General features: G+C 59.5%; 1 protein-coding gene and 2 long non-coding RNA genes across 9 annotated transcripts in view; 1 reads left to right on the forward strand and 2 right to left on the reverse strand.

The window, feature by feature from the left end:
- Positions 1 to 2,970: 2,970 nt before the first annotated feature.
- Positions 2,971 to 12,378, reverse strand: LOC101965964 (ficolin-1). Of its 2 annotated transcripts, XM_005336946.5 has the most exons (11): positions 11,804 to 12,378; positions 11,313 to 11,466; positions 9,970 to 10,086; positions 8,829 to 8,942; positions 7,537 to 7,590; positions 7,208 to 7,243; positions 6,431 to 6,463; positions 5,911 to 6,038; positions 5,351 to 5,480; positions 4,470 to 4,604; positions 2,971 to 3,512 (listed from the first exon to the last, which is right to left on the reverse strand). In XM_005336946.5, exons 3-11 carry the CDS (start codon positions 10,049 to 10,051, stop codon positions 3,265 to 3,267), a joined length of 960 nt encoding a protein of 319 aa, XP_005337003.2. In that variant the 5' UTR covers positions 10,052 to 10,086; positions 11,313 to 11,466; positions 11,804 to 12,378; the 3' UTR covers positions 2,971 to 3,264. The 2 variants fall into 2 exon arrangements, with proteins under 2 accessions (XP_005337003.2, XP_013219041.2); XM_013363587.4 differs by lacking the exon at positions 4,470 to 4,604.
- A 340-nt stretch (positions 12,379 to 12,718) lies between these two features.
- On the forward strand, positions 12,719 to 39,021 carry LOC144377417 (uncharacterized). 4 transcript variants are annotated; one of them, XR_013438404.1, is made up of 7 exons: positions 12,719 to 23,401; positions 24,101 to 24,152; positions 24,593 to 25,907; positions 26,684 to 26,826; positions 26,997 to 27,111; positions 27,505 to 30,598; positions 38,739 to 39,021. It is a non-coding gene; the product is annotated as an uncharacterized LOC144377417 (long non-coding RNA). The 4 variants fall into 4 exon arrangements; XR_013438406.1 differs by having other exon boundaries at positions 27,000 to 27,111; XR_013438403.1 differs by having other exon boundaries at positions 26,684 to 27,111.
- Positions 39,022 to 60,542: 21,521 nt separating this feature from the next.
- The window catches only part of LOC144377420 (uncharacterized), an 18,013-nt gene continuing 9,846 nt past the window's right edge, over positions 60,543 to 68,709 (reverse strand). Inside the window, exons 2-3 of one of the 3 annotated variants that reach the window (XR_013438411.1) lie at positions 64,093 to 64,158; positions 60,543 to 61,656 (exon numbers count right to left, since the gene is read on the reverse strand). This is a non-coding gene — a long non-coding RNA (uncharacterized LOC144377420). Of the gene's footprint in view, positions 64,159 to 68,709 lie in introns of all 3 variants that reach the window. The other 2 variants (XR_013438410.1, XR_013438409.1) reach the window with 2 other exon arrangements.

Genomic DNA, 68,709 nt, shown 5'->3' on the forward strand with positions numbered 1-68,709 from the left:
TGGGCCAGGCGCCATCCTCCCATCACTAAGTGGGCAGAACAGAGAAGCCGTGGGCCTGCACACGGGGGGCCGCCTCTGCTGACCCTGTGGCCTGGCCTTTTCTGGAGGCTGTGCCCATGGGGCTCTAAGGAAGCTCTCTACCCTGACTCCCTCGACCCTCTGTTCCCAGCATGGCCATCTGCTCTACCAGGAGCTGCACTGTGGCGGCTGGGGGTGGGGCTCATCGCTGGACCACAGGCACCCTGCGGGCCACACAGCTCCCTGGGTTGGGCACACGTGTGACTCCAAACTTGACTGCCCATCAGAGCCACCTGGGGAGACCAAAAATGCTGTCATGGGCCCTCCTTGGTCCTGGGAAACCCAGCTTTCAGGGGAAATAGCTGGAATCTGATGTTTTAGAAAAGTTTCTAGGGACTCTAATGGTGAGCCATGGCGAGAACCACAGGTCAGCATGTCCAGCAGGCAGAGTGATGGCCAGGCCTTCTCCCACCCTCCGGCCGCATGTCCAGGGCCCCTGCTATTCCTCAGAGTCCAGGGAGGAAGATGCAGCATGAGAAAGCTCACGTATGAAAGGTGGCAGTGTTGGTCACCCGACTCTCTGCGGAGCAGACCTTCTGGGAATCAGTGTTTAGAAGTGTAAGAATCTAGTCTAGAAATGCAATGAACCCCACGTCTCTCAGATTCCAAAGCAGGCTAGAAAGCACCAAGATTTACAAGTCCAGTCGTAAGACTCTGTCAATTAGTCAGCTCTATATTTCAGTCGGACTTATGAGACCTTTTTGATAATAGGCCAAATTCCTTATGCATTATAAGATTATGAAATACCAAGCCCATCTAGACTCCTAAATGTAAAAGCTGTAATTCTGTGGCCTTAATGGGACCTTGCTGTCCCTGGGGATATGGGGACCTCTCCCTGCAGTCATTGAGTCAGGGACACTGGATGCCAGGGAAAGACTTCTGTGTCACTCCTATCCTTGGATCTGAGCATCTCTGTTTCTTTAAAAATGATTCAAACCATTTTAAAGATGTCCCCGGCAGCTCCTGTGCTGAAGGCTTGGTCAGGGCTGGCTGGATCTGAGGGCTCTGACCTGGACTCATCCGGTGTGCAGTCATCCACGGGGGCTGGATGGCCTGCTGCAGGTGGCAGCTTGGGGGAAGCAGGTCACTTCCTGCTGGGCCATCCTCTCCCCAGCCCCTGGCTCTCTGCTCTCCAGCTGCCGTGAGCTGGGCAGCTCCCTCCGCTGTGCCCTTCCGCCAAGATGTCTCAGCCCTGGACCAGCCGACCCAGGCCTGACTCTGAACCCTGAGCCAGGGGAAGCCGCCTCCTCCCGGGAGTTGGGGCTGCAGCCGGGAAAGCCGAGTCACAGGGGTGTCGAGGGGTGCAGCTGCCTCCTTGTGTTGCGTGGAGAAGGTCGAAGGGGTCCCCACAGGCCTGACCCAGTGTCCTCCTGAGTGGCCTTGGGGTTGCTCCAGCTCAGGGCTCCTGTGGGCGCACTCAGTGACACTTCCAGGCCACAGAGGGGAACCGTCTGGGAGTGACGGTGTGTGTCTGCTGCCCTTAACTGCATACCCTGATATTTCCTGATCTAGTGCCTCCACCGTGATGCGACCAGCAGTATAAAAGTCCCCGAGTCCCTACACTGGCACTGAGGGTCTTTCTCACTCAGGGGCTGCGGAGTGAGGAGCAGCACTTGTTTTGGTTATGAGCGGCGTCTACCCGGTAAGTCATCAGAGGAGGACCTTTTATAGGAATGTCGGTTGCCGGCTTCAGCAAAGCTTCTGTTCAGACCTCATCCCTTCCTGTGCAGGGTGCTGGGAACCCAGGGCCTCGAACCTGGCCTTGCTCTGCCGTGGAGGGGCACCCCGCCCTGCTAGGCATGTTTGACTGAGCTTCCAGATGGACCTCTCTCTCCCCGAGGGGCCAGCCCTCTCCACCCACCGCAAGTAGCTCGGCAAGACCTTGGTGGGCTCCTGACCTACAGAACCTCAGGTCACCAGATCCCGCTGTTTTAGGGCACTAACTGCGTGGTGACCCGTGGAGGCGGGGCTGAGAGTCTAGACACAGGCCCGTTCCCCGGGCCCTTCCTTTCCTCTCTGAACGTCTTGGTAGGCAGAGTCCTGGACTTGACATGGCCACCCTCCTTCCCCAGCCTTCACCCTTCCTCAGTCCTATAGAGAAATTTCTCCCTGGCTGAGACAGGGAGACCCCAGCCACCATCTCCCAGGATGTCTGCTCAGGTCAACTGAGTTAGGCCCATGGTCCCAGGAGGAGCCGGGCACTGGGCAGGGCAGGCCAGCTCTGGAGATGGCTCCGTCAGCTCCCGGGGGGGTGCCATTATCAGACGCAGACACTGGGGTCCCTTGGCCCAATGGCAATGGAAGGCTCCCACTAAGTCCCGCTCCTTTGATGAGAGCTTCCAAGTTCCAAAGTGTCCTTAAAGGTGAGTGAGGGGCCCCGAGTCAAGAGGGGGCTCAGGAGGGAGAGGTGGGGTCACCCCACCAGGGGACAGAGCTTGGCACTGGAGGTGGCAACCCAGGGAATATGCTCTTAAGCTTTGGGACCAGCGAGGTTGTCTGCTAACAGGGCTGCCTGGCCGCTCCTGACCTACCGGCCTCCTAGAGCCCCGTTCCAGGGCCCAGAGGTGGGAAGGCCGTGAAGCCCTGCCCCTCGAGAACCAGGAGTCGGCTCTGCAGCCTTCTGGGCACAGAAGCCTCCTCAGAGTGGTCTGTCCAGTGAGGTCTGGTGTGGGCTGAAGGGCCAGGCCAAGGGCTCCGCAGGCCGTGGGGAAAGGGGAGGCCGTGTGGCCCTGTAGCTGGGACCAGCTGAAGGTTTGTGACTTCAATGCAGACACTGGGGTCCCTTGGCCCCATGACAATGGAAATGAAACCTAGTCAGGCAGGGAAGTGGACACGCAGGCAGGACTTCTGCGGGGACGCCCCTTAGGAAGGGAGACTCCGTTCAGGCGGGTGTCAGGGTGGCTCTCTGGTGAGCGAAGGGGCTGCTTTATTGGTCACGTGTAGGGGCGGGCAGGCTGGTTGGTCAGGGGCACCCAGTGGAGCCCTGTGCTAAAGGGGAGTCCGCAGCTGTCCCCAGGGTGCAACAGCACCCGACCTCAGCGGGGCAGAGCCCACTCTGGCTGGCGGCTCAGCCAGGCCCCTGGGTCTGCTGTCTGTCTGTGAGCCACGGGCCTGCGTGGGCTTGCCCTCCCGCTGTGGTCCTGGTCTCACCATCCCCACCTGCTCAGGTGGGAGAGGCCCGTGGGACTAGGTGGGCCGCACCTTCATCTCCGACATCTGGTAGCTGTAATTGTACCCCTTCCCCGTCTTCCAGTTGATGCCATTGGCAAAGGTCTCGTGGTGACCCTTGAGGTAGAGGCCATTTAGGTTGGACAGGTGGCATTGAGAGTGCCACCAGGCTCCATGGTACTTCTCGGCACAGTTGAAAGGGCTGATGTCATTGTCCTGGTCCTTGGTGGAGAAGAACCTGTCGTTGTGATACGTCAGAGAATCACCTGCACGGGGAAGACGTGGGTTCTGTGGTGCTGGAAGCCGCCCTGGGTCCTCCCCGGCCCTGCCTCCTGCTCCCAGCCTGACCCCCGCCTGAGCACACATGCTGAGGCCCAGGAGGAGGCCCGGCCTGCCCAGGCTTGGAGAGGAGGAAACCGCAGGTAGGTCCCCCCCGTCCCTGCAATCTCGGCCTCCCTCCTGCACCCGCTGTCTGCTCCCCGCAGGGCTGCCCAGGACCATCAGAGCTGTCCCCCCTCCTGCGCCTCTCCCATGGACTTCTCCCCCGCCTGCCTGGTGGTCCCAGGGAGGCACAGCACAGCCCCCACATGGACCCACCCTGCTCCATGCTGGGCGGTGGCACCTCTGGCTCCTACCGGGGGCACTTCTCCCACTAAGCCTTACCCCCTGCAGAAGGCAGTCTGCTCCCTGCCCGCGGCCCTCCCGGGGGTCTCGGGTGACAGTGAGCATGTGGAGCAGCCGCGGACCCAGGCTGCGGGCACGGAGATGCCCAGGCCATCCAGCACTGGGTCCTGTGCAGCCAAGTTGGCTTCATGCACAGTCATCTCCAGAGGCCGCAGGGGGCACCATGCACTGGGACCCCTCCAAACAGGTGCTCTGTGGGACATGCCAGCCAGAGTCCTGTGGCCAGAGTCCCTTTGGGAAAGGATGTCCCAGGGACATGTTTGGGAAGCAGGGATCCAAGGACCTGTGGGAAATGACTGTTCTTTCTGGGGTTCACCCAGACGATGGGCAGTCACTCAGGCCCCCTCCCCCTGGAGTGGACATGGACCTGGAGTGTCAGCTGACTGCATCCATAAGGACATGGGTGTGAGCATCTGCTTTTGCAGGCGGGGAAACCAGGTGGAGTGGTGGCCCTCAGCCGGGTCCCCAGGGAGACAGAGCCGGTCCTCCCCACTCCCACTCCACTCTCAGCCTCTGCCTGGCCCCGGGCGGACGCTCACCAGCACTGCCTCCCACAAAGGCTCCCAGGGTGAGCTTGTACTTGTCTGCCTCCCCCGCCACCCTGAACGAGCTGTACTTGGCAAAGTCACGGTTGCCCTCAAAGTCCACCAGGTCCACCCGCAGCTCGCTGGTTCCTGTGGGGACGGTCTGGTCTTAGCCCCTAGTTCTTTATGCCACCAGTCACGAGAGGTCCCCGTGTGGGGCAATGAGCGGCCAATGTCTGGACGGGGCAGTCAGAGGAAGCTGTCTTGGGCATGTCTGAGGACCGGGCCATGGAGGACCTGGAGTGGCCCCTGGCTCCTGGGCAGCCTCCCACCCCCACAGGTCGTGCTGAAAGGCCACCTGGGCCCCGCCCTGGGAGGGGCCTGGACAACCGGGGCACAGGGGCTGTGTGGGCAGGGGCTCCTGCAAGGACCTGGGGCACTTGTGTGGACACTTCACCATGACCACGGGGCAGAGGGCAGGAGAGAGGGGACTGGCTTCTTCCATTTGGCCACAGGGCAGTCAAGATGTGGATCAGAGCGGGTGGGAGAGCTGTGCTGCTTGGGAACTGTCAGGCCACTGTCCTGGAGGCCACTGTCCCACAGGACAGACAGCAGGGGACACAAAATCTGTCCCCAACCTCACTGTCCTTGTACCTATGATCTGGGGTTCTCAGATGCCAGTGGCCCACAATGGGCAAGTCCCACCCTGTGTCTTGTGTTCTGGGAGACCCCAACAGGGGACATATGTCCTGGAATGTCACAGCTGAGCCCTGCCTGTGACCACACTGGACACCTGGGGTCATGGGGCTCGGTGCTTCTGCCCTGGAAGCCCTGGTCTATGGGCGGGTCCTTTCTGTCCAGCCCAGGGCCACCCTCGCCCAGCGCTGCCTGCCTACCCTGGGTGGTCAGGGCCTGGATGTTGTCATTGCCCAGCCAGAACTCCCCCAGCTGACTGCCGAAGCCCTGCTTGTACGCGGCCCAATCCCGATAGAAGTCCACAGAGCCGTCGAGCCTCCTCTGGAAGACCTGCAGAGCAGCAGGGGACTCGAGAGGAGGCCAGGCTGACTGCCACAGCGCAGGGACCCCGGCCTCAAATGGGAGCAGGGACTGATAGTTCTCAGAGCAGCAGGCTGGAGCCCCAAGCATGCCGCGTGGCCTCATTGCAGATAACCCATGATGGAGGAAATGGAGGCTCAGAGAGGGTAGGCAGCAAGCTCAAAGTCACACAGCAGGAGGGTAGTGGGCTTCCTTGGGAGCTCCCCCTATCGCCTGGGCTTTTACCCACAGGGGTCACCTCCCCATCACTTCTCAGTCTCTGTCCCCAGTGAAGGAAGGGGCCGGAAGGCACCAAGGGAAATGGAATGCCACAGGGTCTGTTCTCCCACCAGCTGCAGAGCCTGGCCTCTGAGATTCTTAGGCCACTGCCTCTGCCTGAGGACCCCAGGGGCCAACTCACAGTCCACCCCCCGCCGTCAGTGTGCATGTCACACAGCACAGTCAGGGGCTGGCAGCTGGACAGGTAGATGGTGTACCAGCCGCTCAGAAAGTGGCCTCGAGTGAGCAGCTCCTTACAGCTCCGAGGTCCTGGGAAGAGAACCAGGGAATCAAGTGGGATGGGGCTGGGCGGGTGGAGGTGGGGTCCAGGAGGGGAGGCAGGGATGGCAGGCATCCGCCAGGGCAGAGGAAGACTCCTATGCCAGGGACAGAGAAGCCCCCCAGGTCGCCCAGCTGTGCTGGCCTGGCCGGCCTCCTGACTGCCCCTCCAGGACCACCCAGCCTCCTCCCCGAGCCTCCTGGCCCCTGGGGTCCATCGCAAGGTCTTCGAGGTGGCCGTGGAGCGGGTCGTCCAGCCACAGCTGCCAGGCGCTCGGGAAATCCAGGGAGTGAAGTGTGCGCTCCGTCCTGGGGCTGTGGCTGTGTGTCTGCAGCTGGCCCGGGGCTGCTGGGCTCAGGCACAGGGCGGGTGGAGTGGTCACCTGTGGCACATGACTGAGGGTGCCCAGCGCCTCCTGTTTGGGGAGAGGGACACTGGCCATCAGTGTGAAGCCACCGTCCCTGTCCCCTTCAGCTCCAGTTGCTCCAGAAACACAGCAGAGTCTTTTCAGGACCGGCCAATCCAGCCCTGGCCAGTGGTCACTAGATCTTGCCTCTGTGGAGCACGTGGCCCCACTGCTGCTTTCCTCGGTGGCCTGGTGACAAGCACCCTCCCTCTTCAGCCATTTCTTTGGGCCCCCATCAAAGAGCAGGGTGAGCTGGGTCCAGCCCGGTCCATCCCGTCTGCCTACGCTGCACCGACTGTCCTGTCCTGGGGAGGGACGGCCGGCTGGGCTGGTGTCCCCGGCATTGGGACTCGGCTCTGGGTCCTCATGGTGCAGTATTTAGTTGTAGACAGAGCACATGACTATGTCTTAGAGTTTAGTAATCCTGCTTTTCCTGATTTTACAATTTTTTAAAAAATAAGTGAGCATAAACAGGACAAGAGTCGAAAGCTCTCAAACGTTCAAGTTCACACAGCAGCGCCACCTTCGTCTTGCCAGTCGCTTAGGGCTGACTGCGGCAGACCCCGGCAGCGGGCACTGGGAGGACCAAGCGTGACCGGGCCCCTGCCACCCTTCTGCTCCTTGACTGGACAAGGGGAATGTGGGTGGAGGCCCTCACCCACCCCCAGGGAGGCCGTGGGGCAGCTGAGGCCCGAGAGCGCTGCCTTTTCCTGCCCTGGACAGAACCCGCGGGCACCCGGGGCTGAGGCTCACCTCTCTCTCCTGGCATCCCCTTCTCCCCGCGGTCTCCTGGAGACAGGCAGAGCATGAGATGCCGATGCTGGGAGCCCCCAGGCCCACGGAGGGGGGAGTAGCTGCCTGGGCACCGCGCAAGGGCAGGCAATGCTTGGGGAGGTCGGTGGAGGGCAGTGGCCAGCTGGACAGATCCAGCCTCCCGGGGCAGCTCCCAGTCGTGGTCCTGCAGGGACTGCGGGGCTCAGGTGCTGGTGGGGCAGGCAGGCCCTCATCTTGCCTCTACCCCACCCCATCTTCCAGGCAGACGGAGGTCCTCTCAGCCCCACTCAGCTTGATCACACTGTCACCTTTGGGTCCAGGTGGTCCTGCTTTCCCAGGGACTCCGGAGGTGCCTCGCTCTCCTGCAGATTCCAAACACACCAGGGAAAGAAGTGCCGCCTCCACAGTTCTACCTGAGATGGACGCTCGGACAACGAGCCTCGACCCTCCCCGCAGCCCCGCCGTCCTCTGGACGGTCAGCTGGGGCTCAGCCTGGCCAAAGCTGCGAAGAACACGGGTAAAGCCCACTGTTGCTGACCACGAGCCGGGGCCCCAGACAGGGCCTTCAGCTGGCTCACAGTTGCTCTTAGGGTGCAACCTGGGTCCCACCCTCTGTAGATACCGAACCTGGGGCCACACAGGCCTCACAGAGCTGGACTGTCCGGTGAGGCCTCAGTCCTGGGACAAGAACTGGATCCTCAGAGATCCTCAAACTAGGGGGTCACCACACAGAGAAGGGCAGGCCTCTCCCACAGTGTCCCCTGTAGGAGGATGTGGCTCTGTGTCACGCCCCATGCCCTGGACACAGTGGAGATGGGGACACGATCACACAGCCCTTCATGGGAGTTCTGACCAGAGGAGCCACCAGGAGCCATATGGCCTCCAGACCAGTGCTGCCAGCATGTGTGGGTCCATCTCCGACAGCGGTCACACACAGGGTCTGACTGGGGCTGCCCACTCAGACCTCAGGCCTGGACACTCAGAGACTGTATGGGTCAAGCTTGGTCATCCACGGTGGTCCCGTCCCCACTCAGCGTTGCCAGGCACCTCCCTGAACACCTCCAGGCTTGGGGAGCTCGGCAAGGCAGCTCCCCGCTGAGCTTCCTGCGCCAGGTTGGGGCAGCGCGGCCCCCGCACAGCGTCTGCCCCGTGACAAGGGCTCGGACTGCAGCTTGAAGCTGGGACCCTGCTGTGCCCTGAATCGGCCCTGAGTTGGCGGCTGCCCCACTCTCACTGGGCTGTGAGCTCAGAAAGGACCCCCGATTTTGTCATCTAAGATGGGCTGAGAAGGAAGTGGACCCTGATCTTCAGGTGGGGACATGGAGGTGCAAGGATCGGGAAGTCTGGCCGAAGCCGAGTAAACCTGGTAAGGATCCCCGCCTGGAAGCCGACCTGCTGAGACACTCAAACCTGGCGAGGTGCCCGGGGGGAGCCCCTCCTGCAGCGTTTTCAGAACCCAGCGGCACCCGGGCAGTCAGCTTCGCCACTCACCCTAGCAGGGGCCAAGGCCAGGGTCGCCCAACCTGGCACCCAATGTCAGCAGAGCTAGAGTCGGTGCCCCTCTGCCCACACTGCCAGCCACCCACCGGCCGGCACTCACCTCTCTCTCCCTTGGCGCCAGCCTCTCCCTTGGGCCCCGAGAGGCCGGGCAGCCCGGGGCAGCCCCGGAGAATGGTGAGTTTGTCGGAGCCCTCCAGACCCACCAGCTTCACCTCTGCAGAAAAGCACAATGTCGGGCGGGGTCGTTAGCTTGGCCTGAGGTGCCTGGACTCAAGGGCACCTGTCACCTCAGTCTACCTGCTCAGCCGGAGGGAGGGCTGGCCTGGAAGCGAGGTCCCCTCCCACGGGGAAGTGGTGTGTCCTCGCTCGGGCTGGAGGTGAGGCAGAGGAACTCAGGGACAGCCCAGAGCGCTTGGTTTCCTCGGCACCAAGGAGGATGAGCATAGGGTGTGGCCAGGTCAGAGGGAAGAGCCAAATAGAAGAGTGGGCACCGCCAGCCAGACTCGGGGAGGCTGGGAGACAGTAGATGGTGAAGAGTGACCAGCATTTCTAAGAAACAGGGAACTGGGTCAAGGGGACACTTTCTCTCCGGACCTCGGGAACTGAGCATGGGTGGGCAGGGGTCTCCTAGGTCCCTGGGGAGGGGGCACATCTGACCCAAGGACACAGAGCACAGCCGGAACCAGAGATAGTTTTCTTTGAAAAATATTGTTGTTGATTAGAACCAGGGCTGTGCCTGGACATGGCAGTGGCCAGCTGGGCAGTATTCCTTCTGTCCTTGCAGCCTCCTCCCACTGGCGCAGGCTGCAGGCCTCTGTCTGCACTTCCTCCATCACACTCTATGTGTGGAGGAGGCTGCTCTGACCTCAGGAATGACCTCCCCTGGGGGTAAGAGTGGTGATGGAGGCTCCTGGCCCCCAGCCCTGCCCAGCTCCGACCCGGACCCCTGCTCTCCCTACAGACTCCCTGAGGAAGGGGCAGCCCAGGATGAGGGAGTCTCATTGCAAAGTCCAGGCCACCACAGTCAGGCATTCCACAGGCTGCGCCCCCCGGAAGCGGCCTGCCCTCTGCCCCTCGGCCTTGGGCCTGCCACTCAGGGTCTCCGCACCTCCAGCACCTGGTCCAAGGAGGAAGTCAAGCTTCAAGTCTTTGTAAGAAGATGTGTGAAGAGGGACACTAGGTAGGTGGGCAATGAGTGGGTGGTCACCCACTTGCAGGACCAGAGAGTGAGTCTGGCTCACCTGGGCAGGTGTCTTCAGCCTGGACGGTCGGGTCTTTGACGAACAGCAACAAGACGAGCAGGACAGTGAGCCCTGGGGCCATGGCGACTCTGCTCAGCTCCGGTCCTCCTCTGTGACCTGGCAGAGGCCCCAGGTTTTATAGGCGGGGGCCGCCCTGGCCTGGGCTGGTTTCCCAACTCCCCAGGGCTCACCACTTCCTACGCGCCTGGGGCTCACAGCAGGAGTTAGGAAATTAGGTCAGAGGATGCGTCCTTCCAGCCACATCCCAACTGGAAAGCAAGCTGCCCACCTGACGGGGCTCCCTTCCCCTGCAAGGACACCCTGTTCCCAGAGGACTCCCAGGGTCCCCTCTGCTGGAAGGGCCTGTGGGCAGCTCCAGACCGCTCCACGGTTTGTGCAGGGCTTCAGCCTCGGGGAGAGGAGCAAGCCGCTCTCAGGGCCAGAGCTACTCCACACGCTGGGGTGGAGCTAGCCTCCAGCAGGAGCCAACTCAGGGCTTAGCGTGTCCCCAGGCTTCCTGTGCTGGGATGCATCAGAAGGGACGCCCGAGTCCCCCGTGCAGTTCAGAGGTGAGGCTTTGGCAGGAGTCAGATCAGGCAGTCATTTGGGTGGGGCCCAGGGGTGAGTCTAAGGGCTTTCTAAAAAGATGGAGAGTCCAGACCTGAATGCACGCAGGTACATGCACACACACACACACACACACACTCACACACACTCACAAACATGCACTCACACACACACTCACAAACACTCACACTCACACACACACACACTCACAAACGTGCACTCACACACACAAACACACACTCACACACACCCCCACACACATACTCACACACAAGCACACTCACACACACCCACACACACACCCACACACACTCACACACACCCACACACACACACACTCACACACACACACACACTCACAAACACTCACACACACACTCACACACACACTCACAAACATTCACTCCCACACACACACACTCACAAACGTGCACTCACACACACAAACACACACTCACACACACCCCCACACACATACTCACACACAAGCACACTCACACACACACTCACTCACACACACACTCACACACACACACACTCACACACACACACACTCACAATCACTCACACACACAAAGTCACACATGTCCCTGTCTCCTGCCAAGTGATGCTCAGGGCCGGAAGCAGGCATCAGCAGGGCTGGGCTGTGCCTCAGTGGCACGTTTCAGGCCCCGAGTTCCAGCCCAGCATCAAACACACAACTGTCACCAAATGTGCCTCCGGGTCTTGTGCCTCCAGAACAGTGCGCCAAACAAACCTTTTCCTCTGTGACTCACCCCTCTGTGCTGTTGGGATCCCAGCCACACAAGACGGACAGACGGGTGGCGTTCCATCACGTCCAAACACCTTCCAGTTGGGTAAGTGAGGGTTGGGTCAGTGGGATCAGTGACTTCTGCAATGGCCGTCTAGGTGTTGGGGCCACCTGTCCCACTGAGGATGACCAGACAGAACATTAAAAGATTTGCTTGGGGGCACAGACCAGCCCGCCCAGCCCCAGGTGCCACAGAAACCCCGCCACATGAGCCAGTTTGGAGGCCTCTCTGCAGTGAGGTTTGCTGGTCACTGAAAGACAGCTGGGGGCTGGGCAGTCACCCCAACAATAGGGCACAGGTCAGGCCTAGGCCTGCAGAGGGCATGGACTTGGTCTCGGGACACAGGAGGGCTGCTCCCTAGGACTTGGGGTGCGTGGACAGCAGCCAGTCCTCTTGGGGACAGCAAAGTGTCCCAGGGAAAAACTCCACTCCTGGAGTGACCTTCAGGTCCTTACAGGGGGCTGGTGTCCTCAGGCTCCCGGGGACCGCAGGCTTCCTGAGTGTCTGTGCTGCTGTGGGCTCTTCTTTCTTTTCATGTCAGGACGCGATTGAATGAAGCAGTTCACGAGGAGGACAAGCAACGTGTCCCACGACCGTGGGGGACAGATGGGAAGCAGATCCACAGGTGCTGTGGGGACTGTCGGGGACATGGCAAAGCGGCCACCCTCTGAGGAGGCTTGTGGCCGCCTCCTGAGGAGACAGCACATCCCGGGAGGCTGGGAGAGGTGGACAGAGCTGCCCTCCTCAGAAGACACGACTGACCCGTAGGTGGTTCCAGGGATTCCAGGAATCAGCTCTCAGGATGAGCAGTTTACAAAACCCAAAGGTGCTTCTAAAACAAGTCACAAAGAATTAAAAAGGGAGTGGTGGAAAATCTGCAGCACAGCACTGAAGTCAAAGAGCTGAGGCTGGAACCAGAGCGCCCTTCATCCTCTGTGCAGGAAGCTTTCAAACAGGGACCAGGAGACCTAAGACCGGACACAGGAAGTCCAGCCCACAGTCACGGGCAGTCCACGTGGCCTTGTGCTGATGGCCTGAAGATTCACTGCATTATCAGTTAAATTCCCACTTTCTGGTGATGCTGGACAAGAAGAATTTAGCATGTACATGAAGGCAAGATGGCCTTGCTCAGGAGCAAGGGGCAGACGGCTCCACTCAGTGCAGAGCTCGCTACACATCTGCAGGGATGGGACCACGGAACCTGGCGTAGGCACACGCAGGCCCACGGAGCCCAGCAAGGGGCCCAGAAACAAGTCCAGGCGTGTTCTGAACTTTGGCTTAACAACAGCAGTGGTTGTGCCGAGAAATGGGGAAAGAATTAACTTTAACACATTCCAGGAACGACGGGACCTTCCTAGGAGAAAAGGAGAAGTCAAGAAGTCAACTTGGCTTTCATCCTACAAAAAAACAAGAAAAACAAATCGATGTTGGGGGAATTACAAACCCCAAGGTGGAGGTAGAAACAGGAGCTTTAGATCAAATTATAAGCTATCAAATAACTTCAGAGGTATTTTATTCAGGACAGAAAATCACTAACCACAAAGGGAAAGTTTAAAAACTGACACAAAGATTAAGGACGTTTGTTTTTCAAAATACACCACCAAGAGAGTGGAAAGACAAGCCACAGGGGACAGAGATATTTCAACACAGGCGTGTGACAAAGGACTTGTATCTGGAATAAAGATCCCTGTAAATCAGCCCTGTGCCGAGCAGAGATGGGCAAACGGGCCCCGGTGGACTCCAGCAGGCGGCAGGTGGCAGGGGGCGGAAAAAGGGCTCCTGCCCAACTTCACATGTGACCAAAGTCACTGAAGCCACGGGAGCCACCACCCACACCACCTGCTCCACCAAGGGCAGGCGTGCCCAGGACAGCAGCGGGCACGGCTCTGGTGGGGGTCAGAGGAAACCGGGGCTCCTGTGCCGGGCCGAGGACGCACGCTGGCCCAGGCATGTTGGAAGACATCGGCGTCGTCTCTTCCTACGCGGTCTCCTGTGACTCTGCTCAGCAGAACAGTGCCCCGCCACAGAGCAGACACAGCGAGAAGGCCCAGCCCGTGATGGAGATGGCCAGGATGTCCATCGGCTGCAGGACGGGCCCAGCCCGAGGCCAGTCCGTTCCCAGGACTCCCCTTCACCAGTAAAATCCGCCAATCCCAGCTTCCTGCAGGAGCTCCGTGGGAATTCACAAACGGAGGTTGAAGGAGACAAGGCCGAGTGGAGAATGCCGACTATATAACTGTGTCTGTGCGACGTTCAGAGGGTGCAGGCCTAGAAGGGCCGCGGGGCTCACCCGGCTGCACCCGTAGTCCCTGGTGTCCTCGGTGATCCGATGTCACGTTTCACTTAAAACAACAACAACAAAACACAAACAAGAAACTCACCATAAAAGGGAGTGTCAGTAAGATGGATGGCCCCCGACCCTGCGACCGCCTGCATGGGCGTGGACAGCCTGGGAGGGTGAGCCTTGCCGTCCTGCCGCTTTTCTTGCTCATGAGCCAGCCAGGTCACCAACAGACCAGACACATCTCCACTGCGTCAGAACTTACTGAATGAGTCAATCCTCAGGTGACACCACTCTCATCAGTGGCAGTTCAGTGGAGACGTGTGGGTCCCTGGTGTCAAGCTGGGCAGTCACAGGGTCATTCAGTCTTGATTTATACATCTGTAAGGCTCAAGTCACACAACACACTCTACACAACTATATGTACAGGCTACAGAGAGGCTGGGGACCGTGCGGCGGCCTCAGGCTTCAGGAGGCAGATAGCAGGTACAGACAGGGTCAGCACAGGTGGCCGGATGAGATTAGGAACCACCGAGAACCTGTGCAGGGCGCAGGGCCATTGGAGCACAGGAACCTATTCTAGGCCAAGGTCCAGAGAGTGCCAGTCTCATGTCAGCTTGGAGTGTCAGCCTGAGGTGTCAGCTTGGAGCGGGACTTGCATGGTCGTCACTGGCAGGAGAAACTGAAGGTTCATTGCTGGGGTGACATTCCTGGGTGAGGCTGTGATGAGTGACCAGGTGACAGGGTCAGCGTGCTGCTGTGTCCAGGCTCAGGTGCCCCTCCTTCTGTGGGTCTCAAGTGAGGGGCTGCATCCTGAGGTGGTTCCACTAGCTCCTGGGCCTGATTTTTCCAATATGAGTTTGATGCACCCACACATTTATGTGCTTCTGATTAATCTGTAAGTCACAGGTGGTCATTTTTAGGAGCATGATCAATTTATTTATCAGCATGTGCCTTATGATGGTGCCAGGCAGATGGTGGCTGTTGATTTGCACAAACAAGGTAGAGTTCTTGCCCTGATTAGAGCAGCTCAGGGCAAACTGGGGCTTTATGAAATGGGGTGACTCAGGGTTAGGCTGAAATCAGCTGTTCTGTCCACCATGGAGTCACAAAGGGAAGGGCGCAGCCTGAGAGCTGCTGTTCTACACACCATGGGGTCACCAGGGTAGACGCAGCCTGAGGACTGCTGTTCTACACACCATGGAGTCACCAGGGCAGGTACAGCCTGAGGACTGCTGTTCTATACACCTTGGAGTCACCCAGGGCAGATGCAGCCTGAGAACTGCTGTTCTGTACACCATAGAGTCACCAGGGTAGACACAGCCTGAGGACTGCTGTTCTACACAACATGGAGTCACCCAGGGCAGGCACAGCCTGAGGACTGCTGTTCTGTACACCATGGAGTCACCCAGGGCAGGCGCAGCCTGAGAGCTGCTGTTCTACACACCATGGGGTCACCAGGGTAGACGCAGCCTGAGGACTGCTGTTCTACACAACATGGAGTCACCAGGGCAGGTACAGCCTGAGGACTGCTGTCCTGCCCACCATGGAGTCACCAGGGCAGGCGCCTCGCAGCCTGAGGACTGCTGTCCTGCCCACCATGGAGTCACCAGGGCAGGCACAGCCTGAGGACTGCTGTCTTGCCCACCATGGAGTCACCAGGGCAGGCTGATCTGTACACCATGGAGCCACGCAGAGTTGGAAACAGCCTGGAGACTGCTGTTGGATGCCTCATGGAGTCACGGAGAGAGCACAGCCATTCTCCACACGTTCTCTGATTCTAGGAGGCTGACCACTGACCACTGCTTGCTCTGGCTCCATGTGCTGGATCTGCAGCCTGAGATGAGCCTCAGAAGTGTGGTGGACAGAGGAAGTGGTCCTTCATCTTGGCTGTGCCCACACGCCCAGGCCACCCACAGTTGGTGGGACTGAAACTCCATGCTGTAGGGGGACTCTGTTATTCAGTGAGGTCGTGCTGTGGTCACAAGAAATAGTGGAGCCCTGTGTCCCCAGCCACAGGAAAAGCGCTCTGTCTGGAAGACAGGGGGTGGCAGGTGGCCGTGTGGATCCTGGGCGGCCTCTGGCTGCACTCTCCTCCTGTGCTCACAATCAGGCCACCAGTGGGGCAGACCCTCTCCTGGACCTGGTCATCTTTGGGCCTGGGCTGCTCCTCCAGGCCTCTGGGACGCTACACCTTGAGAATGTGCCCTGTGGGACCCCCTCCTCTCTGGGGCCTGTGTGCATGCCCTGGCCTGGGCTGTCTGGAGGGCTGTGGAAAGGGGAGGCTCACGTGGCTGGACCTGGCTGGGGTCCTGCACACTGGTCCCTAGGACGCCTTTGATGACTGTGTGACATTCTTACCTGGAGCCCTTCTGCTGCCAAGTCCAGCCCAAGAGAGCAGAGTCCACCAAGTTTCCTTTCCCCCAATTTGTAGATGCTTTCTCTTTGGGGGAGAAGAAATCAGGACTTACTCTGAATGATGCTGGGTGTTTCCACACCATGGGGCCCTTCTCCCCAACCGCGGGTCACCCCACCCGTCCTCCCTGGGGTCTCACTGGCCCTCCTCCAACCTGGGCTCAGAGGCGGGCTACTGCCTCCTTCTCTGTCCCCAGAGGCCTGTGCTGTGCTGGTTCTGGGTGGGGGGTCCCACCATCCCGAGCCTCTGGGGATCCTCACGTCACAGGCTTGTAGGAGGCTGGCCCACCCAAGATTATTCCTGGACCAGTCCTGGGGAGAGAGGCCTGGGGATCCCTCCTCCTGGCCACGTCCACTTTGTCCACAGAGGCAACATGGAACAGCGGGTGCTGGGGAGGGGGGGGACAAGAGATGGCACAGCCACTATGGAAGGCAGCCTGGCAGCTGTGGGGACAGCTAGCACTCCACGTCCCAGGGGAGGCCACAGGAAGTGAGGCCCCTGGGCACACACCCACCCTCGTCATGGATAATTCTACAGACCCAAAGCAGGAGCAGCCTGCAGGCCCATCCCTGGTGAATGAGCAGGACCACCAGCAGTGGGCTATCACCTGGCAGGGGGGCCTTCAACCCATGAGATGAGCCAAGCCACAGGTGGTGGGGCCATTCCCACCAATGTCCAGAACAGGCAGATTCACAGAGAAAGCAGACCAGGCCTGGCCAGGGCAAGGGGGAGGGGAAAGGGTCCAGCAATGACAGGCCAAGGGTCTGGATGGGGTTCGAGGTCAGGACTGTGTTCTAGGCCTGGAATGTTCTGGTGGCTTCACAACTCAGAGAGTCCACCAGACACCACTAACTTGTCCACCAAACACCGCTAACTTGTCCACTTCCAGGGGGTGAATTTTATGATCTGCAAGTTACGTCTCAATAAAGCTGTTAATGAAAAAGGATGCCAGGGGGATTATGAGGGGTGGGCTTCCCTGACTCCTGGGACCCAGCCCAGGGCCCCTGGACACTGGGCAGGGGCTTGAAGGAAGCATCATGGGATGGCAGAGAGTCCACTCCAGCGGGAGGCCTGGCCTCCTTCCCTTCCTGCTTCCCCTCATCTCTCCTGGGTCTGGAACCTCCTCCTTGACAAGACCCCACAGTGGGTAGTGGCGATGACATTGAAAAGCCCCTTCCCAGCTACAAAATACTCCAAGGTGCTTAGCGGCCCTTGGGAGCAGCAGAGGAGAGGATGAGAGCCAGGACCTCAGGCAGCACTAGCTGCAGGAAGGAAAAGTCCCTCTTGAAGCTTCCCCGGGGTCAGCCAGGGCCGCAGGACAGAAACCCCCAGGGCTCTGGCAGGAAGCTTTCCTCCTGCCCAGGCCCCTTTTAACTTCCCAGAGATAATGCAGGTGCAGAGTACCTGCCAGGCACCTGAAGACAGATGACCAGTGTTTGCCGGGAAATAGTTTGTGTCAGAGCAAATTGGAATTTATATCTCAGGAGGCAGGTAATCCCCTTTAGAGTGCTCCAGCCTCCCCAGGACGAGCGGGCTTGCGCAGGGCTGGCGGCTCGCTGAAGACAGACAAAGCCGTGCGCCTCCGAAGACCCCTGCTCGCCCAGTCCTGCTCTGGATATCTTAATTGAGTCTGCGAACCCTAGGACACCACGGAGAAACAAGCCTCATGAAGTCCTCTTCCGGCTCCGCACAGGGTCAAGGTCGTGTTCACCTTCGGGAAACCCAAGAAACAAAGCAGGGAAGGAGTTGTCTTCCTGGGGGTTGGTTTTGTGTTATGCTTGTTCTTGTTTAGTTTTGTGTATATTTTTAAAGCTTGTGAACAGAGGAGAAAAATCCTGGGGCATGTTCCCACTAAGTTAAACTAGTTGTTCTTAAAATCCCAAATCCTTCTACAGCTTTTTATTCCCAAGGACCGGTACACAATCTGCTTTGCTCTTGATTTAAACATGCTGACAAGCCGCTGCCCGCTCGCCTGCGCAGCGCGAGAGTGGATTGGGGCTGTCATATATAATGCATGAGACGGGGAGCCGCGGATGCGGGGAGCGGGGACGGGATCTGCACAGGACTCGAGGTGATCCGCGTGCAGCTCTGCGTCCAGAGTCACTGTGCAAACATATTTACCCTGCATAAAAGAAAGGGATGAGTCTGCGCAGGACGATTGTCCACCGGAGTGGATTTAATTTCTAAACCTGCATTAGAGCAGGATTAACCTTGCTGAAGGGTACCGTGACGTGGGCAGAATGTATAAAGCTAACCCTGGGTCCGCACAGCCAGAGGAGGAGCACTGGATGGAATTAAACATTTATTGCACATAAATGACTTCTCCGCGGCCTCCCCCCTCCCTGCCCAGTCACCTCTGTGTTGCAGGTTCTCTGCTGGTGGAGCAGGACATAGGCCCCTGGCTCAGGCCTGACCTTATGCTGCTTTCTGCATCCTCCCAGCATCCCTGGTCCTGGTCCTTCTGGTGACAAGAGACAGCTGTGGACAGGGGCTGAGTTTGCAGGCTCCCATAGGCACAGGCACATGTACGCAGGTTGAAACACGGTCCCTGCTAGGGTTCTCTGTCTCTATGGAGGAGAGATCTCTGGAAGGCCAAGAACCTGGCCAGGAAACATATTGCCTGTTTCCTGTTCTGTGATTGGGAGGCACGCCCTGTGGAGAATCCCAGGGAAGGCTCTGATTGGCCGTTCATCAACCAATCGTCACAGCTGAGGAGGAGGAGAGAGGATCCTGAGCTCCAGGCAGCACTGTGGGAAGTGGAGGTGGAGCGCAGGCAGGCTGTGTGAGCAGTGAGTCTCCCACATCCCAGGAAACCCTCCAGTTCTGGGCACACCAGAATGGTTGGTGACTGTCTGCTCAAGAATCCATCTAGAAATTTCCAAATCTGATGAGTGAGTTGGGCAAGCAGGTTGTAGCCTATTTCTTATTTCACCACAAATTGTTTCAATAACAGACATTTCAAAAGTAACAACAAATAAGAACTGAAACAGGGTCACAGAACAACTTGTGGTTTCCTTACCGAAACACGAATCCTCCGTTCACCGTGTGGTTTAGCCGAAGCTGCCTTGGGGGAACTCCTGCTGCCCCAGCCCCATACCAGAGGCACGTTTCTCTTTGACGTGCTGCCAGGGGTACACCGGGGCACTTGGGAATCGGCTTCAGGTCTGTTCACTCCTCCAGATCCTAAGAGACAGCCCAGGGAGTGCTGTGCCCCTGAGGGAGACCGTCATGGATCCCTGACACCAGGGACGTCTGGAGACTTTCATTTCTTTCCCTTTGAGCAGGAGGACAAGGCCTGAGCCCCTGAATTGCCCCATGATCTGCACAGAAGAGCCATGACGAGGACAGAGCTGGTGGTGGGAAGGACCTGAGAGACTGACTCTGCCTTGTCCTGTGCTGGGGCCTTGGGCCACCTGGGCATGGTCATTGCAGAGCAGGTGTCCACAGCTAGCAGAACCACCTGGGTTTCAACCACCCTTGATATAAAAAGTATGCACAGTGACATAATGAGAGATGACATCCTTCGAGGACATGGTGGGATTGTGCTAGTAACCAAATCACCCTACTTCACCCTCCTGGGGGGGGTTCTCCTTCATTCTCATTGTACATTTGATGACACTGAAGGCCCCTGGAGGAGGTCACGCAGCAGACCCTGGGTGTGGGTGAGCACTGGGTGCACGTGGAACAGCGGCTTTGAAGGAGGAAGATTCTTACTTTCTCTGGACATGGACCTTTGTCCCCAAGGTCACCCCCAACAACATCCTCCTAGGATACTCCCTGCTTGAGGCTCAGCCCTCATATCAGACCTGCTTCCTCCAGTCTTCTCTCCCTGGTCTGGCTCAGCTGGGAGGATGTAAAGACTATGTGATTAAAATAATCTCCATGCTTGTGCCAGGACCGTAAGCTCAGCCCGGAAGGGAGGGTCTTGTTCTGCCTTCCCTTGCTTCTGAACATGCTTCGACTACCAACTGGATAATTATGTCAGGGAAATGATCAATTCAGTTAGGACATTTCCCCATCCCTGCCTGACCAGCCAGCCTCCCTTGCCCTCTGCATTCGCACACCCTGAAGAGCAGAAGGAACAGGTGGGGTGCGTTGGGCTGAGGGAACGTGCCCAGCCCTACCCTTCAGTGTGGACTGGGTTTGTTCTGGAGTCGGAGCTCAGGCTCAGCTGCAACAAAGAGAATGTCCAAGAGCCCGGGGCGCGGCCCTCTGAGGCTCCTCTGGCTCTCAGTGGGGCTGCTGAGCACCTGCTCTGGGACAGCCATGGCCCCAGCGGGAACCAGACAGGATTGCTCAGGTGCCCCCTGGGCCGGGGCCACTCAGTGCTTTCCTGCTTTGCTCTGTGGCTGCAGATCCATCCCAAGCCTGGTCAGGACAGGGGCCCCTGCCTGAGAGGTGGGATGCTCTCCCCCTGTCTGGAGGCAGGGAGGGCAGGTCCCTCATCACGGGCAGAGGGCAGGATTGACCGTTTTGCTTTGCCTTGAGGCAGAGGAGGGGGAGGGAGGATCCTGAGCTCCAGCCAGCACTGTGGTGGCTTGGCAGAGGGGGTCAAGCCCAGGTCCCAGCTGTCACCCCCACTTGCCAGGTCAAAAAGTGAAGGCTGCATCAGGAGGCCGTGTGCCAATCGCCACCAGAATCGGAGTCACCACGGAGCTCAACTCTGGAACTCAAGCTGGAACAGCGTGTGCCACCTGCCCGTGAGGTGCCAGCCTGCTCCTCTGCCCTCCGCCTCGTGGTTCCTGGAAGGAGGGCCATAGGCTGGAGTCACATGTGCTGTGGCCCTGGAGAGACTGCTGACAGCCCCCGGCTCCACTGGAACTGGTGCTGGGTCAGGCTGGTGAGGCCTCTCCAGGTTGTGCTGAGCTTCAGCTGCCTCGTCCCAGGGGAGGAAAGACCCTCGACGCCCCCAACTCCCCTACCCCATCTGACCCCCCCCCAGCTACAGGTCCATCCGCCCGACCTCAGTGCCCAGGAACCCCCCTCCCCCCTCCCCTCCAATGCTGCCTCCAAGGTGGAGCCTGGGAGGTCCCTGTGGGTCCCCGCCTGCCCCCTCCGAGGCCTGCCCCTGTCCTGCAGACTGTGTGTGCTCTCCTGAGCAGGCCCCTGCAGCCCTGGCCCGGGCCTGGGTGAGCTGGGGATCCACAATGACTGTTGGGGAGTGGACAGACGGGGGTGGGGAGGCTGTGTCAAGAAGTCCTTCCATTCCTCCCACGACTCAGGGACTTGATTTAAGACAGGTCTTGCTCTCCAGCAGTGACCAAGCCACCTTAGGCTGGGAGAGGACAGGGACCTGGCAGGGTGGCCACCTTGAAGATGCTCCCAGGCTTTGGGGGAGAGTGGAGCAAGCACCAGTTAGAGCCGGTGTGATGAGTCCCCAGAGGGAGCCTGGTGTGGGCAGCAGAGGACAGATGTGACCAAGGTGGGGCTTGGACCGGGCCATGGCTGGGTGGGGGTCTGAGCAGTCTGGCTGCTGGCCCGTTCCTCCACCACGGTGCTGGGCCAACAGCCAGGGCGTCCTCCGGTTTTGTGGGCATGGGCTGCAGCTCAGGTGTGCGGGCGCCAGGGGGACTCTGCTTGCTGTTCTGCTGAACGCTGCTCCTGCGTGGTAAACAGCGTGGTCTTTCAACGGTGTCCAGAGACCAGTGGACACTGAGCAGGACTCCATACTGGAGAGGCCTCTCTGCAGTGGACACACGGGTCCAGGTTGAAATGTTTTTCTCCAATTGCATTTGGCACTGAATGGATTGAAGCCCCTTGGCCTGGTGGCCGGGTGGCCTGTCTCGCAGTTAACCCTGCATGCTCCACACAGGTCACACTCAGCACAGGCTGCAGCCACCTGCCCTCTGCAGGGAGAAGCAGCATCGCCTGGGTGGAGCCTCTGTGCCTGATGGCCTCAGGGCTCTGTGTGGCCAGGAAGAAGGACCCTCGTCCTTGCTGCTGTGCGTGCCCACGGGGATGACAGCACTCTCACACCAGGCCACAGAGCCCCCTGTGGCCTCCTGTCCACAGCAGCTCTGTGGGCAGCCCACGTGTACCTCCCGAGCAGCCCTGCCATGGCCCCGCCCTGACCGGGAGCGCCTGTGTGGGTTTAGGTGTATTTACTGAGCACTGACCCTGGGCCTGAACACCAGGGCAGACCCCCACCCCCAGGAGCTTACTTACCTTCTCCTGGGTCGGGTGCAGAGGACAGGCGCGTGGCTGTGCATTGTCAGGTGGAGATGAACGTTTGCAGAAAGGTAAAGTGAGGTGAGGGGACTCCACCTCACACAGAAAGGCTGAGAACAGCTTCGACCAGGCAACACCAGAGCAGGACTCAGGTAGGTCTTATGATCTTACCCCAGTATACGATCCTTGCAGCAGCCCAGTGGACAGAAGAACAGGCTCAGAGAGGGTGAGGAGCTAGCCCAGGGGTGCACAGTGTTGATGGCAGGAGGAGAGACAGAGTCTTGCCTATTCCAGAGCCCTTTCCTCCACCCTGAGTGGATGAGCCAGGTGACCTTAGAGGAGGCCACATGGAGGAAGTAAGGGCACAGAGAGGACAGAAAGCGGACGTCCCCATACACTGGCAGGTGGTGTGGCTTTCCCACTTCTTCATATCGCTTCTCCTTAACTTTCCAAATTTGTAAAATTTCCAAATTTGTGGAAATTTGTAGCTCTAATGACCAGGTAAGAGAGAAAGAAAGCAAGCAAGCCACCTGACCCATGTCAGAGCAGCTGACATGTCCCTTTTTTAGGATAGGATGGCTGGGACGATTTGGAGTGACCAGCATCTCTGCAAGTGCTGACAGGAGTTGAAAGATGTCCACTGAGTGCACTGGGACCCCCACCCCCACCCAGGCAAGTGCCCTGCGGACCTTCCCCTCCAGGGAACTCGAGGACCCACACGCCTGACGGCAAGCTCTCAGATGAGCAAGAACGGGTGCCCAGGGGTCACCACCTGAGGCTCAACAGGGCCAGCCCCGGCCCCCTGGGAGAGAGACTGGAGGTGGCCCTGTCCCCCCAGGACCAGCTGGGGGCTCAGCCAGGTTCTGCCCTGCCCTGCCCTGCCCACTGTGTGTCCTTGAGGGGCTGGCTTTGGAGGAATCAGGATGGAGTCCTATGTTTTAAATCCCCACCTAAGAATTGCTTCTGCCTCTCCCCGCTCCGTGCTCTGGAGCCTGTCCCTGCTCCGTGCTCTGGAGCAGGGATGTCTCCATCTGCATCTGCATCTTTTGTCCTCCCCCTCCCGAGCACCCCAGGCTCTCTGCTGCTACAAAGGGGCTTTGATTCTCTGCCGAGAATCTGGGCCACGGGCTCCAAAGGAGACGGTTCCTCTTGGGAGGAGCGAGAGGAAAGTCATTTCGCAGGCTGTAGGTAATTAAGTCACCACACAGTTATGGAGCACGAATTATATGATGATTAATCCCGGGGACCACGAGGAGATTTTTCATCTTCAAAGCTCTCCCGGTGCCTCATTAATCATCTCAGCCCAGGGGGAGGGAAGGGCTGGTTCTCTTCCTGCGAGTGGGGAAACTGAGTCAGCTGTGCCTACCCCACCGCTCTCCCTGGGGCCAGGGTGGGAACAGCCCTCCTGGGAGCACGGAGGGTGTGCAGGGCTCCTCCCGGTGTCTGGCTGGTGGCTTCTGCCTGCTTCCCAGCCTCGCCTGGGCACGCATGCAGGAATCAATAAAAATGTTATTTTAAATAAAGAGAAAGCCAGCCAGCTCTGCTCGGGAGGCTGCCATCGACTGCCACCGCGCTTCTTTGTTCTTTTTCTCGGGTACCTGCGCATTTCCAGCTCACAGCCTCCCTCGGAAAGCCGCCTGTCTTCCCATTTTCTTAGCGAGCAGTTTAAAGGAAAGCAGCGTTTTGCTCTCAAATGCCTTCCCTTTCCAATTGGGACACACTGCTATAAATACAGCGCATCCTGTTTTGCATTCAAATTGTCCTGGAAGTGTGGGGCTGTAAATAATATGCTCTCGCGGCTCCAGACAGGATTATTATTATTTTTCTCTCCCCACTTCTGGAGCTGGTGATAAATCAAACATTTCTTTTGCTCCCCACGCCCTGCAGCTGATGTGCAAGATGGGGTTGCTGGCTCTGCACCTGCTGTCAAGGCTTGGAGGTGACCTGAGGGTCCCCAGGAGGTCAGGGGAGCAGTGAGACCAGGGTCAGGAGGGAGCCGCTCTGAGCCGGGTGCGGGTGGGGGTGGGCGCGTGGCTGAATCAGCGCTTCCTTTGGGGGTTTTCTTCCAATAATAAGGAGGGTGCCCCAGATCCCAGGGCGTCCCTTACACAGGGGGGGAAACGGGGGCTGTCAGGAGATTCCTTCTCCAAACCCAGTGACCACAGTCTGCTCCAGGTCTGTGGCCTCACGCCAGCCTGGGCAGGGGTCTGTCCTCTGGGAGGCTGGGCTCGTGGAGGTGGGAGCGGCCACTGCCCTGGGCCCTTCTGGGCAGCAGCAGGGGTCATGGGCATCTAGGGGGAGGACAAGCCCCCCAGCTGGGGCACATCCTCAGGCCCGGCTCACCTGGCCTCGGGCACCTCTCCTCCTCTCAACGTAAAGTGCAAACAGACAGCCCTCCTCGGGCCCGGGGAGACCTCAGTGACGGAGGACCACAGGTCTGTCCAGGGCGATGGACACCACCAAGAGCGGCGAGGACACATGGGGCCAGGACATCTCAGCCCTCGCAGAACCCCAAGGTGCTTTCCTCATTGGAAGACCTCCCCGTGTCTATCTAGAACCTTGCGCTAGACAGCACCGGTGGCGGAGTCACACCCAGATCTGTCCTGCTTCTGCCCAGGCTCAGGTGGGCGAAGGCCCTGTCGTGGTGGGCCCTCCTGCTCTCCCCTCCAGGCCACCCAGAGGGAAGCCGTTTCCGTTTTGACTCTAACTGAGCCACAGTCCTCAGGCCACCCTTCCAAATGTGCCAAGTGAGGGCCCTGAGGCCCCGAGGCCTGGGCAGGAGATGGAGAAGCCAGTGAGCTCCCGTGGCCATCTGCGCCCTGCAGGTTCCCGGGGAGCTCCAGGGCCAGGCCTGGGTGGTGGCTCCCCTGTTGCCCACCTTCCAGGCCCCCCAACCTTCCAGGTAGTTGTGGGAATGCAATGCCCCAGGGACAGCCTGTTTCTGTAGCAGCTTGGAGCTGGTGGGCAGAGGGGTGGGGGGACAGGTCTGAGCCAATAAAAGGAATAAATCCGGCTTCCTGAATGCCTTTCCCTCCCAGTCTGGGCAGCTGGGCCTGCACACCTGGGCCTGCACACCTGGCCCCGCCAGGTGCCCCTGGCTTCCCGGCTCTGCCGGTGCTGCCGCTCCCGCAGGCTGCTGGGCTGAGCTGGAGAGAGGAGGAAAGCTTGGCCGCAGCTGCCAGCTCACACTCGGCTTTGCCAGGAGCCCTGTTACGCGCCAGGAGTGTCTGATCCAGAAATGTCCCACAGCTTCTGTCTCCACCTTTGTCCTGGGGCTGATTTGTCCACGCTCCCTGCCCGCCGTTCTGGAGCGTTGGACGGCACCTCAGCAGCCCTGGTCCTGGTGTGCGAGGAATGGGGTGCGACCCCAACCCCCAGGCTCGCTCAATCCTGCCACCTGCGTGTTGCCACCCCCTAAAAAAGTGAGGAAACTGAGGCCCAGAGACCTGGAGGAGTCAAATGGGCGTGGTGGACGCCCAGCTGAAGCCAGATCTGCCAGGCTGCGAGGTGGAGATTGGCTCCTCTGAGCCCTCCCTGAGCCTGGCACCCGACAAGCCTCAAATCCCACCCTCAGTGACCTCTCCTTGGGCAGCAGTGTCCCCACAGGCTGCTCTGAAGGGACTTGGAGCCCACCTGAGTGTGAGTGGCCTGGTCACAGGGCTCCCTCGCAGGCTGCCGCGACTTTCTGTGCCTGGTGAGTCGGGGGGGGGGGGATGCACTGAGTGGGGACTCGGGGGGACAGGACGGGAAAGTGGGGCAACTAGACCTGGCCTGCACCCCTGCAGTCCCCAGCCCGCCCGACGTCACCTTGCACTTGGGAGATCTGAGCCTGGACCTCAAAGGACATGGAGACCTCCCTGACAAACAGAGCCCCAGGCCTGGAGGGAGACAGAGTTGTCCAGGCCACAGGTGGCAGGACACAGGTGGATGGAGGCCTGGGCCCCCTCGGCCAGGAGTCCCTTGCTCTATCCCCTCCCTGGGGCGAGCTGTACTTGGTCTGAGGAAAGCCACCAAGAGGGCAGAGGGCAGAGGGCAGAGGGCAGACAGCAGGGATGCCCCTCCACCTCTGCACGCACAGAGGTGCCCAGAGGCCTAGCCTGTCACCAACTTTCAGGACCGTCTAGCTGGGCTCCTGCACGGAGCCAAGACCCTCGGGTCACCAATGGCCTCAGATTTACATGAGCCACGGGGCCTTGTGACCCAGGGTGACTGTGCTGGAGAGGGCCAGAGGCAGGACTCGGTGGGTCCCCATACCATGGGCCGCTGGAGGCCTCCTCCAGGGAGTCGCCCCCCCACCCTGGGCCACACTCAGGCCCCAGGGCTGAAGCAGGGGGCTCCCCTGTGCAGGTGTGGCCAATGCTTCACGCCCTCTGATGGGGCCACAGGCGCTCAGGTGCAGACCACGTGCTCACACCCCGGGGCGCACACCCCGCACTCACATGCCTCGGCCACTGTGCCTTCCGTCTCTAGGACCCGCCGTGTCTGGACTGTCAGGCTAAGCGTGGTCTCTGTGACGGGCTTCTCTCCGCCAGCTGTTTCCAGGCTTCATCCCTGTCACAGTGCGGTGATGTCGCTTTCTCTGTGGCCAATGACCTCCCGTTCTGCAGGCGCAGGTTCTGTGCACTCCTCAGTGGCTGGGCCTGGGGCTGAGGCTACTTTCTGGCTGTTTTAGGTGTTGCTGCCCTCGTGAGGGGACAGACAGGTGTAATGGTGGGAAGGGGAGATGGGGAGTGGTTCTATACCACGGCCCCCCGAGCTGACCCCCACATGCCTCTTTCCTAAGAAGCAAGTGACCCTGCAGCCTGTTTGGCCTGCGTGGACAGGCGATGCCGCAGACCTCAGCAAGCCCCCTGTGGTCATCTGCAGGAGAAATGCAGGCCGGACACCGTGACACCGAGGTAGGAGGAGCCCAGGTCACCCTGCAGGGGGCTTCCACCCTCTTCACAGATCAACCCTAACCCCCAGGGGGATAAGGAGAGTTCCTCCTCACCCTAAAATCTGTAAGAATTCATGTTGAAGAATCCAGCTAGAAGGGTCAGCATGGGCCAAGGTGGCCTCAGGTTGCCCTGACCGTGGGGACTTGAAAGTCTGTTGTCACCCTGTCGTCAGTCAAAAGTCAAGAGGTGACCTGGGCTGGACAAACTGGAGTGCAGGGACACACATTGTCCCTTTCCTCTGAGAGGTCCACTGTTTCCCTTGAGCCTGTCCCCTGTCCCTGTTCCCTGCCCCTTAATAAACTCACCCCTCTTACTCTGAGAGGCGTGTCTGAAGTCTTTCTGACTTGATCACAGGAATTGGAGCTCTCAGTGGGGGGTCTGCGCATTGCCTCGGTGTCCCGGGAGGCCCCGGCCCTGGAACACCAGGAACACGCGTGTGCAGGTTTGGACGTGAGCGTGTCTTCCGTTGGCTTTGGTCCACACCGAGGGGCGACCGCGCGGCCCTGGCGATTCTGTTTTAATCTGGGGATGAGCAGCCAGGCTGCTGCAGGACAGGCTCAACCCACTGTCCCCGACACTTCTGATGACTGGTCTTGTGGTCACAGCCGTCCACGTGGGTGTGACAGATTTGTTCTGTGGTTTCGACTGGATTTTCCTGACAGCCAGAGCCACCGAGTGTCCGTGCATCCTGGACCTCTGGGGAAGTTTGGATTCAAGTCCTTTGCTCTGTAAGAAGAGCCTGGGTGGAGGAGTGGCTTCTGTGATGTAGACCTAGGTCCCTCATGGGGGCCTGGTTCCTAGCCACTCTCCCACTGTCTACTTCTCCCTGCTCATTTCCCAACAGCAGGAGGTCTGGGTGTGAACCAAGTCCAGCTTTTCTGCTTTCTCCTCCTCCTCCTGCTTCTTCTTTGGTTTACGTGTCAAAGAAAACAGGGCCTGATCCAGGTCCGCCCGCCAGTGCCTGGGAGGCCATCGTGTTAGCCCAGGTTTACCTCCCGGGTCTGCTGTGGATCATTTAACCCAGATGACTGCCCGTCCACCTGTGGACGGCCTTCTGTGGGGACACTGGTCTCCCTGTGGTGTTGTCTGGAGCTTGTGGAAGATCTGGTTGGGTTCTCCAGACCCCAGTGCCTTGATCCTGGGACGGGTCTCATGCCAGGGCTCTGTCCCCACGGCAGCCACCTGGCAGTGGGTCTTACCACAGGACTCTGAGCCTTCAGCCTCACCCTTCCTGTGTTTCCAGGACGGCGGCTCGGAACAGCAGAAGCCAGGGGGGATTCTGGTAGGAACCAGGTGGAGTCTGGCCATGTCGGGAGGCACTGCGTCCGGATGGCCCGTCCCCCCTCAGGCTTTCCCTCCTTTCAGCTGCGTCTTCTCTCGCTGCTGTTCAGACGAGCTGTGGGTTTAGGTCTAGGCCTTGCGCATCTTCAGCTCAATTCACCCTCAGTGTTCTGCTCTCCTTATGTTGTATAAGTGGATTTAAGTGGAATCATCTCCTTGGTCCATGTCTGCCTTGTCCTTTGTGAGCATGTGGTAGAAAGGCCCCTGTAGGTCGGCCTTGTGTCCTGCCACCTTGGGGGCCTGTTTACTTGCTCTAAGAGGTTTGTAGTGGAATCTGGAAGTCCCACAACCTGCAGACCGAGGTAGCTGTCCGTTCCCTTTCCTATCAGGATAGCTTTCGTTCTTTCTGCTGCCTAATGGCTCCGGATAGACCCTCCAGAGCAATCGTGAACAGAAGTGACGAGAGAAGACCTTTCCGTTTTGTTCCTGGGCTCAGGTGGGAAGACTTCCGTCCTGTGTTACCTGTGAAGTCATCTGTGGGCGCTTGATCATTTTTAATTGGTGCCACAGACATTTTCCTGTGCTGTCTCTGCAAGTCTTGACCGTGAACCCCCAGAACCCCAGAACCCATACTCTTTCTCTGCTCCTCCAGGGGCGTCCTCCTTCCTCCTCTGACCTACAACTGCTTCCAGTGCCACCCCAATCCTTCAGCCAGCTGGAACCCCAGGACCAAACCTGGGTGCTTAGTGCCGAGTCTCCTCAGCGACTGATCTCAGCACAGTGGTTGGGTGCCACCTGACCTGAGGCAAAGAAAGAGCAATACCAAATGCCAGAACCTCACCCAGATGTCACCTCCTGTTAGACTCGCAGCTGTCAGGGACTTGGGGAGCACACCGTCAGGGGTGGTGGAGGGTAAAGATAGCACACTTTCTCATTCAGCTACCATCGAGCGTGGGGCGGGGGCATGAAGACAGGAGCAACAGGGACTCTAGCAGAGCTTCCCCTAAAACCCTTACAAGTTAGCTAGTTGGGTGATGTCTATGCCGCTGTTGTTCTGCACCTGGCACTGGGCAGAGACTGGAGGAGAGAGAAGCCTCCCCCGCACCTACACCTGGGGTTCAGAGAGTGAGGCCAGGGCCCCGCCAGGGCGGGGGTCTGTGGAGGCTGCGCCTTCTGGGCCACTCATCTGGGCCAGAACATGGCCCGCTTCTCCCTGGCTGGGCCAGAGTGGACAGAGAACTGCATTCTGAGGGACCTGCCATGCATCACAGCTTAGAGAGCCCCGTGGGATGGGCTCAGGACCCTTTCCAGAGAAGAGGACAGGCGGCTGGCAGGATGGCAGCGAGGAGGGCCTCTCCTCTCCAGTCTGTCTTCTGCATGGCCCTGGACTTGGGGCTGGAGCCAGAGCTGAACGGGGGCCAAGCCTGGTGCGTGCCAAAGCCCTGAGGACGGTGCTGTCACCTAGGAGCAGCTGTGTCTGGGGAAGGCGATGATCAATGGACAAAAGCATTTTCTCTGTGAATTTTGTACTAAGCTCTGGGATTCATGCCACCCTGTTAATCACAGGGGTCTCTTGTGGGTGCCAATAACAAGGGGTGCACACAGCCTGATCCCTCAGGAATGAAGGGGATTCTGGCTTTTCTCTGCCCTGAGTCCCCAGGGCTCAGCTGACAGAGGGGCCTGCAGAGTGATCCTTCTTGCTCTCGGGGACTCTGGAAGCCAAGCTGTGAGCTCCCTGCACATGCCACCCACAGCACAGTGCTGCAGCATCTGTGGTGCCCAGGGCCAGGCTGATGGGTGGCCACATGTCTCTGTGCACAGGGACTTCTCCGCTCGGCTTTTGCAGTGAAGGAGCTCCCGGGAGGGGTGGTGGTCTGCACCAGGACGTCTCTGGGCAGAAAGCAAGGAGGCAGCGCAGGGCGGCCCAGACTGGTGGGGCGAGGCACTGCCCACTTCGCAGCACCAGGGGAAAGGCCCACGCTAAGGACCACGCTGTGGTCCCCTGCAGGGGCTCCCCTGGACCTGTGCACACCGGAGTCCTCACCATCTGGAAGGTGGCATGACATATTCTTCTGAGGCACTTTTTTCCTCTTAAGGTTCAAAGAATCGTCAAGAAAGGCCGGTCCACACGAGGTTTCTCTGGAGGTGACGCTTCTCCTGGCTTGAGGTCAGCACTCTCAGACGGAGCGCGGGAGGCCTTTCCCTGTGTGTGTATCAGTGTGTGCACCTGTGTGCTCCATTCGGGGCCACTCCTCAGGGCAGCCAGGCCGTGGGCACAGGGGCTTAGCCTGGCTGCTCCAGGGCGTGGGGATCCTGGGCTCTTGGGTGAGTTGGTGCAACACAAGCCTACCCCGGGCACCCCGTCCACCTGGCCTCCACCTGTGGCTCCCTCAACACATTTCGCCCCAATAAAGACAAGAGCAAAGCCCCTGCTCGTGCCCGGCGTGGCACACTATCTTCCAGACCCCTGAGACTCACTGCCCTCCACCCCGAGGAGGCACTGACGGCTGGCTCTGTCGTTGGGGACAGTCTCTTCCAGCCAAGTCTCACTGCTCTGTGGATGTCCCAGGTCCTAAATCCCAAGTGTGTTAGCTCTCTGTGGCTGTGTGACAAATGACTCCAAAGGTTGGGGCTTAAATCAAAAGCCATGCATCCTGAGCTTGGTGGACAGGACATGGGCGTGGCTGGGCGGGGCGCCTGTGGCTCTGGGCACCTGGCCAGGCTGCCTGGAGGTTGCAGAAGGGGTGCGCTCTCCTCTGGGGGCCGGTGGGGGGAGGATCCAGTCTTGCAACTGGAGCCTCCGCCGGGCAGCACTTAACCCGGCAGCTGGCTTCTCTTGGGCCTGGAGCTGAGCAGGGGGAGAGAGCAGGTGAGCAAAAGGGGCCAGAAAGATGAGGGTGACAGTCTCTGCACTGTCACCTGGCTGCATTGGCACTACATGACCCTCTGTCCCCGACCCCAGGCAGCAAGCCCCGCTGCAGCCTGTGCTTCCTCGCTTGGTGGGGTGGCCTCCTTCTTCACCCCTGAGCCCGTGGGCTGTCTCTGACTGTGCATCTCTGTTTCTGTGTGGTGCTCTTGAGCATCCTGAAGGGGCAGTGGTAGCTCCAGGCCTGGGCGGCGGGGCTTTCAGAGGGAGTGGAGCCCCTCTGGGTGCTGCCTGGCATCCTGGGCTGGGTGAGCAGGGGCTTTGAGTCTCGGTCACCTACTTCCTGGCCTCCCAGTCGGATCATCAGCTCAGGTGCAAGGCCAGGTGTCCCTCACCATCTTGGCCCATCTGGCCCCGCCCTGGGCAGCAGGCAGCATCATGGCCCTCTTGGCCTCCACCCAGACAGCTAGGGCCTGTTCCTTCCCTCATCTGAGGGTTGAGCAAAGGCCTGGGAGGTGCTGGCTTCTCCCACGCTGGCCCCGAGCAGCCAGGGGTGCTGTGGGGGAAGCAGCCCTCCAGGGGAAAGGGACACCACCTGGAACACCTAATCCGGGTCCATTTCAGATGGTGCCAAAGGCTCCAGATACAGTGACAAGGTGAGGCCAGGGAGGGGACTCCTTGCAGGGACATGGCCCAGGTGCTCTGAGGGGGACCTGGGTGAGGGATGGCATCCACCTCCCATCAGGCCTGAGCCCAGTTCTCCAGACACAGGCCATTTCCCCGAGCAGGAGAGCTGGAAAGAAAACAAGAAAACTTTCTGCTCCTCCTCCGGCCTTGGGGACAGAAGAGGGCCACATCCAGGTGTCACCTTGAAGCCAGTGCAGAGCCAGCCTGTCCCTCTCCACCCCAGTCCTTTCCTTCGGACACCAGAGGGCTGCAGAGCTAAGGCAGGGCCGCCGAGAGGTTAGCATTCCAGAGGAGGGTGACCGGTATTAGGCCCTTCTGCAGATCCTGCCACACAGGCAGGGTGGGGGGCCTTTTTCCTGAGTGGCACGGTGGCAGCCGCTGGCTTGCAGCTACCCGGGGCTTCTGTCCACACAGAGAATGAGGGACAGAGGAGCTGGTCCAGCCCTGCTGTGCCCCGCATGGACCACGGATGGGGTTCCCTGTCGGTCCAAGCTCGTAGTGAGCATCCTCCTCCCTCCCAGGGCTCCAGAAACTTCCTAGTACAGCACCCCCCCCCCGGCCTGTGCCTCATCAGAAGGGCCTCTTGGAGAAGCTGGGAGGTGGGGTGGCAGGAAGAGGGGGAGGAGGGGCAACCACCCAGAGCCACTCAGAGGGACACCCAGGGCTCCCCAGCCCTGCTGCTGCTCCTTCCTGGCTAACATCACCCTGTGTGGCCACCTCTCCCAACCATCTCTCCTAACCTCTTGGTATCCTGAAGGGCAGGCCAGGCCAGGAGCACTGTGACGAGGGTCACACAGTCTGATGGCTGAGCTGGCGAGGAACCAGGACTGCTTACGGCTGTCTGGAGCTCAAAATGAGACCCTGGTGGCCGCCAGCTTGTACTGACCATGGTGCCCAATGGGTTCTTTGGAAGGTCATCTGTTGATGCTTTCTACAAACTTCACGATGCCCTGGGACCCAACAGCCACCTGGGCCTGTTGTCCCAGGGCACAGCCCCCCACTGCCACTGCTCCTGAGTTCTGTGCCCTGAGACTGAGGCTCCCCGGGGCCCTCCCTAGAGCCCCTTGTGACCGCCTGCCCTCCTTTCCCACCTCCTCACCCAGCCCCTGGGACAGGTACCTGCCTCACGCCTGGGTGGCGCTCCACCCTGGGCACCGTCCTCACACGCAGGGCTCTGCTCCTCAGCTGAGCTGGGAGCACTGGGGACAGGCCTTGGATGCCCGTCTGGCCTCTGCCCCTAAAGGGTGCTCAGCATCGAGGACCCCAACAGCTCTAGGCACTTTACAGGGTCCTGTGGCAATTGGCCAGCGCTTCCTGTGCCACCCCCACGTGGAGGGCTTGTTTGAATCCTCGTCACCATCTCACTGGGAGCCGCACTGGGGACCTTCTCGTGGGCCCCTCTCATGTCGTCAGCAGTGCAGGAGGCCCTGCTGCTCTGCCCAGGAGCAGCGATCTCGGCTACCCACAGGGTGGCAGGTGCACACCTGGCCCATTGCAGCTCCTGGGGGGACAGCACGGAAGAGTGCGTGGGCCGGGTCGTGTCCATCCACCCCAGTGCAGAGCCTTCCGGGAGGCCACCTGGCCGGCTCCTGGGCAGGGGTGGGAGGAAGGCAGGGAGCTCCCTCCCCGACAAGCCCAGCCTGTGGACGCCACAGGAACAGGGAGGGCAGCTCTCCCACGGGCCTCCAGAAACTTTAACTGGGCTTTCTGAAGGCCGCAGACGCCAACCCCTGTCCTGAAAGCCAGGCTTAGGACATAAAGGTGACCATTGGCACGTGCTGATCTGAAATGCCGGGAGGAAGAAAGCTCACACCTGTGTCAGACACTCCCGAGGCCCCCAGGCCAGGTGGCTGCCATCAGGGCCCTGGACCAGGCCCTCCCACCCAGCCTAGGGCTGGGCTCAGCCCTCGGGCCCCCCGCTGCGCTCTCCTCTGTTGACGGGTATGATAGCTAGGTCTCTTCCACCCTCATGGGACACTGGACATGGTGGCAGTGACAGCCAGGTGCTGTGCTAGGTGCTGTCTGCACCTGAGGCCCAGAGGGGTTAAGTGACTTCCCTCCACCCAGAAAGTGGCCAAGCCTGGACTTTGCCTGCAGAGTCCTCCATGTCCAGGTGTGAGGGGCCATTGTGGTGGATGCCAGGACCCCGCTGGCGGCTTGGAGGCCTCTGGGCCTCCCCTGTGCGTCTGCACCCCCCACACGTGGAGGCACCCGTGCCAGCCCAGCCTCTCCCTGGGACTCATCCCGGCCGTGACTCCCTCCCGGAGGCCTGGGATCACAGAGCGGCGTTTCGCGGGAGAGGGCTTCTTCCAAATGGGGGATAATTGGGCTTCCAGGGCTCGACACTCACTAGTAATGAGACCTGCTGACGTTCCAGTGGTGCGGAAATAAAACGACTAAAAATGGGATCCAGAGCTGCTAACGAGGGCAACTCGGCGGCTTCAGAGACAGTGCGGATGGCAGGGGGCTGGGCACATATGGGCCCTGCAACCAGGACAGAGGGGCATCTCTGGGCCACCTGAGTGAGGGGGCTGTGTGGGGTGGGCCTTCCCGATCTCGTAAGAGGGGCAGCAGACATTTATTTGTCACAGATCTGCAGGGTTGGAGGCCAAGGCCGAGGTGTGACGGGCAGGACTGGTCTCTCCTGAGGCCCCTCTCCTTGGCCTGCTGACAGCTGCCCCTCCCTGGTGACCACATCATCTTCCCTCCAGAGAGGTCTGTGTCCACATTCCCCCTCTGAAGAGGACACCAGTCATGGCCGAGTGGGTGGGTCAGGCCCACCCTGATGGTCTCATGTTAACCTCTGTGAAGACCTATCTCCAAACACAGTCACCCCAGAGGTACTCTGTTGGGCCTCCTACATATGAATCTGGGACACAGTCCAACTTGGATGTGTCCCTGGGCCAGGCTGGCACTTGATAGTTCCTGTGTGCAGTGTTCTCAGGCCTCCTCAGGAGCACCAGCAGGGACTCAGCTGGCCACGACAGAGCTGCCCTCCAGGAGCCCAGCGTCCAGTGGGGGAGGAGGACCACGAATGGACTGAGGGCAGCGAGGCTGGCCAGGCCACAGTAGGGTTGGGTTACCCCTGCCTGGTGGGCAGTGCAGCCCCAGGGCACCCACAGCTGCAGGACAAGTGAAGGACACCCTGAGACGTTCATTCATACACAGCCTAGTCCCCGGAGGGGGAGTGCTGAGCACCAGTGTTGGCCCATCCAGGCCCTGCCTGGTCCCAGGGCAGCAAGAGCCTACGCGCCTACACGGAGGCCAGGTCCAGAGGCCGTACCTCTCCACGCCTCGGCCCGTGCCTGGCTTCTCCCCTCTGCTAACAGGCTGGATGCGAGGTCATTTTCCCAGAGTCATTAAAGTGGAAACGGAACGTGCACTTGCTAAGAAGAGCTGGTCTGAATGGATTGGGCAGCCAGAGAACAAGGCTAATGGGCCAGGAGGGAGGGCCTTTCAGCTAATGGGCCTTCTCAGAACAGGTCCTGCAGGGCTGGGCCTGATGTTCCTCATGCTGGGCAGGCACCTGGTGGTCTGGGGCTGAAGCCTATTAAGAACTGCTATTCCAAGCCCCTGTTTTTCCGGTCACAGTGAGACCCCTAAATGGCACCTGGGGGGGTGTCCAGGTGGCCCCCCCCACCTGGGGGCCAAGCCAGCCTTGTCCACAGCTTGCCCTAGGGCCAGAGCAAGGAGTGCAGCTATGTGGAACCCACTCAGGCCTGCCCTGCATTCACCAGCCACCACCCCTGATGGGGACATGGCCTGCAGGCTGGGTGGGCAGCAGTAAGGTCCAGGCTGGCCTTGTCCCTTGACTCTGAGCCCTCTCTCCATGAAGCTGGAAGCAGCCTCCCTGGGCCCTGCAGATGGGGTGTGGTTCTGGCCCAGGGAACGACTTTGGAGTGGGGGTGCCCCGATGTGAAAGCAGTAAGTACACCCCAATGCTTCCCAGTGAGAGGGGCAAGAGGGGCTCCCAGCTTCCCAGCCTCCTGGGGACAGCCTGAGCCCAGGTCCCCACCTGCAACCTGGGGACAAGGCCAATGCCCCAGAGCTACTGCCAGGCCCAAGGGGGAGAAAGCCCCCCCAGGAGCGCTGGGGTGGTCTTTGCTGGTCACTGGACACGTGGTTCCTCCTCATTCTTTCCGTGGGTGCATCTGTTTGGTGGTCCCTTAGGTGGTCATTTTTTAAAGGCACATCAAAACGCAGCTCAGCCGAGCCGCTTTGCCACCCGACCTTCAAGGGGTGACCTGAGCCCCACGCCATCCCTCCTGGAAAAGCTCGCTGGCCTCCTCGGGCAGTGCCCTGTGCTGTCACCACCCCTTGCCCAGCCCCTGCCACCAGGAGGAGGGGCATTACAGAAGCTGTCTCCCGGGTCGCCTGCGTGGGCGCCGCTGTCAGCTGCGGATGCAGACGCGGCCCGGCCCCCGGCGCCTGCGGCTCAGACCCGCGTCGAGCGCTGCCCACCAACGCCCGCCCGACTGCAGCCTCAGCAGAACCAGCGACGCGGATTAGTTTATCATTTGATTAATCAAGGGAGGAAGGGCTGCCCGGGAGGCAGGCTTATCTTTTCCATAGCGGCTTCCTCGGTGTGTTAATTTTACACAGTGCTAAATTCTGGCTCCTTCTCTTCTTTTTTTTAAAGAAAAGCAGACATAATTGGGACAATGCTCTTCTCGTGCCCCTCTTACTCCACCCCAGTGCCTGCTTTTAACAAAGCCATCGCTTGCCGCTTAATGGACACAGCGCAGTGATGAGTGGTGAAAAGAGCAAGCGGAGAGTCCACCCCTGCCTCCCTCCTGGCCTCTCCCTGTGCCCTCAGGCCATCTCCATCCTCCTGCGGGAGGGCCTCAGCCCCGCCCACACCATTCCCTGGTAGGAGGCTGGGTTTGCTTATGCTACAGGAGGCCCAGCAGAGTCCTGCCAGCCTAACAGTGCAGACCGAGCCCTTCCCCACCCCACAGTCACGGCACTAGTGGGACGCTGCTCTGGGTAAGGAAAGGAGACAAAGACCAAGTGCAGCAGCTGCTGGGGCTATGCCTCCAGGAAACTCGGGGGCACTGGTTCCCCCACCACCAGGTGCTCTTTGACGATGCCACCTTGGGGACCTCCTTGGAATGCGTCTGGCCAGGGCCATGTGTCTGGGAAGGTGGAAGAACATGGGCATTGGGGAGTCTGCCCTAGGCCAGCAGGAAACTAAATATTCAGCATTCAGTGTCTCAGTGGTGGCTCCCAGCATGGCTCAGAGAGGTTATAGGAGCTGCTCAAGGTCACACAGCAGCTGAGTAGCAGAGGAGAAGCCCGTGGGGGACTCCCCACATCCCAGGTTGCCAAGACAGCCCAGTGTGGGAAGGCCTGGCGCAGTCCCTGAATGGCCTCTGGGTCTGGTCGACCTAAAGGATGCGCTCCCTGAGGGCCTCCCTGAGGGCAGCTCAGCTGGAAGAGCCAGGAGCCCAGCCACTGGGGCAGGAGAGGCCTCCAGGGCTCAGGCCCAGGACTCAATCGGCTTCCTCAGCTGGACCACAGTTGGAGTGTCGGACTAACACCGCCCAGAGACCGCGAGGGTGTGGGAGGCACAGCCTGGCCCGAGGCAGGGCTCCAGTGCAGATTCCCAGGGAAACAGTGGTCAATGGGGAGGGAGGCCCAGAGAGCTCGGAGGCTCTGTCCCTTGGAACAGGCTGGTGTATGGCCCCCGAGAAGGCTCCTCCCCAGGAAGCCTGCGGGTCCCTGATTGAGCACGGTGCGGGGAGGTTCTTGGTGGTCTTCCATTCCTGACACGTGAGGCTCTGTCTGCGGTGACCGCTCAGTCCCAGGAGAACCATATGACATCACCCTTCCTGGGGGGACCCTCTGATCCTGAGGCGCCCGTCAGTCCACCTGCAACACTGGGGTGACGGGAAGCCGCATGCAGCGCCCGTCCATTAAAGTGCTGTTGTCTTCCTCAGGAACATGCCTGAAGTCAGCTGGGCTCTGGGCGGCCTGCGTGGGCCCTGAGCGCTCCGTGAGGCGCCTGGCACCCTGACCACCAGGCTGACCTGATCTGTAGCTGAGGAAGGGCCGGCTCTCTCCTGCCTGGCCCCTGCCCTCCAGGTGGAGAGAGCAGGCTGCTTCTCGGAGCAGTGCTGGTGTTGACTCAGAGGAGCAAGGGTGGAATCGTTTATCATTCAATTAATGGTGTCAGCAGAGTCATTATTTAAATGACCAGCCACATGTGTAATCAATCTTTAATGAAACAATAATTGTACTTCCCATTCGCCGTGTGCCAGCTTCCCAAGCCCTTCCCCGGTAAGTGACAAATGCAGAGGGTGTCACCGGCAAGGGCTGAGTCTTGGTGGGTTGACTCTTTAGAAGATAGGGCCCGGGGGACAGCCTGGGAAGAGCCAGTAATGTGTCCCTGCCGGGACCACTGCCACCCTGCCCAACCCCGCAGTGTCACCCAGGGGCTAGAGTCCCCTCCAGATACCCTGTGGCAAGTGAGGAGCCCCTGGAACTGAGCCTCAGGGGACTGGGGAATCCCCTCCTAGACACAGACCCCAAACCTCACTGTCCCCACAAAGGGCAGGGGAAGGGAGAGTGGACCCCATGTGCTGCTTGTGCGCTGCTCTCTGAGTATCTGGGCTTCACGGGGAGGGAGGAGAACAAGCCCACTGGCTGCTAGAGGCGCACATCCAGGCTGTGCCTCTGCCTGGATTCCCCGTCCGCCTGGCGGGCACCCAGGGGTGTCCTAAGCCCCCCTCTTTCTTCTTCCCACTTTGTCCAGGACCCCCGCCGCCTGCCTTGTGCTTCAGCAGCCTGTGGACCCACACGCATCCCCTCTGCCTGACTCCACAAACGAACTCATCACAGGCCACCTTCCAAGACGTACCTTCCATAAACACCGCGTTGACATCTGCGGGGGTGTGCCAGCTCTGGTCCTGACCCCTCACAACAGCAGTGGCCAATCTGTCTCTCACCTCTGAGGGCAGGGATCCTGCCTGTCTTTGCTACAGCCCCGTCTCGTCCCCAGTGAGGCACTGGTGTGTTGCCATCCAGTAAATAAATATTCAGGAAGAAGTATTACTAGTAGAACCTTCCTTGGTTGAGCAAATTAAAAAATAATAACAATGCAGGTCCTGGGCCAGAGGACCCCCTCCTGGGACATGGGGGGGGCCAGAGGACCCCCTTCCTGGGACGTGGGGTCATGGTTTGAGTCTGGACTCTCCCCAAAGTTCATATACTTAAAGGCACGGGCCCCAGTACAGTGATGTCCAGAGCTGGGACTTTAGGAAGTGACTGAATCGTGACGCTCCAGCCTCAACAGTGGAGGGACCCACTACTGCTGGGAGGTGGGACCAGTTGGACGGAGCAGGTCCCTGGAGGGTTTACCCTCTCCCTGACCCCTTCTCCACCCGCTCTCTGCTTCCTGGCCGCCATGAGTTGGCAGCACATCCTTCCACCATGACTTTCTGTCACACTCAGGCCCAAAGTAATGGAGTTGGCCCACGATGGACTGAGACCTCTGAAACCATGAGCCAAATAAACCTTGCTCAGGCATTTGTCATGGTGATGAAAGGCTGACTAGCAACGTTCTGTAAATCAGGGGGTGTGAAACCAAAGAGGTGAGTCCTGCCGCTCTTCTACCTCACTGCCCAGAGAAAGTTTCAGGTTGCAGCACGGCAAGGGGAGCCCAGAGGACCCTGAGGTAGAGGAGGCAGAACCAAGAGCTCTGGGAGGACAAGGCAGCTGGAGTCCCCCCACAACAGCACAAAGGAGGCAGCTGCAGAGAGGCTCGAGGGATCACCGAAGGCCCCTGCGTTCCCAGGGAATCCAGGGTTATGTGTGAAGACACTGCCTGAGGCCAGGGGAGTCATGCAGAAGGACTATAGGGAACAACCTGGGAGCTCAGAGGGCTGGGACAGTGCCCGTTCCCATGAGCCAGCCTGGGGGGCCAGGTGTCACAGGGCACCGAGTGCACACTCAGGGAACCATGGCTACAACAGTGAGAGAAGATGGCTCCCGACTAAATGCCACACTGTTTCCATCTGCAAGGGCTGACAGGCAAGGCCCAAGAGGACAGACTGTTCCAGAACAAGCTCAAGGATATCTCCACCACCCAATAATGTAAAATCCATGCTGTCTGCCAATGTCTAGCATTGAACCGAAACTTACCAGGCACACAAAAGACAAGAGCATACATCCCATACTAAAAAGAAAAATCGATCAAATAAAAGTAACCCCAAAATGGCACAGATAATAGCAATTGCAGATGAAGAAATCTGCAGTCACTATAACTAATTCCATATGCTCAAAAAGTACAGGGCATAATAAAGATATTAAGTGGAATATGTTTTTAAAATAATCAAATAAAAATTCTACACATAAAATGTTCAAGATGAGTTAAACACTGGGTTGGATTAGTGGTGCTTTAAAAAATAAAAGATTAACAAATTTAAGGCATCGCAGTGAAAATTTTACTAAATAGAACCCAAAGAAAAAACATGGGAAAAAATTAACAGAGCACCAGTGTGTCATGGACAACTTCAACAGCTTAATATATATGTAACTGGAATCTCTCAAGAAGAAGGGGAGGGGAAGAGAAAAGCATCTGAAGAAATAAAGCACAAATATTTTCTAAATTCAACTTTAAAAAGCCATAAATCCACTGACCTAAGAATCTTGATGAAATTTAAGAGCAAAACTACACCAAGGAACAAAATAAAAAACTTCTTTAAATTGGTGATGAAGAGAACAATCTTAAAGGCAGCCAGAGAGAAAAGACACATGGCATAGAGAAGGACAATGGTGGCGAGGCAGACAGGAGAACAGGCAGAAGGAGAACAGGCAGACAGGAGAACAGGCAGGCAGGTGAACAGGTACAAGGAGAACGGGCAGAAGGAGAACAGGCAGAAGGAGAACAGGCAGACAGGAGAACAGGCAGGCAGGTGAACAGGTACAAGGAGAACAGGTACAAGGAGAACAGGCAGAAGGAGAACAGGCAGAAGGAGAACAGGCAGGCAGGAGAACAGGAGACAGGAGAACGAGCAGAAGGAGAACAGGTAGAAGGAGAACAGGCAGAAGGAGAACAGGCAGAAGGAGAACAGGCAGAAGGAGAACAGGCAGGCAGGTGAACAGGTACAAGGAGAACAGGTAGAAGGAGAACAGGCAGACAGGAGAACAGGAGACAGGAGAACGGGCAGAAGGAGAACAGGTAGAAGGAGAACAGGCAGAAGGAGAACAGGCAGAAGGAGAACAGGAAGACAGTAGAGGAGGTAGAAAGAGAACAGGCAAACAGGACAACAGAAAGAAGGAGAACAGGCAGACAGGAGAACAGGTAGAAGGAGAACAGGCAGAAGGAGAACAGGCAGAAGGAGAACGGGCAGACAAGAGAACAGGCAGAAGGAGAACAGGCAGATAGGGAACAGGCGTACAGAAGAACAGTCAGACAGAAGAACAGGCTGAAGTAGAACAGGCAGAAGTAGAACAGGCAGACAGGAGAACAGGCTGAAGGAGAATGGGCAGCATTTTTAAAGTCTGAAAAAAAAAAGCAAAATTGTGGGGCTGGGTTGTGGCTCAGTGGTAGAGGGCTCTCCTCGAAAGTGTGAGGCCCTGGGTACGATCCTCAGCACCACGTAGATAAATAAAATAAAGATATTGTGTTCAACTACAACTAAAAATAATTTTTTTAAAAAAAAGCAAAATTGTCAAACTGGAATTCTCTTCCAGCAAAAACGTGTTTGGAAAATGAAGCTGAAATAAAGAATTTTTCAGGTCTACAAAACCCAAAACAAGTCATCACCAATAGACCTGAGTAGTGGGGAGAAGAAGGGAGCCTGTCAAGCAGAAGCAAAGTTAGGCCACGAGGATGCTGCTTTCAGAGAAGAATGCACAGGCAGAAGTAAAATGTGTGACAGCAGCAGCACAAGGCTGGGAGAGGGAGCCGGGGACTGTGGTGGTCTCCATCTGGAGTGACTCCCAAATCTCACTGGGCTCCAGTGCTGCAGTGTTCAGAGTTAGGGGATTTTTGGGAAGTGACTGGAATATGAGAGCTCTGACCTCATCACTGGATTAATCCATTTGGTGGATTCATCATTTGAATGGACTACTTGGAGGACATAGAAACTGTAGGTAAGTAGGCATGCCCTGGGGGCGCAGCCTCAGGAACTATTTCTCATGCCCAGCATAGCTCATATTTCTCCCCCTTTCCCTCTCCCTCTCCCTCTCCCCCTCCCCCTCCCCTCCCCCTCCCCCTCCCTCTTCTCCTTGACTGTCATGAGTGGAGTAGCTTCCCTCGCACACCCTTCTGCCATGATGTTTCTGCCTTGGAGCCAGCCAACCATAGATTGAAACCTCAGAAACCGTGAACCAAAGTAAATCTTCCTTTAAGTTGTAAGGTTCCTATGACGTAGGCAAATGTAACTATTACTTGAAGGTGGACTTTGATAAGCTTAAGATGTATATCATAAACCTCAAATCAACCAACAAAATGTCATGACATAGGGTTATGGCTAATCAGCCAATAAAGGAGATAAATAAACTTGTCTTTAAAAAGTCACAATTGATTTTTTAAAGGGTGAAAATGAGATTAAAGGAAACAAAGAATATATGGAATAAGTAGTGAAAAAAAAGCAAACTATTGGTGTTAATATAATTGATAACTAAATGTAAATGGCCTAAACACCCCAATTAAAAGGCACAGATCAACAAATTGGGTAAATAAGCAAGACTCAGCTATATAAGAAAGTATTTCCAGGGCTTTGCCTTTGAAAGCGGTCCTCCCACTCCTGGACCAAATGACGCCCAAGAGCCTCTGGGCATGAAGGCTTGGCGGCCGGGCAGCCGCCACACTTCAGGAGGGAAATGACCGGATGAGGCTCCCAGAGAAGGGACGGGGCCCTGCTGCAGAGGTGCCTGGCTCAGAAACGGGTCTCCACAGAGTCCAGCTTTGATGGAGCTGGGCGTGGGTCATCTCCTCTTTGTGCAATGTCAAAAAGAGCAGGGTGATTCCCGGGCCTCCCTCTCCAGGGATGGCAGACCAAGGGCCACTCAACTGTTCCAAGGGCACGGGGAGATGGAGAGAGCAGAGGCGGGTGGAGCAGGTGGGAGAGGGCAGTGGGCAGGAGGGGCAGCTGAGGGCAGGTGAGCCTGACCTTTACCCCTGTCCTGAGCTTCGGCCCTGCCTCCCTCCCTGCAGAAGCCCAGCAGTCTGGGTCTCCATGGACAGTGGGCAGCGGAGGTCCCTCTTGGCCTCACAGAGGCTGGGCCGACTGTGCAGAACTGAGCCCCCCTGGCATGGAGATGGGGTTCCCTGTGGCTGGCTCCCTGTCCTGGGCTTGGCCATTCCTAGAGCACACGGGGCTAAATGGGGCCCAGTCCTCTGTCCACTCAGAGGGGCAGCACCCAAGCCCAGCATCCCGTCTGCCCCAGGAGGCTACACCCCAGGCCCCAGGGCTGCTTTCCTCGCCCCCTGGCTGCCCACTGGCACCCATGCAGGCCCCTCTCCCCCAGAGACTTGGTCCCCTTACCTTCTGCCCATGAGTTCCATCCTGCTGTGGGGACATGGGGACATCTCCCTAACACCCAGCACTCGCTACCACAGCCTTGGTCTCTTCCGGCACTAATGGGGCTAGATCTTTAGCAGGACTGGAGAAAACACAGCTATACCCCTCGGGGAGGCAGCTCATGGCCGCACAGGGAGACCTGCCCAGGCCCCGTCTGCCAAGGGGCGAAGAGGGCGTGGGCTGCTCCTGGACTGGGGGAGTCCACGGGGGACACCAGGCCCTGTGTGTGAGGCCACAGCCGCTGGAGTGCGAGGGTAGGCAGAGTTTAGCAGGGGCCCTGGGGAGCCGGGCAGCAGGGCGGAGGGACAAGCTCACAGCTGGTGGCATCAGGTGACAGCTGAGTGCTCCCCTCTACGGCAGTTCAGGAGGCAGCTGGTGGCCTCTGCTGGCTCCTCATGGCCTCCCAGGGTCTGCAGGGCCCTTGCCTGGTATAATGGCACCACAGAAGGACGCACAAAGAACTCGGGGTGTGGTGGGAAACCAGCCCGGTGGGTCCCAAAACAGAGGAGGTGAACTCTGAGATGGCACCCTGGCTGTGCTGACCTGGGCCCTGTCCCTCCACGGGCCCTGGCCTGGGCGGCGTGGGCTGCTGACGGCCAGCCACCCCTCCAAAGACGTTCCCAGGGTCCCAGACTTGGGTCCAACAAGCCCACAGACTCCTGCCCCACCTGGCTGAAGGACCTGGGCCGCGCACCTCGCCCGCAGCCCAGGAGGGAGGGCAGCCAGGCAGAGGGACCACAGACCCCTGTCTCCCCTCTCCTGCCCCTCCCCGGGGCTCCTGGTGGTTTGACCCCTCATTTTCACCCTCACACCCAAGGCCTTGAGGAGTGGGCTCTTCTGTTTCCTGCCCTTGGCGGGGGCTCCACACCTTACTACGTCTGGTGCCACGTGGCTGCTGTGAGCCGCTGCTGGGCCCGGCTGGGCTCCTCCTGAAGGGCCTCGGCACTGCCCGGAGGCTCTGGCCTGGGGAGACTGCAGGCCAGGGGGAGCGTGAGGGCCACCTGTTACGGCGCCCTGGCGGACGCCCTTCCTGGCTTCCAAGCTGAACACTGCGAGAGCGTCCCGTGTCCACTTCATTAAACATTAAGCTCTAAAGCTGATTCACCATGAGGACCATGAATCCCCTCGTGCAGGTCTGGAGGACAGTGGCTGCGGTGCCAGTGGGCAGCAAAGGCACAGGCCCATCTCCTCCCTGCTCTCCAGGGTGAGAGTGCAGAGTCAGCCCACAGGGATGGAGCCAGCCAACCTGGGGCCGTGAGAGCCCAGCCGCATCCCCCGCCCCACCAGCAGAGAGAAGCGACAGATTCTGTGAGTGGACGGTGGGTCCAAGGCCTTGGTGTCCAGCTGGGGAAGGTGCAGGTGAGGGGCTGGGGAGGCCCCAGGGGAGGTCTCCTCCCAGGGGCTTCACACCCTAAGTGCTCTGCTCTGTAAGTGAACGTCCTGAGGAGATTTCTAGCAAAATGCCGGGCCGTCCTCTGAGCCCCTCGACTGGCCGCACTGGTAGAGGCTGAGGTCACTGAGCGCTCACTCCCTGCCAGGTGAGGCTGTGGTTTGCTCCGTCCTCAGGGAGAACCCACGAGGTAGGCACAGCGCAGGCACACTGTGCGTGAAGACTCGGGGTCCCAGGGGATGCGAGTCACCTGCCCAAGGCACATGGCCAATGGGAGCCAGGGCCTCCCCCCCTCTTGCTGGGGACTCCAAGTGAGGCTGGGGAAAGGCGGGTCCCTTGGAGCCTCTTGCTGTGAAATCCAGACCTGTGCCTCGCCCGTGCCAGCTGGGCCTCTGCCGCATGTGGGAGCTCGCCCAGCTCAGGGCTCGCTGGGGCAGCTTGACCACTGCGCTCTGACCACCAGCGAGCGGGATCAGCCAGCCAGGGCATCTGCCTCTGCTGCTGTTGAAAGCCAGGAAGTGTGTCCTCAGGAGTGCCTGGGGACTTCTCCAGCCGAGGGCCTCTGCAAGGGTTGGCCTGGACTGGCGCCATGCCGTTTTGCCTAAATTTCTAAAACCCAAATCCATCCTTCTGGGAGCAGCCTGGGTGCCCCTAGAGTTCACTCTGTTTCTTAGAACTTCTCTTCATGAATGTCTTCAAAGTACTCAGATGCCAGGAAGAGACAACAGGGACTCGCCACACGCCTGCCTTCCAGCCTCCACAGGGAGCATAGCGTCTCTCCCCACCCTCCCTCCCTGCCTCCCTTTCCTCCCTCCCCCCACCTTCCTCCCTCCCCCACCTTCCTCCCTCCTCCCTCTTCCCCCTCCCTCCCTTTCCCTCCCTCCCTCCCCCACCTTCCTCCCTCCCCCCTTTTCCCTCCTCCCTCTTCCCCCTCCCTCCCTTTCCTCCCTCCCCCCTTTTCCCTCCTCCCTCTTCCCCCTTCCTCCCTTTCCTCTCTCCCTCCCCCCTGCCTCCCCCCTCCCTCCCCTGCCCCGCCTTCCTCCCTCCTCCCCTCCTTCCCCTCCCTCCTCCCCCCCCTCCCTCCCTTCCTGGGAATCAAATCCGGGGTGCTCCACACTGAGAGGCGTCCCCAGTCCTTGTCACTTTTTATTTTGAGACAAGGTCTTGCTCCGTTGCTAAGTCTGGCCTGGGACTTGTGGCCCTCCTGCCCCAGCACACCCCCCACCCAGTCACGGGGTGGATCATTATGTTTTGTCTGGGGAGAAGCTCCAGTGTCGGTCATTTGTCACAGCAGCCTGAGGCTGGGGAGGACTGTGGCGGAGGGCCTGTGAGTATGGCTCTGGGAGCAGAGGGACACAGGCCAGTGCCCCTGCCTCTTCCCTGTGCAGCCCTGACGGGGCATTGGCCTCTCTGGACGCAGTCCCCTTGCTGCACAACCACAACAGTGAGAGTCCCTCCCTGGCCGGCCAGCAGTTGGACAAGACACCAGATGCCTGACGTGCTCCCACAGCTGGCACCTGCTAATGCCCGACAAGGGCTGCCTTTTTAGATTTATCTTTAGGGCCAGCGTGAACGTGAGAGCTTGGTAACATGCCTGACGGCTGCCCCCAGGGACTCCTCGCAGCTGCTCACGCATGGCCACTGGCCCAGAGGCAGGTCCCCAGTTACCAGCTACAGAGCAGCCCTCAATCCAGGCAGTCCCTCCAGAGGGCCGCAAGTTCCATTTTCCACCTTGTCCATGCAGCCTGGCTTTAGGAAAACCTAAATCTTTAGCCAGCCCCTGGTCCCTAGGGAAGGTCTGTCTGCCCAGCTCCTTCGCCGATGGCTTGGCTCTGCATCAGTAAGACAGGCCAGCTGTTGCCTGCCGAGGTCCTGAGCACTCACACCCAGAAGTGGGGATGAAGGATGTAGCCAGGGGAAGGGCTGGGCCAGCGGGGCTGCGAGTCCACGCTGGGGACCGAGGTCTACAGGTGGCATCCACAGGGAGCATGCACTCAACTCTGGGGAGACCTTCCTCTGTCCATGGCCTGCAGGAGCATCCGAGATGGGCATGCTTCTGGTCCTGCTGTGTGGGCGGGGATGTTGAGAGAGGACGAGGAGCAGGGCTGGTCTTCACCCTCACAGCCACCTGGGGGTTCTAAGGTGTGGAGAGCCACAGCCAGTCTGAATGGCCCCTGGCATTTTGCCAGAAGTCATGGTTGAGATGATGATAATTAAGCTGTGTATGATTGCTGTGACTGGATGATGCTGGATTGAAACAGGCTGTATATTCAATTGTATCTGGATCCCTGCTGTCCGGCAATAGAGCGGCTCCTGCTGCACCCCATTGAGTTCCCTAGAGTTCTCGTGGAGCCTGGAGCCCGGTGGAGGGCAAAGGAAGTTCTGGGGGAGGGAGTTCCGGTGGGTGTGTGGTGTTCCTGGAAGGGCCGCGCGTGGGTGGCGTTCGCGGGAGTTCGGAAATAAAGTTTTTTTCTGCTTGAGTGGCTCGTGACTTGTGCCCAGCCAGACTGCGGCACTAAGGTCCTCGGCTGACAGAGCCCCAGAGGCTCAGGACTTAGCAAGGTCCAGTGGACAGTGGGGATGGGGCCAGAGGCCAGGCAGGCCAACTCCTGAGCCCAGCTCTAAACCAAGACCTCTCCAGGGCTCGCAATGTGGCTTGGGAGAAGCCCTCAGGAGCCAGGCGGGCCCACGGCGTCAAGGCCCAGGTGTCCTGTGTGAGGCTACAGGGGCTCCTTAGGGTGCACCTCGGGCGGATGTGACAGGCCTGGACAGACCCTTCCTCCCCACCCCCTCCCTCCCCCTTGCCGTGTCCTGGCGTCCAGGGAATGCGGTCACCAAACAGCCTTGACCCTCAGGAAGCTCAAGGATCAGCCTCTCACCCGTGTACGACAGACGCTTCCCAGGCCCCCACAGAGGCAGGGCCCCTGCTGTCCCGTGGCTGACGTTCCCAAGCAAGGGGCGGACTAGGGCAGTCAGACATGAACGCACAGGAGCGCTGCCCAGGCCTCTCTGCGCCTGAGCCGGAACCCGGCTGAGCCTGGAGTTAGTGCTGAACAAACAGGAGGATCAGCTCGCCAGGTCTGCTGCCCGGCTGGCCATGCCACCGCAGAGTGGGTCCCACGTGCACACTGTAGGCCTGCCGCCGGTGGAGCTGCCCTCGGGGAGCACCCCGACAGGACTCGACAACAGTGGCACCGAGGGGGTGGCCCGTTTCCCTTGGAATCCCAGAATTTCCCAATGGCCCTGGCCACGGGCAGCGAGAGATACTGCCCCGTCCCTGGATTGAACTCTGCTGAGTTGTACGATGAGATCTGGGCCAAGGAGCATCTGCTAAACGAACTGGCCTGTCCTTGCTGGGAGGGGACAGCAGAATGTCCAGCCCCTACTTTGGAAGGAGCCCTCAGGACGGGGTGAACCCTGGCTTTGAGCCAAACCTGGCCTAAGCATTCCAGCCCCCAGGGTGGCCCAGCTTGCAGGTGTGAGGTCACACCACTGACACCCCAGGCCACTGTGGGCCAGGAACCAAAGTCCACGCTGTGGGGCTGCTGACGCTGGAATCACTCAACAGACACCCAGGGCTGGAAGGCGGTCAGTGTCGGCAAAGCCAGGTGTCCTCAGCTGCCATAGGGTGGCGACTCTCCAGGAGGATGAGCCTGACCTGAGGCCCACCCTTCCTCAGCGCAGGGCACTCAGCTGGGTGGACAGCACTGGGGGGAGCCAGGGGTCCTCACTGGGCGCTGTCTCATAGCTTTGTTGCATTAAATTTGAAGGAGAACACGGAGCTGATAATGTTGGCACCCTGCCTGGGGTGGGGGGGCGAGGCCCCTCAGGCTGCCGTGGACTAAGGCTGGTCCACTTAGTCCATTAAGGCCAGTCCGCGGTTTCAGCTCACTGGAGTTCCCTCCTCTGTGCAGCTGTGCGGTGGGAGTGGACGGAGCCAGAGCCACCCTGGGCAGCACTGGGTCAGGGCCAAGCCACCTTCACAGGCAGACCATAAGGTGTCCCACACCCAGGCCAGAGGGTCCCGGTGGCCTGGCCCAGCTGCACAGGCCCGCTCCTGGGACAGCACTTCTTGCTCTCATTTTTCTGTTCCTAGTAGGTGCCAGGTCAGGGACCTTTTGGTGAAGGAGGGGAGGGACTAAGAAGGGCAGGAAGGGACAGAGATAATGAAAATGGACAGATGAGTGGGGAGGTCAGCTCCGGAGGCAGTAAGAAGACCATATGTTGGCTGGCATAAAGATGGCCTGGGGGCTGTGGACAGAGTCACTGGAGGGGCCTGCGTGGGCACTCTTCAGAAGAGTGGGGTGGAGCTGGGAGGACAGCGGGGGCATCCTGAAGGGGCTGGTCAGCAGCAGGAGCAGGAGAGCTGGGGTAGCTGGGTGGGCTGCGTAGGGAATGTGGCTTCTTCAGCGCAGGAGCCTTTGGAAGGCTCTGGGAACAGAAAGCTCTGCTTCTAACTGTGCTGTCTGCCCATGCTAGGGGGCTGGCTTCTGGGGCTGGGGTGGGTGTCCATGTCCTGGTCCCCAGAGCCTGTGACTCTCAGACCTGGGAGTGCCCCTCTCTTGGTAAAGGAATTAGCAGGTGTGATTAAGTCAAGGACATGGAGGTGGGGGCTGTCCCCAGCTGTCCACTGTTCCACGTGGGTCCTCTTACGAGGAGGCGGAGGGTCTGGACCGGCTGGAGGGTCGGCGAGGGAGGCAGAGGTTGGCTGATGTGCTTTGCAGGAGGAAGGAGGCACCATAGGCCAAGGACTCAGAAGCTGGAAGAGGGATGGAAACGGAGCTCCAGGGACCCAGGGAGACCAGCCCGCCGATGGTGATCGTCAGCCTCTGACCCCAAAGCCACTACATTTGTGACAATTTGTTATAACTACAACAGGAAACCACAAATAGCCAAATCAGACAGGGGGGTCCTGACCACTGTCACCGTCCACCTGGCTCCTGTCGGTTGAGTACTTGAGGCCAGACCACTCACATCCTGAGGTTTTGCTGGACTTTTGCTAGAGTTTTTCCCATGTCAGCAGCACCATCACTTCCCACGGCTTCTCCTTGTTACAGATTTTTAAAACAAAGGAGCGGTCACCCTGACGACCCTGCAGAACACAACCGGCTCACGGCCCCCAACCTGGAGGCTGGAGCAGCTTGTGGCAGGAGCCTAGGGCTGGCTTGGAACCACTGAGTCATACGTCATAAAGGACGAGACCACAGGTGCCAAGTGTCCGCCTCTCAGCACTGCGGGCTCTCCTCGGGGTGGCACGGCCCCACGTGCTCCCCTCTTGTTCTCTGTGCCTGCGCCCAGGCTCCCTCGAGGGTCTCTGGGGAGGAAGGAGCACCTGCCCTGGAGGAGCTCTACACCTGCCCAACTCCCCAGTGTGGCCAGCACAGGCCGCACCCTCCTGCCAGGTGAGGAGGAACAGGACACTCGGGAGCCTGGCTGTCCTGCTGCTCATGTGCCGGCCCGACTCCGCGAGTGCACCAATGCGCACTAGCGGAGGGGACAAGGAGCTCTCTGCTGAGCAAAGGCCAGGAGTCGGTGCAGGATCCTCTAAGACCCAAGGACCAATAGCCGGTGGAGCCTGCGAGACTCTGCAGCAGGGAGCGACACCGCAGGCTGGAGAGGGCTGGGGAGGGGGGCTGGGGTCTGAGTGCCTGCCACGCCTCTTGCGTCCGCCCAGGCCAGGGGACTGAGAGGGGTCAAGTTCTGGGATCTTATTTGGTCTTTGCCGATGTGATTAAGGGTCTCAAGATGAGATCATCCCCGATCCCCCGGGTGGTCCTAAATCCAGTGACAAGCGTCCTTATAAAGGACACTAGAGGGTGAGAAAAGGGGAGGCCAGGTCGAGATGGGACAGAGGCTGAACGAGGAGGCCTCCGGGAGCTGGAAGCGGGGAGGATGGTCCCCTGAGCTCAGGAGGAGCACGGCCCTGCCGCTCGCTCATCTTGGACTGGGAGAGAATAAACCTCTACTGTTGGAAGTCACTCAGTTGGTGGCACTTGGCTATGGCAGCCCCAGGGCACTCGGGTGGGGGGAGGGAGGTAGAGGAAGGTGCCCCGTGCTCCGGTGCTGGAGGCTCCCATGCGAGCTTCCCGACTTTCTAGAACCTGGGACTCTGGAAGGTCCCAGAAAGAGGACCTGCTTGAATTTGTCTCTGTGTCCACCACCAGGTCTGGCCTTTGGCTGGTTCCCTCTGCCATGGGTCTCTGGGCACCAGCTCTGCTTGACAGTGGGCAGACTTGGGGACGCACCATCCAAGAGGGATTGTCCCACCCACATGGAGGTGCTGCCGGCCTGAGAAGCCATCCCCTGCCCTCTTCCCAAGGTGGAGACCCCCGCAGCGCCCCCTCCCCCTAGGGGGAGGACAGCAGCCCTGTGGATCACCCCAATCAGCGGCGGACCCCCTCCCCCCCGGGTTCACTGTCACTAGGGAATGATTTCCCAAAGGACGTGTACGTGTCACAGTGGGATAAGTAGCTGGCGACTTGGGAACTTCTGTGAGCTCACTTGATGGAGTGACTTCTGACTACAGATTTTGCTCTGCGCGTTCATAGCTGCCACCCGAGGAAATGAAGCGCCCAGCTCGCCTCAGACGCCACCTCACCCCCCCACATCCGGCCCCAGCAACTCCCAGTGTTGGTGCCAGACAGACCAGAGATCAATTTTTCATGGGGCATCGGACTGTAAATGATTTTTCTATTTACTTATGTAACTCGTACATAAAAGATGATGGTGTTTAATCAAATACAGACCAACTGCAAATTATGCTAGGTAAACAGTGTGAAAAAATTCAATATGCCACTGACTGCTGACATGCACACACAGATCTGTGATTGAGATACATTGAAGAGCAGCCGTCTTGTCCGCGGGGTTAACCCTTTGTGCGATAGTTACACACTGCCAGGCCTTGGCTTGTGTTCCCGTCGGGCAGTGTTGAAACAGATTTTTGTTGAATCACTCGCACACTCTCTCCAGTGTCCCCGAGTTTCTGGAAGAAACTTCTAGAACCTCCTGGAAAGAGAAGCCCACACTTGCTTTGGTCTTTGCCCCGCAGCAGCAGCCTCTAAGACGGGGTTCTCGACAGGCGAGATTCCCCGGGAGGTGTTTGGCAATGTGCAGAGTGCTGTCTGTTTCTCTGTTGTATCTGGGGGTAGAGGCCGGGGAGGTGACTCCACAAAGAACCCTCTGATCCAGAAACAGCGGTGGTACTCAGTAGAGACCTGGCCCTGTGCAGTGTTGTGTGAGTGTAGACTGGGGTACGTGTGAGGTCAGACACCGACCCCGACTCAGCACTTCTCGGGGCTACAGGCACCTGCAGGTCCACTGCCCCGAGAACTTTTCTCAGCAGATGTTTCTCCTCTTTAGGACGCAGCCTAGGCACCCCCTTCAGGGACAGCCCCTCCCCACATGGGGGTTGTACCCTCTGCACAGGCTCTACACCCCCTGGATCATACACTTACCCCAGGACACTTGCTGGGCTGTGATCTGCTCCCCCAGAAGGTCATGAAGACCACGGGGGACTTAAACCCACCTTGTTCATTTCTGTCCTCTCAGGAGCTTGTACAAGGCCCAGAGCCTGGTGGGTTCTGGATAAATGTTTGCTCTCTGGCTGGCTGGCTGGATGGATGGATGGATGGATGGCTGGGTGAGTGGGTGGGTAGATGGGTGGATGGATGGATGATTGGGAGAGTGGGAGAGTAAACAGTTTGATAGATTAATTAATAGTGGGCTGATGGGTAGATGGGTGGATCAATGGATTGATGGATTGATGGATGGATGGATGGATGGATGGATAGGTGAGTGGATGGGTAGATGATGGGTGGATAGATGGATGGATGGCTAGACGGCTGGCTGACTGGATGGCTGGATGGATGGATGGGAGAGTGGGAGAGTAAATAGTTTGATAGATGAATTAATAGTGGGTGGATTGGTGGATGGTGGATGGATGGATGGATGGATAGATGGATGGGTATATTGGTAGACAGACAGACAGCCAGTGGGTACATCAGGAGACCTGATCATACTCTATCTGCTGCTATTGGCTGTAAAACCCTCTGGAAGACAGTGTGACCCGTGGATCACTTGCCCACTCGAGGAGGAGTTCAGAGAGTGCCCTGGTTTGTACTCAGTGTCGTGAAGCTCCTGGGAGTTCCCAGGGCCACCACAGGGGACAGGCTGGAGGCCTGAGAGAAAGGTGGTTAGAGACAAAGCGGGCCTCTGCAGACAACCTGAATTTCAGAAGGACACCCTAAGTTTTTAGTATAACTCTACCTTAAATAATGCGTGAGACAGGGGATCCGTGAGACAGGGGATCCTAGATATCATTTGTTGTTTACCTGGAATGCAAATTTAGCTGGGCTTCTTGAAACTTCATTTGATAAATCTGGTGGCCTTATCCCGGAGGCCTGGAGGGTGGGATGGGTTTCCCGGGTTCTCCTACACTCCGCGGGACGCTCTGATGTACAGTCTAAAACCTGCTGTCGGACGCTCTCCAGGCCCCCAGGCTCTGCATAGACCTGGGGAGTGAGGAGCTGGCAGGAGCCAGTGCCCCGGAGAGCAGGCAAGACCAAGGGCTGGCAGGCACTCCACCTCTGCCCACCCCACCCTATTGCAGGCTCCTGTCCCCGTCCCCCCAGGTCCCCGGGCCCCTTTCAGCCAGTTCCCAGGCCTCCATGGGCAGAAGAGGACTTTGTGTGGAGCTTCCTGGGACAACTCTCACCCCCTGGACTCAGCTCTGCCGTGAGACAGAGAAATCAACCAGGACAAACAGCAAGAAGCCCAGGGCACAGGAGCCTTTGTTTGTGGATCTCGACCTCCGGGAGCAACGATTAAGGGATGGGATAGATCACTGGCCCCTTCAAGAGGCCCCGCTGGGAGGCTGGGGTGTGGGGAAGCAGCCTGAGGCACAGCAGACAGATGGCACCTGTGGTCAGGGACAGGGCCAGAGTAGCAGAGGGGAGAGCCGCCCTCCTGCCTGTCCTCCCAGCAGGACACAGCTGCTCAAGGCTTGGGGCTGGTGCCTGAGAGCATGTGTCCCCTCTGGCGGCCCCTGGGTTTCGGGGACCAAAGCCCTGTCAGGTGTCCCCACCTGGTGAATAACCACAGAGGCCCTGCCCCGCAGGGAGCTCCTCTAGGAGGCACCTGCTCCCTGCCCTTGACCCTGGGGCCAGGAGTAGGGAAGCTGGGCGTGCACTTGGGAGGGTCAGGAGATCTTCCTGAGAAGGACGCTTCTTAGCTTCTTAGCCATGTGCTGAAAAACAAGGAGAGACTCCCCATAGAGGGGCGGGGCAGCGGGCAGCAGGAGGCCTGGAGGAGGCCGGCAGCTGCTCCTGTGGGATGCTCCGACCCGCAGGTGCCCTGGTGGGTGTGAGGGCAGGAGCAGGGGGCCACAGCCCTGCCTCTGGCTGCGTGGACGGCAGCCGCTGACGAGACTACGGGGTCAGGGGAGCCAGCACTTGAGAGAGTCCACCCATGGGGCCTGTCTGGGCAAAGCTTCCAGAGGGACTCGCCCAGAGAGTGGGGACCGCCCGTCCCACCTTTCAACCTGGTGCAAGTGAGAGCCACCTGGCAACTTTGAGAGCTGGACACCAGGCCACACCAGGCGGCTGGGATGGCATCCAGGTGGTGGCAGCTCTCAGGGCTCCTGGGAATTCTGAAGGAAAGCCGTGGCAGGGACCCCAAGGCCCAGCTGGCACTGACCCAGGGCTGACAGGTGCCCGTCAATCAGCCCGGCCAGCAGATGCAGCGAGCGCCTGGGCTTCTCCTCCTGGTAAGGCTCGGGCCTCTCCTAGCTGTGGTCTGCACAGGGCAGCCAAGGTGACCTGGATACCCTGATTGTCTTTCCAGCAAGACACAGCTGCCTGGCATTGTCCCTGGCATTCGGGCTGTGGCAGCCGTCTGTCTTGGTGTGTGTGGGACTCCTCTCTCCTGTCCTGGGACTTAGTGGCCTTCCTCTGCTGAGTGGCGGGCAGTGGGCAGTGAGCTGGACCCTGGGGCTCGACTTGGCCTGCACAGACACAGCAGGCCCGGAGCCCCGCCAGGTGCAGGTCCATGTCAGTTTCTGCAGCAAGAGGTAAGGTGGGATTAACAGCACCAGAGAAGTTCTCCAAAAATAGACTTAATAACAGCTGCTGGGTGCCATCATTATTTTTCTTGGGATCTTAAAAATTCCTTCTTACAAAGATATTTTTTGCTTGGCTGAAAATAACCTTCACCAAGCACCAAGACCTGCTTGCATTAAGGAGATGGGGCCGCAGCTGGGCAGGTGTGTGGGAGCAGAGCAGGGTGGGCTCAGGAGCTGCCCGGCTGCACAGGGCCTGTCCAGGCAGGGCCCCCCAGCTCCTCTCCCCACAGAAAGCCAGGAAAGTCTGGTGGAGGGGAGGGAGGAGCAAGCCTGCGGGATTCTGGGCCCCTGCGAGGTTCAGACGTGTCCCCTGGAAAGACCTCTGACCAACCGTACTTGGGGAGTGTCCTTCCTCGGAGAGGGTGTCTTTGCAGATGTCATTGGTTAAGAAGAGGCCATGCTGGGTTGGGTGGCCCCAGTCCCATGGGACTGGTGTCCTGATAAGAGGCAGATGCAGGGAGAAGGTGGCCGCATGACAATGAAGGTGGCATGGGAGTGTCGTGGTGTGGAGTCGGGGTCACCCGCAGCAGCGGAGGGAGAGGCCTGGAGCACACCGCCTGACGTCTGTCTCCGTCTTCAGGCCCAGCACCCTGAGAGGACTCTGCTGCGTGTGAGCTGCTGGGTTTATGGCACTCTGCCCCGGCACACACCCAGGGAACACTCCCAGGGCTTCTCCTCCTCCTCGGGCCATCCCGGGTGTTTCCCAGCCTCTGGCTGTGCCCTTGGGTGACTAACTGGCGTCCCCCATGTTTCTTGGGGCACTTTTGTGGTAGTGAAAACACCTACTGGCAGGTCCTGTGGCCTCCCTGAGCTGCAGTCTCTTCATCTGTGATGGGGACTGTGAGCTTGCGGGTGTTAGGGGGTTAAGGACGTGGTGGGAGGAGGGGCTTCGCTTGCACCTGTGGTGATCCCAGGGCGGTTGCTGCCCTTGGGCATCCTCATCAAGAGGCCAATCAGCTGAGTCCCAGGATGTCCTGGGTTCCCTGCTGGTGACAGCTGCCTCTGGAATCTGGGGCTGGGAAGAGAGAGGCAGGTACAGGAAACAGGCCAGGGTGGCAGCAAGCCTCCTGGGAGCCCCCGGTGGGAGGAGCAGCTTCAGTGGCCGTGTGCACCCGTGGATCCCGCCCTCTGCTGCCCCAGCCCCGTCCTCTGGGTCTCACTCTGCACATGGAGACGGCCGAGCAGGCGACCCTCTTCTCTAACCACAGGGCTTTTGCTTCTTCTATCTGGAGAAGGGTTGGGCAGAGACATGGAGGATGACGCCCTCTCACCAGACACCGCAGCCACCAAACCCGGGCAGGGAATTCAGGGTCCCCCTGCCAAAGGGGACAGGGTTGGCCGGGGACTCACATCCTGGTGTGGGTGTGGGTGAGGATCCCTGGGAGCTCTGGAAATGTGCAGGTTTCTGGGCCCAGCTCTGCTGTCTAGCCCAGGAGGGCTGTGGGCCCAGGAAGCCACCCGTGACCCACCCTCTTGCCACTCTTCCATCCCCTCCACGCCCCCTCCCAGCCCGAAGTGGCTTTTCAGTGCAACCTTGTCCCTGTCAATGGCATCCGGGGTCCCTGGGTATGGGGACCACCAGCCCCACCTGCAGGCTGAATGGCTTCCTCTCTCTCAGGCCTTGGAGTAGGGGACCCAGGGGACCATCAGGAGCTGGGCTGGCGGCCAGCTGCCACAGCGGAGCCTCTGCCTGGGGTGTGGGTTCCCAGGAGCCTGGGTTCTGAGGTCAGCATGGGGCAGGGATGGGGACCCTCTCCCGTAGGCCCAAGCCGCCTAGCCACAGTCTTACTCCAGGAAGGAAGGGGTTAACTTCATGTCACCCCAGGACAGGTGGGCAGGCCCAATGCTTGAGAAGGGACAGGTAACTCAGAACCTCAGTGGGTCCTCTGGGTTTCTCTCCTCCAGAGTCAACCAACCACGGGCCAAAAATATTTGGAAAATTGTGTGTGGGGTGCAGCTCAGTGGTAGAGCGTGTGCCGGCGTGTGTGAGGCCCCGGGTTCATCCCCAGCGCTGCAAAAGTGAAAATGGAAAAGAAATTTGCACCTGTGTCGAATGCTACAGGCCCTTCCTACCTCATCCCCTCACAATGCAGCACAGCAACTGTTACACGGATGCACCGATGCTGAGCGGTGGGGGGATTCCGAGTCCACGGGAGATTCGTTGTGAAATGAGCCCCACGCCACTTTACGTGAGGGATTTGAGCATCCTCGGATTTGGGTATCCACAGGGTCTTGGAACCAGTCCCCGGGGGACACCAAAGGAGGGTTGTTCTTCACCTCGGGCAGCCTGGGCTGGCCTGTGGGCAAAGCGGGTGAGCCCTGGGAGGCCTGCTCGCTCCCGCCCCACCTCCCAGGGCCTCTCCCCAGTTTCTGCCCTGGGAAAGGAGAGCATGTGGCTCTGCCTGTCCACAGTGGGGCCCTGCCCTCGGCCTTGTCCACACAAATCTGAGTGAAGAAGAGGACGAGGCCACTCCGTCCTCAGTGGCCCACCTGCCACATAGCAGGGGACCCAGTGTGTGCTTGAAATTCAGGTGAAGAAGGCGGTGAGTGTCCAGGGCTCTGCAGGCCACCCTGCAGCGGGTGTTGGGACCCTCGGCCCCACCTCCACACAAGGCAGACCTGGGCCCGAGTGGCACCGTTGACAGCTCCCGGTGGGGGCTTCTGGTGCCTGCCTGTTGGAGACTTGAGCCCCCTTTACACCCTGCGCTGTGCTGTGTGTGGCGGCTTCACGGTGGCGCCCTTCAGTTGTCCAGGACTGTCCTCAAGGCAGCCCTGTGTTAGCCTGGAGGGCAGCTTAGCACTGCAGGCCCCTGAGGCCAATCTGAGCTCCAGCCAGAGTCCTGGACATGTGGACTGCAGGAAGAGAGACCCCTAGAATGAGAACTGAACCCAGGTGGCCCTCAGCCTCAGGGCCTCCTGAGTAGCTGGACCATGGAGAGACCACAGATCCACAGCTGAGCAGCTAGTGGCCCTGTGGCCCCAGGGCTGACCTGTGCACAGAGCAGATAGAGGAACGCACTGTCCAACCCAGAAGGGCTGGAAAGGTATTCAGCCCAGGGGATGCAGGGGTGGTGAAGTTCTGCCCTCTGAGCCAGCAGGGCCTGGGTTCAAATCCAGCCACTGTTGCTCCAACTTTGTGCCCATGAGAAGAAAAGCAGCTGCCAGTGCTCGATCTGATCTGGGGTGACGGTCCCTGCCTGCCAGTCCTCCCGAGGGGTCAACTGAACAGTGCACTTAGTGAGCAGCCTGGCGTGGCTGAAATTTGTCCTTCCAAGGTCCAGCAGCCCCTCTCTGTGAACCCCATATAGCTGCATCTCTGTTCACATGGCCAAAGACAGTGGTGGGCTGCCCAGGGCCGTACAGTGATCACAACCTACCAGAGTAGATGCTCTGTGTGTCAGTGAATTAAATTCAGCAAATAAAGATGATCTAAAGAAGGGCTGGGGTACTGGCTCAGCGGTGGAGTGCTCACCTAGCACAGGCGAGGCCCTGGGTTCGATCCTCAGCAAGACAAAAAAATAAATTTTAAAAATAAAGATATTAAAAAGAAAAGAGGATCTAAAGATCAGCACTTCATGGTGCTGGCCATGTCCCAGGTCCCCTTTTGGGTCGGAGCAGAGTTATCAGAGCACGTTCTCCTGAGCGACCCGCCTTAAATTTTTAGCCTTTCAGAGACCTTCACAGAGGTGGACGAGGCCCTAGTTAAGGGTCCTGGGGTGGGAGCAGGAGGAAGCCTGCCAACACCCCCTGCCCACACCCCCTGCCCGTGGCTCCTTGCTGAGTCCACCTCGTCCCAGGCAGGGCCTTCTGGCTTTGCTGATTACACCTGGGGTAGCATCTGCTCCAAGCAGGACAAATGAGATGCTGTCCCCTGTATTCTTAGGAACAGGCCAGCAGGAGACGGAGGGCGGGCAAGACTGGTGTGCACTGCGAGGAGCAGCGGGTGAGGCCCTGTGGGCTCGCTGGGCTGCAGGGCCACACATGCTGCACTGGAGACACGCCAAGAGGACCCAGCCAGGGGGGGCCGTGGGCCCCTGAGAGTGGGGTCCCTGGAGAGGAGCAGGTGACCGCTGGCAGGCAGGAGTCCTGGCTCTTCACGCTGCATCTGCAGGTGGCCTTGTTCCTCTGTCCCCTGGGGGCTGGCGTGTGCCCGCTGCTGCCTGTCGGGCCAACCTGAGTGGGTTCCGCTCGCTGGCTCCCCGCCTGACGCATCTTCCTGCCCTCCCCCCGGGGGCCAGAGAGTTCACTCACCGCTGTGAACCCAGAGGAGCTCCGACCACCCACCTGAGCCCCTCCCCACCTTACACAGGAGTGACGACAGTCCCAGATCAGTGCCACGCACGCTCGGTGCACCTAACGCCAGTGAGACCGTCTGCAGGTCCCGCGGGCGAGTGAGGGGCGCCCAGGCTGCGCAGGGGGTAAAGAGCTGGCAGAAAGGCCCTCGTGGAAGAGCAGGGAAGCTGGAGAGGACAAGGGACAAGTGCACACCAGTGCCGGGACAAGGTGCCCAGGTCACCTCTCCAGCCCGCCTATCCTGTTGCCCTTGTAAAGAAGGGAGGAGAAGCCAGTCATTGTTCTCTGTGCGGCCACAGGTAGTTGATTCAGCAGCCAGGCTCCCAGCCCCTCCCTGCGGCCAGGGCACGGTCACGGGGACAGAGAGCAAGGCTGTCCTCCTGCTCTCAGCCCCACCAGGCCTTCCAGAGTCCACTTCTTCTCCACGGGGCCTTTTCCTGGCCCTCGCTGTGTTCCTGGCCCCTCTGGGCCTGTGGGTCTGGGTTCATAGAGGTCCCTCTGGAAGGCTGGCCTCCGTGGTGGTGGCTGGAGGAGGTCACAGGTGGGGATCCCTCTGCTACCGTCAGTCAGGTGCACGCCCATGGTGGCGGATGGTGGCGGGTGGTGGCGGATGGTGGCCTCTTTGGTGTCAGCTGCTTTCTCCTCTGTGAGTCTGACTTTATTATTAATGTTTCCTATAGGCACAAACCCCTCCAGGAAGGAGCACTCTGTCCAGGCCTGAGGACCTCTGGAAAAGCCACCTGCAGAGCATTTATTTTGTCACCTATTCATGAGGGGCTGGTGCCGAGGCACCAACATCAAAGGATCCCAGGAAGGTCCATGACCCTTTCCCCAAAAACCATGTCTTGGTTATTCCATAGCCTCCTGCACCCAGGAGAGCTGCCTGCTCCCCGAGCCTTGGTCCCTCTTGTCCCCGCAGAGCACAGACCTTGAGAGGAAGGCTTTCGGGAATAGTGCGTCTGTCCCTCGGGTACTTGGCCTCCTGACATGGGCCTCCGCCTGGCCCCAACCCCACAGCTGGCTCTGATCCTGGGACGTGTGTCAGCGGTGAAGACGGAGCTGAGAGAGCGAGAAGCCATGCCCTGGGACAGGGTGCGGCTCCACGCCCCGCCCTTTCCAGATTCCCCAACCTGGATCCTGCCGAGCTTTGCTCCCCCCCCCCCCCCCCCCCCGGGGGCCTTCACTTTAAGATGGGAGCTTGATTTAGTGCTAATAATGGCAACTGTCTAAACCAAGGGAGTCCTGACTTTAATTAAAATGACAAGGAAGGGCAGGTGGGCGCTGAGTTATGGGGTCGCTGTTTTCCTACAGCCCAGGATGGGGAGGAGTGGGGTGGGCTGTCCCCAGCCCCCATACACCTGCTCTGGAGCCCCGGGCTCTGCAGTGACATCTCCAACGACCGGCGCCTGCCTGGCCACTTCCTCCCTCTGGAGTCTGTCCCTCCCTTCTGTGGTGGCTGGTCTTCTCCAGAACCCTTTAGAGTCACGGCCCGCAGATGAAAGCCCGCGCTCCACCTGGGCTGTGCTCACTGTGAGCCGACTCGCGTCTCCCCTCTGTGTGCTGGAGTCGCTCCACCAGCTCAGAAGACGACCATCACCAGGAGCGAGGCGCTTGAGGAGGTCTTTGGGGGAGACCCTGATCCAATAGGGCTGGCGTCTCAGAACGAGGGAATCTGGGTAGAGAGCCTTGGGAGGAGCACCCGGGGTGGGGTGGGGGAATGGAGCGACAGCAGGCCTGCGAGGAGCCAGAGGGCGCCCCGGCTGGCCAGGGAGAGGGCTTGGGAGGAGCTGCCCTGCCTCACCTGGTCTGGACCCGAGTCCCTGGGCTGCTGGGACACGAGCTGCTGCTCTGGGCTGCCCACAGGCTCCGGCTCCTGGCCCTGAGCAGGCCCTGTGCTCTGCCCACCTGCCCACCCAGCCTCGTGCGTGAAGCCTGGGTGCACTTGGGCGCCTGCTGCGCCCTTGTTTGGGCTGTGATGGGGTCCAGTGGGGTCTGTGGGACGCCAGGACAAAGGTGGCCTCTCACGGGGACGCCATGGGAGCTGCTGGGAAAGCCTGCCTGGGGTCCACGCCCTGCAGCAGGCGAGCCTTCCTGGCCCTTCACTTCTTTCCAGGGAGAATCCTGCGGTCTGAGAAGCCCACTGGGCCTGGCCAAAGGGCCTCCCCACGTGCTGTGGGGTGTCTGGGTGGGGCCCGGGTTCCGGCTGAAGTGGCAGCACCCCTGTTACCTGTTAAACTTGGATGACAGCCATATGGTCCACTCCTGTGGACATGCCCAAGGAAACAGGAAGAGAGGTCCATGGGACACTCGGACATGGGTGTGCCCAGCAGCAGGACTTGCCCTAGACAAGGGGGAGGTGCCCAGATGCCTGTTGTGAGGAAGGATTTCACACAGAGGCTCTTCCGGCTGCCGCAGCGGGCGAGAGGCTTCGCGCAGAACCCAGCTCCACTCAGATACAACGGAAACAGCCAGGTGTGTAACAGTGAGGGTCAGCGGGGAGCCACTGCTGGGAGGACCATGGTCAGCCCTCGAGGGCAGGGCCGTCCCGGCAAAGGCCTCGAGGATTCAGATAGCCAGGGTGGGTGTCAGGGTTAAAGGTCAGGCTCTCCATACACTGGCCAGGCAGGGTTTTGCCACCCCTGGGATTGGCAGAGCCAGGGCAGGGCAAGAGGCCATCGTCAGCATGCTGGAAAAGAGGCCAAGGGGGGCCTGACCAAAGCTCCATCAGGGACAGCATCCCTGTCACCATCCAGGGGTGAATGGATATGCAAAATGTGGTGGGCACACGGCAAGGCGGTGCCAGCCAGGCACAGAAGAGAGGAGCTAGTGCCTGCTCCGGCCAGACGCGGAGACCCCTGTTAAGTGACCCTGCCCCACAAAGCATCCAGAGTGGGAGCCACAGAGATAGCAAGGCAGGGCTGCCTGGCACTGAGGGTATGGTGGGCACAGCGCCACTGCTGCAGGGCTGGACCGCCCTGAGCTGGCTGCCCTGTTGGTTGCACTACCCCCGAGTGTGCCAGGCCCTGGGCTCAGGGGCAGCTGTGTGGTGCGAATGAGCCTCTGTGAAGCTGCTTTCCAAAGAGCTGCGGGAGAGACCACACCCTGCTCAGCACCCGCGGAGGGGCCCCAGGGCACCTATGGCACAGCAGGGCACACCAAGGCACACCAGGGCATAGCAGGACACACCAGGACATACCACAGCACCCTGGAGCACAGCAGGGCACACCAAGGCACACCAGGACACACCAGGGCATAGCAGGATATACCAGGGCACCCCGGGGCACACCAGGACGCACTAGGACACACCAGGATACAACAGGACCCAGCGGGACAAAAAGAAACACCAGGATACCCCTGGACGCAGGACAAGTAACCATCAGGTCATCCCTGGACAAGAATACACCAGACACAGCATGACCAGGAAATCCAGGGAACTACCAGGATGCGCAACCACCAGGACACCCAGGACACCCCAGGACACCCCAAGACACCCCAGTTCACCCCAGGACATCTCAGGACATCCCAGGTCTCCCCAGGACACCCCAGGATGCTTTATCACAGCCACCTTCTCTACTGTGATGTCACCACCCTGAGAAAGAGTTGAACTGTAGGTCAGTGACTTTTCAAAACACAGACACATGGCGTGTGACCCTTGGGACACACTGACAGCCACGGGAGGTTCTTCTGGGCCCCCTAGTCTGGAACAGGCTCCTCTCCAGCAGGACAGGCCAGCGGCAACACCAACACCCACAATCCCAAACATGAGAGCAGGGAACATGTCAGTCATACTGTGGACGGGCCACTGAGAGGTGGCCCACCTGGAAGTCTCTGGTGCCGCGATTCGGCTTCAGCTTGCCCAGATGTCCTCAGTTCCCGAGGGACGGGCTGGCCCCTCGCAGGCCCCCCAGCCTAGAGCTTCCCATGCAGCACCTGCCGGGGCTCAGCCTGCGGGGAGACCCAGATCTCTCATGACCCTACGGAACCAAGGAGCCGGGGCAGAGTCGGCCTGCAGGCCCCAGCCGTGTTGGGGTCCACCTTCAGCCTTGGCAGGACACACCCAGCAGAGCTCCCGAGGACACCAGTCACCAGGCCACTTGGGGACTCCAAAATCAAATGTGTTTTAGGCTGAGCTGAAGGCAGCCTTGGGGGGGGGCCTCGGTGGAGGCACCTCACAGAAAATGTCACAGCAGCAGGTGACTGGTGCCCACCGTGCTGTCCACCTGGGCAGCCAGAGCTTAGGCGTCTGAAAGGCCCTGGGCAGGCCCGGTCACCCCCACCCAGAGTGACTGAGGATGGACCAGGAGGAAGGGCGCCCTTGGTCTGCATGCCTGGGAATGGGCCACTCTCAGGAGGACGCTCGCGGCACGTCCCCAACAGCCCTCTTCCCACAGGAAGCCCACCATGTCTCCCCGCTGCATCAGGGAAGTGGAGAGTGTCTCTGCTTAAGTAGGTCACGGGGCAAGGCGTGGCCAGAGGGCAGGCGGCCCCTGCACGTGGAGCCGTGGGGGAGCCACGTGGACACACACACACACACACACACACACACACACACACACCCCTGGGCCCTCCTCCCAGCCAGGCGCATAGCCAGCTAGGGCAAGGCAGCATCCCCTGGGGTCTGCAGCTGGGGACGATGGCCCCCTTGGTCCTGCAGCTGGACATACTAGAGCTGTCCGGGGGCCTCGTATCTCCAAGTCCCAAGTTCCCAGGGGTCTGGTCTAGAGAGGGCTAGTTGCCATTCCACACAGAGGGCAGCAGGTGACTGGAGCATCCATACCTGCCTTGGAGTCCTCTGTCCAGGGTCCAGCTGGGCAGCACTGGGTGAGGAGAGGGGATCACACACCTGGATGAGGGAAAGAGGATCCAGGGAAGAACCAGCCTGGGGCAGGGGCCTGGCCCCAGCAGAGAGTGCTCCTGGCCCCACCTGGGGGAGTGCCCATCTGTCAGTGGACAATCTGCTGCAGCCCGCCCGGCCCGGGGCTGTGAGGAGCTAATAAAATCACAGCTGTGCACAGGTTCTGGAAGCCAGAGAGCCACACACTAGCGGGAAGTGTTATTAAATCAATTTATTACCTGAATGTCCCTTCCAGCCAGACCCATTTCAAATCAATTAAACTGAAAAATGGCTGCAGAGACGTGCACAGTTGGGATCCACGATGGTCACACCAGGGCTCCCAGGCTCTGCTCTCACGAGACTGCGGGCCCTGCCTGGGTCAGCTGGACGTTGGCCCCAAGGACATCGGGGTGTGGCCTTGGGACCATGGAGTCACCTCAAGTGGAAGCAGGGCTTCTGCTGATGGGATGGGAGGTGGAAAGGGGAGGTGTCCTGGGCTGGCTCTCAAGGGACAGAGGGAGGCAGAGGAGGATTTGACAAGGAGGGGGGACCGGGCCTCAGGGGAAGAGGCTGGAGGGAAGTGGCCACAGGCTGAAGAACACCTGGGGCCACCAAAGTCTGGAGAGGCAGGAAGAACCCCCCTGCAGAGCCCCAGAAGAAGCGTGTCCTGTCCCTCTCTTGCCTGGCCTCCCGGCCTCCTGGCCTCCTGGCCTCCTGGTCTCCCGACCTCCAGAACTCTGAGGGAAGAGGTCTCTGTGCACCGGTGCAGGACGCCCACCCTGCAGGCACATGGGGCAAGGGCCGGCAGCACTGAGCTGCAGTCCTTCCCGTGGCCCGGGCACGTGTCCCTGTCCTGGACAGGTCTGCACTGGACTGCTCTGGGGCTTCTCTTGTCTGGGATGCCTCTGCTTGGCCATGCAGATTCCACGCTGCTGTGGGAACAGGAGAACTCTGCTGAGCCTATTTTCTCAAAATTTCTGGGACACGAAAAAGAGGAGTTGACCCACCTCTGGGTTAGGAGGCTAGCTCCAAAAATAAGGCTCAGAAAAGCCCTAGCTTCAGGGGAACCGCCCTGAAGTGCCCCCTTCATCAGGTTCCAGCCCTGCCGGCCACCCTCAGGGATCTGAGCAAAACCCGCACTGCTGCTCCACTCTCGGGGCCCAATGTCCCATTTTGCCAAAATGCGTGGGCTGGATGGCTTCAGTGGGGACCGAGAGTACGTGCCGGGTTCTCATTAGGGGGCTGGGCCTGTGGCAGCCCCTCTGCCCCTGCGGTCCTGCACTGCGCCGTCCTGCCTGGACCCTGAGCCCTGGCTGGGTTGACCCTTGAACCACCAGCTCAGGAGCATGGGGCACGGTGGCAATGGCCATGGCCGCAGCCCCAGAGAGGGAGGGCGCCCAGCTCTGGACTTGGAGCAAGGCCGGTGCCTTTCAGGACCAGGGCTGGGGGCTGTGGAGGGTGGTGGAGCCCTGGCCAGAATTTAGGGTGAAGCGCTCCGTGGAGAGCCTGCCTCAGGACTTTGGAGGTGGGTGGCCTTCGTGAGGAGACACCTGGGCCGAGGACATTCCATGCAGCCCAGGTGCCCTCTTGAGGACCACGGCCTGTTTCTCGTGTGACACTCGGTCTCCTACACCCTGGAGTGGCCCTGGGCTGGCCACACAGCTACAAGTACACAGGGCTGTGGCCTCTGCTCTGTCGGGGCTCGGGTGGCCCTGGGGTCCCTGCTCCCGCCCCTGCAGGCCCCGCTGAGCTCGGCTCAAGGCACCAGCAGACACAGGGCCCTTGCGTCTGGCCTTCCAGCTGGCCTTGGCTGGGAGTCACTGAGTGGCCGTGGGTGCCGGCTTGCAAGGGCATTAAGTGATAATTGTCACTTCTCCTCGAAGCTCAATCTGATTAGGGGAGAAGAGGGCTTACCAGCTGCCTGTTGGGCCGGAATTTCCAGAAAGCCTCTTCTGGATTGGATTCTGCACGTTTATCTCTTAAGCCCCGGAGTTTTGTGAATGCAGAAAGGACTGAGGGGGAAGCTGGACTTGATTTGCATGGACAACTCCTCTCTGCAAGGACTCAGGCCTTATCTGAGTTTGCTCAAATGTGATGATAATCAAATACCTTTGGCTTTAAGCCTCTTTCCTCTGCGCGTTTCTAAGCATTTTCGTGCTGAAATATAGGGATTTCTTGGCGGATTGGACTCTCCTGGCTGGCCATCCGTCATCTTTGTGCACTTGAATAACAATAATTACAGCAATAATGACATTAGCTCCCACTCGTGGGGTGCATCACGGCTTGCAGCAATGCTCTCACAATCTCTCATCTCATTTCATCCCCAGAGACGGACGGGGGGTGGCGGTGATTTGAGCTAAGGCCACAGAAGAGGCACAGAGGAGAAACCTTGGAGGGCCCAGACTGTGACCCTGGTCTGTGGGCCCCTGGTAGAGATGATCTCCCCTTCCAGAGGCCGTGACGCCCGCTCTCCGGCCTGCCTGTTCCTTTCCCACCCCCTCCCGTGAGCCTCGCCCCTTCCCAAAACACTCTGCAGAGTGGCAGCTGGTGTTCATCCCATGACAGGAGAAATGCAAAGCAGGCCAAGGAGAGGGACACACAGCCAAGGCGAAGGGAGGCTGCGCTGTAATTAGGCTCCCCAAAGAGCCAAGAAAGGGGCTGCGTTCAGTCACTGCGGCTGGTCACTGTGAGGGTCTCAGTAGCAGCCACTGTCCTTCCCCGTACAGCTCTTCCCACCTGCGGGAGGGCAGAGTAGAGCCCAGCGTTACCTCTGCCCAGCTGACGCCCATCCTGCGTGGTCCCCTCTGCCTGTAAAGAGGGGAGTTGTGCAGCTCTGAGGGAGCACAAATCCCTGGAGTGACAGCATAGGGCCGGGGTATGACAGTGCCACTCTCACCTGGTTTGTCCCTGGAGGTGGGATGGCAAGGACGTCAGTTACAGTGAAGCCCCTGGGTTTGGAAGTCCATGAGACAGAGGGCAGGGCAGGGAGGGCACACGGCCCACTTAGTGGGGGACAGGCCAAGGACTCAGTGGGGGACAGGTCAAGGTCAGGGCTGCAGAGCTGGAAGAAGCTTGACCGTGCTCTTCGGGACACACAGGCTGGACTCAGGTTCCTGAGCCCAGCACTGTTTCTCTGGTAGCTCTGAGGCAGGAGCCACAGTGACTATCTCTGGACACGTGCTGTTCAGGGGCACTGCCCCCTGGCCAGAGCTGAAAGCAGAGCTGAGAGGCCACGCACGCCTTCTCAGGTTGGGAAAAACTGAGGGCCGCGGGGCCAGACCCAGAAGCACGGATCCTCGGGCCCCACCAGCTCGCTCGGTCACGATGGGGCCAGGGACTGTCCCGGCTGGGCTCACCACCTGTGCAGAAGGACAGGACCTGGGAATCGACAGACATGCCTTTCCCACATGCAGGGAGACCTCTGCTCTAGAGAAGGGCGACACTGGACAGAGGAGGGCGGAGGGGCACACTGAGCTGCCCTGAGCAGAGACCCCAGAGGCATCAGAGCCGGGGAGGGGCCAGGAGGCTGCCGCAACCCCGCCTTCCCAACCAGGGGGCACTGTCAGCCGGGGCAGCTCACCTCTCTGGTCTCAGAGTCTGGGCTGCACAGTGAGGTTCAGAAGGCTGTGGGAACCTGGTCCAGTTCTCAGGAAGGCAGAAGGAGCCATGCAGAGCCTGCCCTGCACCTCGACAGCCGCCCCTCCAGCCCTGCCTGGCCAGACCCCAGCCCTGGCCTTCCTTCTTACGCCCCGTTTGTGTTTTCTGAATTTTCTATCACGGTCACGTGTTGCTTTCTGAATCAAGAAACAGCGATCAGCTCTAAGTTGGTGGAATCCCATCCCCACCCAGTAGCCCGGGTGCCCCTTCTAGAGACCACGACTTCCCTGTCCACCTCAAGCCTGTGTATTGAAGAGAAGTGCCTCTCTTCAGAGTGGACCTGCCCACGTGGGGCTCTCCCAGCTGTGGCCTGCCATCTGGTCTCCCAGCCCTCACTTAGCAACAGCAGAGCCCACAGCCGCATCCTGGAAACGGAAACGCTGACCAACAGGCTTCGCAGCAAGCTCAGGGCTCGCCTGGCCTCCTGTCCCCAGCTCTGCCCTGTGAGCAGTCGTGAAGGGTGTGCGCCCCTGCATTTCTGACACGCGGATGCCACTGCCTCATCTGAGCTCTCCTTCCACCTGGCAGGAACACACCCAGCGAAGGGCTCCCAGAGGGCCCCAGAAAGCAGGGAAGAAGGTCTGGCCTGCAGGGGTGGCCTGGGGGACAGCACGCCCAGGCAGCAGAAACACGCAGAGGCTGGTGCACTGGCCGCTGATCTCCGGGGACCAGAAAGAAAACTCCCAGGTGTGAGAGCGAGGGTGGGAGTGAGAGAGGGTGCTGAGGGAGGCCGGGTCTGGGGCCATGTGGACGGAGGCCAGGGAAGAGCAGAGGGTGCAGGCACCCTCGGGAGCTCAGTGCCCGGCTCATGGCTCATGTGGGCTTGCACTGGATGTCCTGCACAGCTCAATAAAGAAGATAGGCTGTCCACAGCCGCTGTCCCCAGACTTAAAAAGAGCATGG

Source organism: Ictidomys tridecemlineatus, chromosome 4 (genome assembly GCF_052094955.1).
Source record: "Ictidomys tridecemlineatus isolate mIctTri1 chromosome 4, mIctTri1.hap1, whole genome shotgun sequence".
Classification (NCBI taxonomy): Eukaryota; Metazoa; Chordata; class Mammalia; order Rodentia; family Sciuridae; genus Ictidomys; species Ictidomys tridecemlineatus.

Bases quoted from the DNA above. Each gene is read 5' to 3' on its own strand.
- LOC101965964 (XM_005336946.5), bottom strand. From the start codon at position 10,051: ATGGCCCCAGGGCTCACTGTCCTGCTCGTCTTGTTGCTGTTCGTCAAA. The intron at 6,039-6,430 runs GTGACCACTCCA...TTCTCTTCCCAG, and splicing joins CCCTCAGTCATGTGCCACAG to GACCTCGGAGCTGTAAGGAG. The intron at 3,513-4,469 runs GTGAGCGTCCGC...TTCCCCGTGCAG, and splicing joins CTTTGTGGGAGGCAGTGCTG to GTGATTCTCTGACGTATCAC.